This window comes from Hyperolius riggenbachi, chromosome 3 (genome assembly GCF_040937935.1).
Source record: "Hyperolius riggenbachi isolate aHypRig1 chromosome 3, aHypRig1.pri, whole genome shotgun sequence".
NCBI classification, from domain to species: domain Eukaryota; kingdom Metazoa; phylum Chordata; class Amphibia; order Anura; family Hyperoliidae; genus Hyperolius; species Hyperolius riggenbachi.
In genome coordinates, this window is record NC_090648.1 from 465031751 (window position 1) to 465103839 (window position 72089).

The 72089-nt window shown below is 44.8% G+C and overlaps 1 protein-coding gene across 2 annotated transcripts; it reads left to right on the forward strand.

The window, feature by feature from the left end:
* The first annotated feature begins 12144 nt into the window (after positions 1–12144).
* Positions 12145–58482, forward strand: SLC25A48 (solute carrier family 25 member 48). 2 transcript variants are annotated; one of them, XM_068273025.1, is made up of 7 exons: positions 12146–12300; positions 12491–12534; positions 20234–20305; positions 21502–21754; positions 36710–36967; positions 43242–43375; positions 58267–58482. In XM_068273025.1, the coding sequence occupies exons 1-7, from the start codon at positions 12255–12257 to the stop codon at positions 58381–58383; spliced, it is 924 nt and encodes a 307-aa protein (XP_068129126.1). In that variant the 5' UTR covers positions 12146–12254; the 3' UTR covers positions 58384–58482. The 2 variants fall into 2 exon arrangements, with proteins under 2 accessions (XP_068129127.1, XP_068129126.1); XM_068273026.1 differs by lacking the exon at positions 20234–20305 and having other exon boundaries at positions 12145–12300.
* Positions 58483–72089: the final 13607 nt, after the last annotated feature.

Here is a 72089-nt window from a genome sequence, read left to right on the forward strand (position 1 = left end):
AGTCACACGGCGTGCAGGCAGAGATGCTGTGTGTGGGGACTGACTTAGTCTTTGGGCAGGCAGTAGCCCTCCGGGATCCATGCCTCATTCATTTGGATAAAGGTGAGGTACTGAACACTTTTGTGACTTAGGCGACTTCTCTTCTCAGTGACAATGCCTCCAGCTGTGCTGAAGGTCTTTTCTGACAGGACGCTTGAGGCAGGGCAAGACAGAAGTTGGATGGCAAATTGGGACAGCTCTGGCCACAGGTCAAGCCTGCTCACCCAGTGGTCCAAGGGTTCATCGCTGCTCACAGTGTCTACATCCACACTTAAAGAGGAACTCCAGTGAACATTTTACTGTTGGCAGGTGATGTAGCTGCTGCATGGTTTTTGGCAGTTGGAAACAGCTGGAAACAGCTATTTCTCACAATGCAATAAGGTTCACAGACAGGAAACTGCCAAAAGTTTGAACTTTTCTTGTGGGAGGGGTTACTTGTGGGAGAGGTTTCTCCACAATATCAGTCATATAGCGCCCCGATGGTCTGTTTGTGAAAAGGAATAGATTTCTCGTGTAAAAGGGGGTATCAGCTACTGATTGGGATAAAGTTCAATTTTTGGTCGGAGTTTCTCTTTAAGGCCAGGTAGTCGACTACCTGCCGGTCGAGGCGTTGGTGGAGGGTGGATCCGGAAGGGCTAAGGCGAGGCTTTGGACTAAAGAATTTCCACATGTCCAACATCACCAAGAGATCGCTGGAGTGTCCTGTGCTTGCCTGCGTGGACATGGGAGGAGGATTACTGGCAGTGGTACCTTTATTCCGTTGTGCTGTGACATCACCTTTAAACGCATTGTAAAGCATAGTTGCCAGCTTGTTCTGCATGTGCTGCATCCTTTCTGCCTTCTGGTGAGTTGGTAACATGTCCGCCACTTTGTGCCTATACCGAGGGTCTAGTAGCGTGGCCACCCAGTACAGCTCATTCCCCTTGAGTTTTTTTTTATACGGGGGTCCCTCAACAGGCTGGAAAGCATGAAAGACGCCATCTGCACAAAGTTGGATCCAGATGTACTATCCATCTCCTCTTGCTCTTCCTCAATGACGTCAGGTAAGTCCTTCTCCCCCAGCCACGAACAATACCATGGGAACGTCGAGCAGCACAAGCCCCCTGTGACGCCTGCTGCGGTTGTTCTTCTGCCGTCGCCTCCTGCTCCAAAGAAACACCTTCCTCATCATCCGAGTCTGACTCCTCTTCCCCACACGACTCTTCCTCCTCCTCCCCCTCTGTGCTGCCGCAGGTGTTGAGGAAACATCTGGTTCTCCTCGAACGGCCGCATGAGCCTGCATGCATTTCTCATTCGTGTCCAGTTGTTGGGCCAGAGCATCCCCATCTCCCCAGATTGTGTCCTACTGTAATTGTACAAGTACTGGGTGACGGCTTTCTCCTGTTCTAGCAGGTGAGAGAACATGACCAGGGTCGAATTCCAGCGAGTCGGGCTATCACATATCAATCGTCTCATTGGCAAGTTGTTTCTCCGCTAAATGTCCGTAAAGCGTGCCATGGCCGTGTAAGACCGCCTGAAATGCCCACACAACTTCCTGGCCTGCTTCAGGACATCCTCTAAGCCTGGGTACTTTGACACAAATCTTTGAATGACTAGATTCAGCACATGTGCTATGCAGGGTACATGTGTCAGCTTTCCCAAATTCAAAGCGGAAATTATGCTGCAGTTATCACACACCACATTGCCGATCTCCAGCTGGTGCGGGTCAGCCACTGATCCACCTGTTTGTTAAGAGCAGCCAGAAGAGCTGGTCCAGTGTGACTCTCCGCTTTAAGGCAAGACATGTTTAAGATGGTGTAACACCGTCATACCTGGAATGCAGCATAGGCCCTTGGGAGATGGGGCTTTGTAGCTGGAGAGGAGATCGCAGCACCAGTAGAGTTGAACTGCCACTCAGCCAAGGAGGAGGAGGAGGACGATAGCGAAGAGGATGTAGCAGGAGGAGTAGGAGGAGAAGGAGAGGAGGTGGCAGGAGGCCTGCCTGCTAGCCGTGGAGGTGTCACAAGTTGGTCCGCTGCACATCCACGTACTCCCTGCTTGCCATCGGTCACCAGGTTGACCCAATGGGCTGCGTATGTAATGTAGCAGCCCTGACCGTGCTTGGCAGACCAGGAATCCGTGGTCAGGTGGACCCCTGACCCAACGCTGTGTGCCAGAGATGACACCACTTGCCTCTCAACTTCATGGTACAGTTTGGGTATCGCCTTTTTAGAGAAATAATTGCGGCCTGGTATCTTCCACTGTGGTGTCCCAATGGCCACAAATTTACGGAAGGCCTCAGATCCACCAGCTGGTATGGTAACAGCTGGCGAGCTAACAGTTCCGCCAAGACAGCTGTCAGACGCCGGGGTGACTGGGGCGCCTCTCAGTCCAATAGCAATCAGTGTGTGACAGCTGGGATGGAAGGGATAGAAGGGCGTATTTTGTTGTGTCAGCCTTGGGTGCTGGAGGACCTTGTCCCAGCTCTGCCACCACTCTATGTCCCACCTGTCTTATCTCCTGCTTGACATCCTCTAGTTTTCAGCGGTAGGTTGCCTCGATTCTACTTACATAGCATTTGAGGTCGTCCTTTGTGGTTAGGGTTCTGATGTAGTCGTGGAGGTCAACCTCGAAGTAAGACTCCACTCCATTCGGACCTGGAAGGGGAAGGATGATTAGATGGACCAATCTTGTGTTGCGAAGTACCTCTAAGCGAGACTGTGGCCTCTTCAGGGTGGGAGCATTTCCAGGCGCCATCTTCGAGAGATTGGCGGAGCTGGCCAACCTAAGGGGGCAGAGAAAATGTTGTATATTGCCCTTCTGTGCCAGTTCGTTTGCACTGCATTTTCCATCCTTTTTTCTACCCCCATGTGGGTCTCAAATATGAGCTGTTGGTGAAAGCTAATGAAGGGCTCGGGGAGTCCGGCCACACAGAGCTTTACTCAAACACGTCCAACGCACGCCATAAGCAAGCCACGCCCCATGTATTTTAAATTTTAAGATTTTCACGACAGTGGTCCTTCAAATAGGCACTGTAGTGGCAATTAGTAGAATTCAGTAAATTATTCGGGAGACCCACTTTTTAATGGTAATTTTCCTGGATATAGCAGCAGAAAGACTTTCTGTATCTATATATTGCTGTATAATGGTATGTAACCCCACCTCCCAGCGATGCTTAGCCTAGGCTGTTTATTATTCAGAATCCCCCTCCCCCAAGCATTCTGGGAGACCAAGTATATTTTCTACTGGCTTTAGAACTACATGTCGCAGAGATAACCTAACAAGACTAGAGATGTGGACATCGGCACCTGGTCCTGGGGGGGGGGGGAGGGGGTCGGGCAGACATCAGCACCTGGTCCTGGGGGGGAGAGGGGGGTCGGGCAGACATGGGCATGCTCTGCATGCTCGGCAGTATCTGTTATGCGGCTTTGCGTCCTCCTTAGGAGCTTGGAGAAAAGGCTGAATGATAGCCACACAGTAAAAAAATTAGATTGCTTTTTAACTTCAGCATTGCCTTTTTGGCTCCCTTACAAACTATTTAACACATTGCAATAGAGATTTAAATTTGATTTTTTTTGGGCTAACAGTTACTCTTTAACTCCCTCTTGGTGGCGCCTAACCCTTAATCTCCACAGCGACAAATGGGGGCTAAAAAATTGTAGCCACTATAGCAGCTACATATTGAAATAACAGCCACAAATAGTGGCTAGAAATAGCAGCTATACATAAAAAAAAAAATAGCAACTACAAATTATAGCCGTTATTATAGCGGGCACCAATTGAATACTGTGTGTGCCATGATTTCTGTACAGCCACTAAAATCAATAGGGGAGATAGCAGCGCCCTTTTAAACTTGCAGGGTTTTCAAATGATCCTGCTGTGCTACCCTGTTACAAAACCAGCATTCTTTGCAAACGAACTGCACCCTTTATAAAACAAATATTTGTAAAAAAATAAGGTTAATGTAACGATTGGTGTCAACTCAGCAACACAGATTTTTCTGATTATTGGTGATCTGCAGTATCACCAATAATACAGATACTATACCTGATTATGTGGTGATCTGCAGAATCACCAATAATGCTAGTATAGCTAGACACAGGACAACCAATGTGGGATTGTGTTTTGGTGCAACAGTAATGAGAAGAGGAGATCTCCCGAGGAGCTGGAGATTCAGACAATACTGCAGGCAAGGATACCCTGAGGAGCAAGGGGGTTCAGACTGTACTACTGCCAGTGGACACCTGAGGAGCAGGGACCACTGACTGTGCTGCAAGAATGATCACCTGAGGAGCAGGTGATTAAGACTACACTACAGCCAAGGATCTCCTAAGGAGCAGGAGATTCAGACTGTACTGCAGCCAGTGGACACCTGAGGAGCAGGGACCACTGACTGTACTGCAAGGATGATCACCTGAGGAGCAGGTGTTACAGACAGTGCTGCAAGGGCTGATCACCTAAGGAGTAGGTGACAGCTCTTAGAGATTCCTCACTACTGGCTAGGCCCACTAGTGAGGACAGGAAGGTCAGACAAGCAGGGTAGGCAACGTACGGACAGATCAAGTACAAAGACGGAAGGCTGATTCGATGTCTAGGTTCAGGCAGAGTCGTCAACAATAATTAGATAGGCAGAGGTACCGAATCAGCAAACAGGAGAGTAGTCTAGTCAAGGAAGCAGAAGGTCATAACAGATAAACAATAGCAATGTAATAATATCCTAGTCTAGGTGTGAGGTCCTTGGTTTGAACACCTGGGATCTAGACTAAGTACACAGATAACACAATGCAATTAGTACTTTAAGCTATCAATGGAAACTGGCTAAGTGTGGATCCCCAGCTCCAGCTGGTTCTAGCACATTGTAGGATCTGACTAGGGTCTGAGCGCTAACACGTTAGCATTTGCAACAGCAGACAACCAGCAACTGACAGGCAGGTCCTATATATACTCAGAGCGCTCCACAGCGCCGCCCTAGTCACTCAGTCAATCCGGAGCACTACTGGAGTCAGCTGACCGGCTGATCAGCTGACTGCTCTTTTACTTGCATAAAGGTCCTGTTGCCTGGCGCGTAGCTCTCAATCTATGTGCACTAGAGGGACCAGGCAAAGCAGCAGCATGTAGCTGCGCGGCAGAGGCCGCCGGCTGATACGCGGAAATAGCCGCCATGCCGCTTGGCCATGCGGCAGTATCTCCGCTATCCTTTACAGGACCCCCCAACCCTGAGGAGTGGACCCCAGACACTTCCTACCCGGCTTCTCAGGGTGTAAGTCATGAAGCTCTTTTTTTAATTCCTCCGCATACATGCAACAATCCGGCACCCAAGTTCTCTCCTCCAGACCATATCCCTTCCAGTGGACCAGATATTGTACAGAATTTTGCACTAATCGAGAATCCAATATCTTCTCGATCTCATACTCAGGTTGGTCGTCAACCATCACAGGAATGGGGGGGGGGGGAGAGAGGAATCCACATGCACCGCAGGCTTCAACAGGGAAACATGGAATGATCTTACACCTCTCATGCTGGCTGGGAGATCAATCGCATAAGTGACCTCATTGATCTTTCTGGACACCGGGTATGGGCCTACAAATCTGGGTCCTAACATAGGTGACGGTTGTTTTAACGCTAAATGCCGAGTAGATACCCACACCATTTAACCTGGAGAAAACTTCCACTCTACAGACCGTCTCTTATCTGCCTATTTCTTCTGAGTCTGGAAAGCTTTTCCCAAATTCCTCTTAGCCAACACCCAGATCTCCTTTAAAGGGGAACTGAAGAGAGAGGTATATGGAGGCTGTCATGTTTATTTCCTTTTAGACAATACCAGTTGCCTGGCAGCCCTGCTGATCCTCTGCCTCTAATACTATTAGCCATAGCCCCTGAACAAGCATGCAGCAGATCAGGTGTTTCAGTGGTTCAGACTTGTAAGTCTGATCTGACAAGACTAGCTGCATGCTTGTTTCTGGTTTTATTTAGATCCTACTGCAGAGAAATAGACCAGCAGGGCTGCCAGGCAACTGGTATTGATTAAAAGGAAATAAACATGACAGCCTCCATATACCTCTCTCTTCAGTTCCCCTTTAATGACCTTTGCCAATCCTCCAGGGCCGGAAACTGGGTAGATGCCACAGGTAATGGAGAAAACTTGGGAGATTTTCCCGAAACTACCTGAAAAGGGGAAAATCCTGAAAAGGAACACTTCAGATTATTATGTGCAAATTCCGCGAATAGCAGGAACTTTACCCAATCTGACTGTGCATCTGCCACATAACATCTGAGGAATTGTTCAAGAGACTGGTTAACTCTTTCGGTCTGACCATTGGTCTGTGGGTGGTAGCCTGATGAAAAAGAAAGGTCCATACCTAACTGATGACAAAAGGCTTTCCAGAATTTTGACACAAACTGAACTCCCCTATCTGACACCACGTTCTCCCGGATGCCATGCAGTCGGAAAACGTGCTGAATGAAGAGATCAGCTAACTCCTGGGCCGAGGGGAGTCCTTTCAGAGGGACGAAATGAGCCATCTTACTGAACCTATCAACTACCACCCAAATGACCGTCTTGCCCTCAGACTTGGGGAGTTCTCCTACAAAGTCCATTGACAAATGAGTCCAGGGTTCATTTGGCACTGGTAGGTGTTGTAATGTACCCACTGGTGCCTGGCGAGAGGGCTTACTTCTAGCACAAACTGAGCACTCTCTCACAAACTCTTTACAATCAAGTGCCAGCGAAGGCCACCATACACATCTGGCCAATAGATCCTGAGTTCGAGCAGCCCCGGGATGCCCAGCATTCTTATGAGAATGGAACAATTGTAAAAGTTGTAGGCGAAAAGGAAGTGGTACAAACATAACCCCCTCAGGCTTTCCTTCTGGAATGTCTTGTTGATAGGGCCCTAGAGTAACCGTCCAGTCCTCCCAGGTTTCGGTAGCTGCCAACACCACCTTTTGAGGTAGGATGGTCTCAGGGGTTGAAGGCTGAACTGTCTCTGGCTCGAAACACCTAGATACGGCGTCTGCTTTGATGTTCTTACTACCTGGTGTATACGTTATGACAAATCTGAATCTTGAAAAGAATAAGGACCAACGGTCCTGTCGGGGACTAAGTCTTTTGGCCCCTTCTATGTACTCCAAGTTTTTATGGTCTGTATAGACTGTGATGGTATGTTCTGCCCCTTCCAGCCAATGGCGCCATTCTTCAAAGGCTAACTTAATGGCCAAGAGCTCTCGATTGCCAATATCGTAGTTCCTCTTTGCAGGAGAGAACCTACAAGAAAAGAAGGCACATGGGTGTAGTTTGCCTTGCAGACCGGAGCACTGAGACAGTACAGCCCCAACCCCAATTTCTGATGCATCGACCTCAACAATGAAGGGGAAGGTGACATCCACATGTCTCAGAATGGGAGCAGAACAGAACAATTTTTTCAGTGTGGCAAAGGCGGACTGTGCCTCTGACGACCAGTGGTAAGTGTCAGCCCCCTTTTTAGTAAGGTTGGTGAGGGGTGACACTACCGAGGAGAACCCCTTGATTAATTTTCTGTAGTAATTGGCGAAACCAAGAAATCTTTGGAGTGCCTTCAATCCTATAGGTTGGGGCCACTCCAAAACAGCAGACTTTTTCTGGATCCATTGAGAGACCAGAAGTGGATATAATATATCCCAAAAAAGGAACTGTAGTGACCTCGAAGAGGCACTTTTCTAACTTTGCGTACAGTGAATTCTGTCTTAATTTTCTTAAAACAAACTTGACGTGCTTACGATGTTCTGTCAAATTAGGGGAGAAAATCAGTATGTCGTCTAGATAAACTAGCACAAATTTCCTCAGGACCTCCCTGAAAACCTCATTGATTAACTCCTGGAAGACGGCAGGGGCATTACACAACCCGAAGGGCATAACCAAATACTCGTAATGCCCGTCGGGCGTGTTGAATGCCTTCCATTCGTCACCGTCCCTAATGCGTACCAGGTTGTATGCACCTCGCAGGTCCAACTTGGAGACGATACTGGCATTGGTCACCTGAGCAAACCAATAGTCAATCAGAGGCAACGGTTAATGATTTTTACTGTGATCTTATTCAAACCACGATAGTCAATGCAGGGTCTAAGCACACCGTCCTTTTTCTGTACGAAAAAGAAGCCAGCCCCGGCTTGTGACCGGGAAGGACGGATGAAGCCTTTGGCCAAGTTTTCTTTAATGTATTCCTGCATTGCCACTTTCTCAGGTCCTGACAGATTATAAAGATGACCTCTAGGAGGCATACAACCAGATCTTAATTCTATGGGACAATCAAAACTCCGGTGAGGCTGGAGTCTATCTGCAGACTTTGGACAGAACACGAATTCTGCATTCTGTACTGGCACCCCTTTGACCTGTATCTTGGTAGCGCAAATAGCAACTCTCTCCAAACAATGATAATGACAATGGGTTGACCAGCTCTGTTGCTGACCTGAAACCCAGTCAATCTGAGGGGAGGGGAGTTGCAACCAGGGCATACCAAGGATAATGGTAGAGGTTGCCATGCGCAGGACAAGGATCTGTAATTTCTCTTTATGTAACACCCCTATATTACACAATAATAAGGGGGTTTGGGAAAGAGGTTGTCTACTTTGTAACGGAGAGTCATCCACCGCTGTGACCAGAATCTGCCGGTCTAGAGGGAGTAAGGGAATCCCCAATTTTTTTACAAAATCATATTCTATAAAATTGACTGCAGAGCCGGAGTCCATAAAGGCTTCTGTGGATATGGTCTGACCTTCCCATGTAAATGGAACATGGAAGGAGCAGACGATTATTGTTTAGAGGTAAAGACTGCTCACCTAGGGTATTACCTCTGACTACACCTAGGCGGCAGCGTTTCCCGACTTCTTAGGACAATTCTGAACCATGTGACCCTCCTCAACACAGTATAGAAAGAGTCTTTCTGATTTTCTGCGATTCTTTTCCACCTGCGTCAACCTAGAATGTCCGATTTGCATCGGCTCAGGCGGAGGTGACGAGGGTGGAGAGTAGGCGTAGGAGACATATCTTACAGCATTTCTGCCACGGGTCTGTTTCTGATAGCGTAAGCGACGATCTACCCGTACTGCTAAAGAAATTGCATCGTCTATGGACTTGGGCTCAGGATGTCCTAACATCAAATCAGAAACTGCATCAGATAAACCTGACAGAAAACAGTCTAATAGAGCGTATGCTCCCCATCTAGCTGACACAGCCCACTTCCTGAACTCCGCAGCATAAACCTCCACCGGATCACGACCCTGCCTGAGGGTCTTTAGTTTCCTTTCAGCAGTGGAAGCAATTTCCAGATCATCATATATAATGGCCATGGCCTTAAAAAATTCCTGAACTGAGGATAATGCCTCATGCTCTGAATGAAGACTATATGCCCAGGTTTGTGAATCTCCTGACAAAAGGGTATTTATAAATGTTACGCTCTGACACTCAGTTCCTGACAAGTTAGGCCTCAACTCAAAATAAGATAGCACCCGATTTCTAAAGTTCTGAAAGTCAGATCTATGTGCAGAAAACTTCTCAGGTACGGACGTGCGAAGGTCCGTGACTGGAGGGGATCGCACTGTATTATCAGCCGTTTGAAGGACCTGTACTGACCCAGCCAGTTGTGTGATCTGAGTCTGTTGGGTATCAATAACTCTGATGAGGTTATTCACTGAGGTAGTCAGGCCTTCAACTTGGCTGCGCAGTGCATCCATAATGTTTGGTCTGCTGTTCTGTAACGATTGGTGTCAGCAACACAGATTTTTCTGATTATTGGTGATCTGCAGTATCACCAATAATACAGATACTATACCTGATTATGTGGTGATCTGCAGAATCACCAATAATGCTAGTATAGCTAGACACGGGACAACCAATGTGGGATTGTGTTTTGGTGCAACAGTAATAAGAAGAGGAGATCTCCCGAGGAGCGGGAGATTCAGACAATACTGCAGCCAAGGATCCCCTGAGGAGCAGGGGATTCAGACTGTACTGCTGCCAGTGGACACCTGAGGAGCAGGGACCACTGACTGTGCTGCAAGGATGATCACCTGAGGAGCAGGTGATTAAGACTACACTACAGCCAAGAATCTCCTGAGGAGCAGGAGATTCAGACTGTACTGCAGCCAGTGGACACCTGAGGAGCAGGGACCACTGACTGTACTGCAAGGATGATCACCTGAGGAGCAGGTGTTACAGACAGTGCTGCAAGGGCTGATCACCTAAGGAGTAGGTGACAGCTCTTAGAGATTCCTCACTAATGGCTAGGCCCACTAGTGAGGACAGGAAGGTCAGACAAGCAGGGTAGGCAACGTACGGACATATCAAGTACAAAGGCGGAAGGCTGATTCGATGTTTAGGTTCAGGCAGAGTCGGCAACAATAATCAGATAGGCAGAGGTACCGAATCAGCAAACAGGAGAGTAGTCAAGGAAGCAGAAGGTCATAACAGATAAACAATAGCAATGTAGCAATATCCTAGTCTAGGTGTGAAGTCCTTGGTTTCAACACCTGGGATCTAGACTAAGTACACAGATAACACAATGCAATTAGTACTTTAAGCTATCAACGGAAACTGGCTAAGTGTGGATCCCAAGCTCCAGCTGGTTCTAGCACACTGTAGGATCTGACTAGGGTCTGAGCGCTAACACGTTAGCATTTGCAACAGCGGACAACCAGCAACTGACCGGCAGGTCCTATATATACTCAGAGCGCTCCACAGCGCCGCCCCAGTCATTTAGCCAATCCGGAGCACTACTGGAGTCAGCTGACCGGCTGATCAGCTGACTCCTCTTTTACTTGCATAAAGGTCCTGTTGCCTGGCGCGTAGCTCTCAATCTATGTGCACTAGAAGGACCAGGCAAAGCAGCAGCATGTAGCTGCGTGGCAGAGGCCGCCGGCTGATATGTGGAGATGCCATGCCGCTTGGCCATGCGGCGGGATCTCCGCTATCCTTTACAGTTAAACAACGAGAAATGAAACACATGCTATATCTTCTTGTAAACATTCCAATTATGCAAAATTTTATGCAAATGTATGCAACTACGGACCAATCAAATAAAGCAGAGGTGGGATTTGATCAGACCATTTTCAAATTTCAGAAAAATCGCAGATATATTTGCATAATTCTGCATGATATCAAAATTATTTGCATGTCATTGACCTTTCCTATTAAATATATCTCTTTCAGTTGCTCTTTTAGGGATGTTTCAGAGGCTAATTGTAGACTGGATGAATGCTATCCCAGTCATGCTATTGGAATTAACACATGTGTAGCTTACTCTGGTCTTAAACCTCTTTCAGACAGACAGACGATATTTGTGCTTGCTGCGCTTATTGTCTGCCAGCCACATATGCCTTTCAGGTTCAATTAAATTGCAGCTGAATTGCAGCGTTTGTAACCCTCAGTCAGCCTGGCTCTATTCTGGTACATTGCTGAGGAGAGGGAAACTTGTCGTCTCCCCACCCACATTCCTGTTCCTCACTGATTAGCTGAGGGCAGTTCAGTGTGACAGGCTGAGGCTGTGAAGGGAAATACACCTCACCGTTCTGCAGAAGCTGCTGAAATTTGATCTATGCTGTGCTCACATGTGTTTACAAAGCAAGCTAGACATGACAGTGCAGTTTCTAGGAGGGAAAAAAAGAGTAAGGGAGGAAATTACATCAGGGATGGCTTCAATCAGCGGCCGTAAATATGGATAATGTCTGGAACAAGTAAGTTGAACAAGTATTAATCTACTTATATATGTGGTTTTTTTCCTGGGATAGTATGGCTGACCCTGCTACTTCAAGTGAAATTGAAAATAAATTTGTTCCTTAAAAGAAAATTTGTGGCAATTAGACGCCATCAAAATCCTTTTTATTTCTCTTAACATGAGTATAAATGTTTTGGAAATGTCCTTACTGAAAACACGGATGCCTTCTTCCATCTGCTTCACATATGATGGAATTTCGGCACTGTGGATTGGGCACAGCAGAACCGCACTGTCTGTGTGCTGAGCGCACTTGTCCAAAACCAAAAGTAAGCAAGTTAGTGAAAAAGTTAATAACCATGAACTATTACTGGCATTGGTAGCATAATCAGATGACTGAAAACGCTGCTGCATCTGCCAGCAGAACACATTTGTTTTGTGCATTTAAAACCTTTGGACTGAAAGAAAGCAAATATACTGGGAAAGGACATGTAGCTGTCTGTGAAAAAGAATATTTACGAGAGAGAAGATACACTGTCCTCAAAAGCTGTCATGGGGAGGGTCCAGATAGATGATTTTTTAGCTGGATGTCTCGGAGGTAAGAAGAACTGTTTTTGTTTTTATGTTTTTACCACCCGATAGTTATTAAGTAGCATTTTGCAACATCTTTAAATGATTTGGTATCCAGCATGTGATGAGTAATAACACAGTATTATGTACTGTCAAATGACTATTGCTTTTATTTACTCTATATATAAAAAAGTCACAATGTTTTTTTTTCTATGCAGGGGCTGCTAGTGTTATTGTAGGACACCCTCTGGACACTGTTAAGGTATTTCTTTGTTATATAATATGTGGCTGTTGCACAAAATAAGATACGCTCCTCTTTTGGCAACTATGAGGTTTATTCACAACTAAGCAGTGTTATGACGTAAATCCACACAGGTAGTTAATCAGCTCTACTGAGACTCTGATTACCTCACCTGTAATTGTGTGTGGTTTCCTGCAAAAAATGCACTGTTGGTGGGCCTTGAGGACAGGGTTGGGGAGCTCTGGCCTAAAGGACACCTGAGGTTAGTAAGAAAAAAAAACAAAACATAAGTTACCTTAGTAGCTGCCTCTGGATGGTCCAGAGACTTCCTGAATCCTCACTGAGCTCACCATTATCCTGGGTACACACGGTACGATTTTCTGTGTGATAGATGGATCAGATAGATAAAGCCCCTCATGTCCGATATTACTCCCGATCGATTCTGTGCCCAATTTCTCATAGAATGGAAAAAGATAAGAAAAACGAACGAAGATAAGGGAAACGAGTGCAGAATTGTGTGCAGAATCGAGCGGAAAAAAACGATTGGGTCGGAAAATTGCATGGAAAATCTTACCGTGTATACCCAGCATTCCATTACAAGGTCCATCTTCATCTTCTGGTCACACTTCCAGCAGCCTGAGTATGAGGACATCCAGACTGAGTATGCACCATTGAAAACACCTTTGTAAGTGCTTTGTTCTACTGAGCATGTGCGGAGCTTACTGTCACATGCCCAGTCCATATGTGCTCGTCATTAGGCCACACTTGCAACCAGAAGACACCTATGTGACTAGCGCTGATGGAATAGGTAAAGAGGTACCCAGCATTGGAACGGTGGGCTTTAAGAGGATCCGGGAAGCCTCTGGACCATCTTACATTACATAGTATTTATACAGCACCAACATCTTACGCAGTGCTGTATATACAGACTGGCTCACAATCTCATCCCTAGCATAGTCTTATGTCTATATCATGTAGTGTAGTGTATGTATCATAGTCTAGGGCCAATTTAGGGGGAAGCCAATTAACTTATCTATATGTTTTTGGGGTGTGGGAGGAAATTAGAGTGCTTGGAAGAAACCCACGCAGACACGGGGAGAACATACAAACTCCTTGCTGATGTTGACCTGGCTGGGATTCGAACCGGGGATCCAGCACTGCAAGGCGAGAGCGCTACCACTACGCCACCAATACTACCCAACATTGAGCCTCAAGGAAACAGAAAGCACACTTATCCTGCGTCAGCCAATCCCCCGTAGGTTCTGGGTAATCAAGACTCTACTACATAACTATATTATAAGAAGTTTCAAGTAAACTGGCAGCCTTTCTTTATGCCTAGCTTTGTTGCTCACATAGTGGAGCTCTCTGCAATTGTAGAAGGCCGCAAATCACACTCAAATACACATATCCATAGCCTGCTGCTGATTTGCTTATGGTGTTTTTTTTGTTTTGTTTTTTTGCTGTTGGAAAATGCAACCAAAATCCCCATCACAGAAAATGCAATCTTTGAGGCCTCATTCACACCTAAAATCAAAAACATAAACGCAAGCGTTTTGCATTTTTGTGCACTTTTTTCCCCTCCTCCCGGTGCTCTACTGTGCGCTGCGTTTCTGGTAGAAGCGCTTTTCTAAGCTCTTTCCCAGAGCGGTTTTGTAATTCACTCCCTGACGCAAGTCAGGAAGTGAACTCCCGGAAGAGAATAAATACAATGTATTTATTCTAAAAACCGCAAACGCAATCTTCGCATAAAAAGCGGTTTTGTGAGTGTTTAGCGCTCTTCCTGGTATACCATTTTTGGGGCGTTTTTTTTGTATAATGGAAGGTATTTCCATTATACCAAAAAACGCCCCAAAAATGGTACAGGCACCGCTTTGCTGAACGCACAGCGCACGAATCGCTCTGATATGAACCTTCTCATAGAGATTCATTGCGCAAGAGTTTTGTAAGCAGTTTTTAAAATCGCCCACGCGTTTGAAAAGAGGCCGAAAACACCCCTAGTGTGCTCGAGCCCTCAAAATTACTAAAAAAAAACAAGTTGGTGAAAAAAATAACATTTCCTACCTTCTCCATTCACATTTTTGACAGCATTTTCTTACATGTGAGTTAGTGAGTTTTAGGATGAAATCTATGGAAAACTTCAGATGCTACAGAGGCGAGAACTCCCTGAAATAGGAGCAAACCACTGAGCCCCACCCTTGTCCAAGGTTAAAAGGCATATTTAATAAAGTAGCGCAAACACAAAGTGCAGTAAACTATATCAGCTAGTGTGAGGCAAACATCGTAAAATTAGGCCCTCTGGTAATTCTGATGAATTTTGGACCAATTCTGTTCTGCAGTAAATATGTTTTTGTCGTCATTTAAAGGTTTTTATAGATAGTGTAGGGGTGGCAAGGAATGCAATTTTCAGCCATATCTGAATGTGCAAAATTTTTAAAGAAGGATTTAAAGAACAAAAGAAATGAGAGGTAAACGGAGGGTGACATATGTATTTCCTTTTTGAGCAATACCAGTTGCCTGGCTGTCCTGTTGAGCATCTGCCTCTAATACTTTTAGCCATAGACCTTGAAAAAGCATGCAGCAGATCAGGTGTTTCTGACATTTTTGTCAAATATGACAAGATTAGTTGCATGCATGTCTCTGGTGAGATTCAGTCACTACTGCAGCCAAAGAGATCATCAGGATAGCCGGGCAACTGGTATTGTTTAAACGGAAATAAACAAGGCAGCCTCCATATACTTCTCGCTTCTGCCTTCCTTTAAAGGAATACTGTAGGGGGGTTGGGGGAAAATGAGTTGAACTTACCTGGGGCTTCTAATGGTCCCCTGCAGACGTTCTGTGCCCGCGCAGCCACTCACCGATGCTCCAGCCCCGCCTCTGGTTCACTTCTGGAATTTCAGACTTTAAAGGTTGAAAACCACTGTGCCTTGCTTTGCCGTGTCCTCGCTACCGCTGATGTCACCAGGAGTGTACTGCGCAGACACAGACCATACTGGGTTTGCGTAGTACACTCCTGGTGAGGACACGGTAACGCAGGCGCAGTGGTGTCAGACTTTAAAGTCTGAAATTCCAGAAGTGAACCGGAGGCGGGGCTGGAGCATCGGTGAGTGGCTGCGCGGGCACAGGATGTCTGCAGGGGACCATTAGAATAGGTAAGTTCAACTCATTTTCCCCAAACCCCCCCCCCCCCCTACAGTAATCATTTAAAGAAGCAGTGGGGATCACAAGACTGTGTTGCTGGCGCTAAAAATGAGAGTCTAAATTTAGGAAAAATTCTATTTTAGTTCTGAATAGTGCAGAAGGAGGTAAGAAACAAACCTTTGTTATGGGAAGGGGTTATTGCACAATACTCTTTTATGGACTGTTAATGCCATGTAGTGGTTAATGCCCCAGAGTATTCTCTAAAGACATCTCTAGCTTTAAATAATTATACTATTTAAGAAAAGACAAACGCCCATCCAATTCAACCTCATTTTTTAAAGTGGGATGAAACTCCATATTAACTGAAAAAAAAAATCATCCAATTAGAAATTACTTATTTAACTTACCTATCCTCATTTAGTGTTCACTGTCAGATATACCGTGTTTCCCCAAAAATAAGACAGTGTCTTATATTAATTGGTGCTCCAAATGTTGTGCTAGGGCTTATTTTCAGTAAATGTCTTATATTTCTATGAGCACACATGTTCCTGTGCTGTGTGTCCTCCTGCCTTCCCCACTGTGTCACCTCTTCCTCTTGTGTGTCCCTGTGCCCCCTTGTACCTTTAGAGTCCTCCTGGTGTCCCCCTTCTCTACCCGTGTTCTCCTATATCCTCTGTCCTCACGTGTCCTGTGTAACCCTATGTTCTCCTAGTGTCCCCTGTGTCCTCCGATGTCCCCCTTAATCCTCCTCTTACTCCTAGCTCCATGCCGCGCTGTCCCCTGAGTCCTGCGATGTCCCCCAATTCTCTTCTTCCACCCAGTTCCATGCTACTGTGTCCACTATCTTCAGCCTATGGGGAAGAAGTACAGCAACTTGTGTCTCTCCTGGAGCCAATGATCTCGTACGCGGGACCATGGCTCTGTCATTGGGCCGAACACTGCACTGGCTGAGTAGCAGCAAATGCAGTGATTTGCTCAATGAAGGAACCTTGGTCCTGCCCGTGATACCATTGGCTCCAGTAGAAAGGGAGGGGGGATTCAATTATCTTCTGGTTATAGTGTCCTTATCCTATTCAAAATAGGAAGCTTTCTGTTATGTGCATGCTAAGATAAGCTTGTAACTGTAGCTTAAAGGGCAACTGAAGGGAGAGGGATATCGAGGCTGGCATATTTATTTCCTTTTAAGCAATATCAGTTGCCTGGCTATCCTGCTAATCCTCTACCTCTAATACATTTAGCCATCAACCCTGAACGAGCATGCAGCAGATCAAGTGTTTCTGACATTATTGTCAGATCTGAAAGATTAGCTTCATGCTTTTTTCTAGCATTATTCAGACACTATTGCAGCCTAATAGTCCAGCAGGACTGCCAGGCAACTGGTATTGTATAAAACGAAATAAATATGGCAGCCTCCATATATTTCTCACTTCAGTTGTCCTTTAACCAGTTCACTCCCATGGGTTTTTACCCGAACGGACCAGAGCAATTTTCAGTGCTTCTCACTTTTATTCCCTAATAACCTTATTACTATTTATCACAAGAAAATGATCTATACTTTGGTTTTTTTCACCACCAATTAGGCTTTCTGTGGGTAGTACATTTTGTTAAGAATTATTTTATTCTAAATGCGTCTTAATGGGAAAACTAAGAAAATAATGGAAAAAAATCATTATTTCTCAGTTTTCGGCCATTATAGTTTTAAAATTAAATGTTCTCCTGTGGATAAAACCAATACATTTTATTTGCCCAGTTGTCCCAATTATTAAACCGTTTAAATTATGTCCCTATCGCAATGTATGGCGACAATATATTATTTTGAAATATAGGTGTTATTTTCTGTTTGTTTTGTTTTTTTTGTCTGGTCCATAATTACAAGCACCTATGTAGTAAAGTAATTTTCCCTCATAAAACATAAATTAAAAAAGCTGAGTCCCTAAGGCAACTATTTACGTATTTTTTTTCAACTGGTGTTTTTTTACAAGTGTTTTTTTTTTTTTTTTTGGGGGGGGGGCTGGCTTTGGTAATGTAAGTTATTAATTTTCTAAGTATTGTGTAAGTATGTATGTGCTTGTATGTGTAGTTTTACTTTTTGACCACAAGATGGCATTAGTGAACACTTTCCCGTTATAGGAAGTGTTCACTTTTTTTTCTACATTTAACTACACTGTGACGCAGAGCCGGATTAAGGCTAAATGGGGCCCTAAGCAAAGTAACTGATTTGGGCCCCCCCATCATGTTGTAATAGAATCAGAAGATGCAGCTGCACAGCAACATGCCGCACACACCGGGGCAGCCGAGCTACTGGTTGCTATGGGCAACAGCCCACTTTCCTCTATGGGTGCACAATGCAGGGAATAGCAGCGGCAAAATGCAGAGTGAGAGATGAATGGCAAGGAACATTTGCACTCAGGGGCTGGGGCACCCCTGTGAAGAGGGCACCAGATATCACAGCAGCAGCACTTTCCCCCTGCATCTCCAGCCTGGCAATAGCAGAAAGCTCTGGACACCGCCAAACCGGAAGCCGTTTCCCAGACAGAAATACATAACCACCCCACCACCGAACAACCGATTTCCTCCCAAACTAGACAGCCACCATGCAGCCTCCATCCCAGTGAATACGATAGTCCAGCAGAGAAGGTAGCCGCAGCGGGGGAGAATGACAGCACCAGATGACTCACATTCACCTATTGCGATCCAAGCAATAGAGGTCCCGTCATCCGGAGCCCATCTGTCTCCTCTAGAGTGCTGCCGCTCTGTTACTACTGCTATTACTACTTCCTGTCTGATCTGAGAATCAGGAAGTTCAGAGCGAGCAGCTGCACTGTAGTAGAGACAGATGGGTTTCAGATGACGAGATCTCTATCCCTTGGATCATGGATAGGTGAGTGAGCGTTTACCATCTGCTGCTATCATTCTTGCTGCAGCTGTGGTTCTCTGTGGGAAGGGAGGGAGGAGTGGGCAGCGGCAGAGCGCACAGTAGCAGGAGTGGGACCTAGGAGGAGAGCCTGGCTCTGAAGACAATCAGCAGCGCACGGCATCATTTGACAAGACAAGACAAGACAAATAACATTTATATTGCGCTTTTCTCCTGGCGGACTCAAAGCGCCAGAGCTGCAGCCACTAGGACGCGCCCTATAGGCAGTAGCAGTGTTAGAGAGACTTGCCTAAAGTCTCCTACTGAATAGGTGCTGGCTTACTGAACAGACAGAGACGAGATTCGAACCCTGGTCTCTTGTGTCAGAGGCAGAGCCCTTAAAGGGACTCCGAGCAGTGCCTGTGGGTATGCCTTTAAGCATACCCACAACTAATTAATTACATCTTCACACCTACCAGCATGATGTTTGTAATTATATCCCCCTGGGTTCCTTATATTTCATTGCATTGTGCTGAATCGAGCTGCCGACTTTGGAGAAAAGTCGTCCTGTGTAATACAATGTAACTATGGAAAGATGCATATCATTTTGAAGCTCTCTTTCTCCTCTTTCCAATGATAGATGAACTGCCACCCTATGCCTTTTAGTTTTTGCAATTTCCGCGATCGAAATTGCCGCGGCCGCGATTTCGATCGCGAAAATAGCGAAAACTAAAAGGCATAGGGTGGCGGTTTATATATCATTGAAAAGAGGAGAAAGAGAGCTTTAAAATGATATGCATCTTTCCATAGTTACTGCACTGCTCAGAGTCCCTTTAACCATTATACCATCTAGCCACCGCTGACAGGATGGCGAGGGCTGGTTTATGTGCTGATGGGGCCCCTTTGACTCTGAATGGGGGCCCCCAAGCGACTGCTTTTGTTGCCTGGTCGGTAATCCGGCCCTGCTGTGACGGCTTCCTGGCCACGTCCATTCATTCCAGGCATTGCGACCGCTCGGTCCTCTTCCCAATCGCTGAACACGGAATCCCGATGGAAATGGCGGCGGGAGCGGCACGCACACATGCGGAGCGGCTTCGGGAACGCGCAAAGTATTACCACGTCATGTTGCCATTAACAGACTCAAACATGACATTTTAATACGCTACAATGTCAGTAAGTGGTTAAAAAAAAATAAATCCAGATATCCTGCTGGCACTGCACAATTCCTGCAGTTAGGCAAAAGCAACCGTTTTTTGCATTTTTAATTTTATTTTTTGAACACTTTCTTCCAGCTGCTTTGATTCAGTGGAAGGCAAAACAAATCCCCTTGAGAAATCGTGACTAGGTGATCATTAAGATGCTAATAATTTCTAGTTGATACAGGATCATGCAAATGTTATGTGCAAATTGCGGCAGCTTGAAAATAGACCAATCAAATGTTACCTCAGCAGAGTTTGATTGGTTCATTTTCAAGCTTCATACATTTGCCTACAAAATGTGCATAATGCTGCATCAACCCATAATTCTTTGCATCTCACTGACCATCCCTAATTGTGATGATTTAGATCTCATGTGTGGGGAAAAAAATTCCTTGCTGACCATATAAAATGTAATGTAAGTTGCTTGCACAAGTATATTTATACCTCAGTCATAAATGACAGCTGACGTTGCACCAACACTAAATAGTCCCCACAGACACTTTAGTTACTGCTGATCTTCTCTTTGCAGGCACGGCTGCAAGCTGGCCAAGGTTATGGAAATACCTTTAACTGTATACTTAGAATATACCGGAATGAAAGTGTGAGTATGTTGCAACTATGAATATGAATACAAAAATAAGATATCAGGAAATCAGAAATATCTTATTTCGTGATCAGTTAAAAAGTTTTAGTTAAAGGGATACTGTAGGGGGGTCAGGGGAAAATGAGTTGAAGTTACCCGGGGCTTCTAATGGTCCCCCACAGACATCCTATGCCCGCGCAGCCACTCCCTGATTCTCCAGCCCACCTCCGGTTCACTTCTGGAATTTCAGACTTTAAAGTCTGAAAACCACTGCGCCTGCGTTGCCGTGTCCTCACTCCCGCTGATGGCACCAGGAGCGTACTGCGCAGGCCCAGTATGGTCTGTGTCTGTGCCGTGCGCTCCAGGTGACATCAGGGGAAGCGAGGACACGGCAACACAGGCGCAGTGGTTTTCAGACTTTTAAAGTCTGAAATTCCAGAAGTGAACCGGAGGCGGGGCCGGAGCATCGGTGAGTGGCTGCGTGGGCACAGGATGTCTGTGGGGGACCATTAGAAGCTCCGGGTAACTTCAACTCATTTTCCTCCGACCCCCTACAGTATCCCTTTAATGTAGTGACTCATAGCAGACAATAAAAAATTATTCAGAAAACCCATTTTACCTTTACCACTTGAGGACCACAGGCTTACACCCCCCTAGTGACCAGGCTATTTTTTACAATTCAGCACACTGCTGCTTGAACAGTGTGCTGCACGGCCATACAACTTAAGGTGGCCACTAACGATCCAATTTCGAGTGATCAGATAATTCTGATCGGAAGAAAAATCATTCACTACACCATCAACAAACCAATCTTTGCTTCCTATCTATCACAACCAACAAGAAAAAACTAATTTTGGGTTGACCAAAGTCCACTTGGACGACTATTTTTATAATTGTTCGTAATTGATTGTGCCCATCAACAGAGATTATTTACAACCAATCCAATCAGAATTTCTGATCGGATCAGTCGAACGATTTTTCGCTAGAAATTGGACCGTTAGTGGCCACCTTTAGCAGCCTAGTTTTTTCTGTTGTTGTTGCTGCAATGTTTCTGAGATATATGCTAGTAAGAATTATTTACATTGATATTTTTGCCTAAATAACTTTTGTATTTTTTTATTATACAGTTAACATTAGATTCAAGCTGAATATTTGCAATTATTATCTGCTTTCTAAGACGGAATCCAACATGACCCATGTCATTTTTCTATCAGGTTGCCGGATTTTACAAAGGGATGTCTTTCCCCTTAGCCAGCATAGCGATTTACAACTCCGTAGTGTTTGGTGTTTTCAGCAATTCACAAAGATTTATTAGTCAGCTTCGAAATACAAACAGAAAAAAGTCCCCGGACCTCATAGACGTGACACTTGCCAGCATGTTAGTTGGATGGGTTTCTGTTGGAATTGGTGGACCTGTTGATCTCGTAAAGATAAAACTACAAATGCAAACCCAACCTGCTAATCCAGGTAGGATTCTATAAGCATTATATGTTTTGTAAATATTATTTTGCCTTCTTAAAACAGAAGGTATCTGCAATGATTCATTTTTAAGTGAGCAAGTGTAGTTTCCCATGGTGCATCACTCCCAAATATGCAAATCATCTAGTCTGTATGCCCCTAAAAGCCAGACACACATCCAGAACCGTTGGTATATAGTAAACCTATAGCTTATACATTTTAAAAAGCGTTACCAATCCAACATGCATAGAGCCTTTTTCGGACTCTCTGGTACTCCTCATCAGTGCATAGCAGGGATTGATATGGCTCTTTGGAATAGGGCTTGGATCAGTTCTTCGGAGTACCTACATAACTCATTGTGAGTGACCCAGGACCACTAGAAGAGTATAAGGGGCTAAAAGAGACTGAGAAGCATTTTACTAAAAAAAAAAAAAAAAAAAAAGGTGATACTAAATATAATTTTGCCTTCTTAAAATAGATTGTTCAACCCCAAAACAGCAGGGATCAGCGCCCCCACTCTCACCAATAACAGTATTAGAGTGCCCTTTGCCTCACATCTGGAATGGCATATGCAGAATGCACACTACTGCACACAGAAGAGCATTCTCACCTGTGATTCTCACCCTAGAGGCCAGTGTGCTCCCTCCTCCTTCTTCCTCCAGGGTCCTTCCAACTCCATCCTAACCAGTGCCTCTTCTATGATCCCTGCAAGCATGCACTTACTTAAGTAACATGCCAGTGGGTCATGGGTATAGAGACCTTGCGGGAAGCCAAGTAGATGGAAGAATGCTGAAGGAAGAAGAAGCACATTGGCCAAACAGGTGAGAACATTCTCTTGTGTGCACTCTGCAATAATTTGGGGTGGGCCCATTAGCTTGTGTCCAGTTTGTCCCTTTGGAAGTGTCAACCCTACATGAGGTTTTGCACCCCATTCCCAAAAGGAACTCCTACTGCTGACAATGATAGTGGGCTTGTAGGCACTGGCAGCTAGAGCAAGGAGGGAATCTATGAGCCTCTCTCTCTTGGTTTCAGCTAGGGATTAGGTAGTCCAGGCTAGTAAAACTGAAGTGGGGACCACACTCTTTTTTTATGATCAGAACTGAACATATTTAGTGACTAAATGTTTATGCACTGTGGCTGAAAGGTTGGTACCTTGGCTGAAAGGTTCCACTGGCTCCATGAGAGCCTTCGTGAGATCATGAGAATTGCCAGATTTTATTGCCTCGTCCAATGAATTTGAGGTCGTTAATGGTTACAGCAGCCTTACTGAAAATTTAGAGTATACTCCTCTCAGAGGAACATACACTAAAGAAAAAAGCTTGAACTTTTAATGTAACTAGACTTTGGGTTATTCAAAGTTATGTTTACATTTTGCAATGTTTTGACATTCTGTTCCAGACCTGTTTAGAAAGGCTTATCTTTACCTTGCTGCTTTTATAGCCTTTGTTGTTGAAATCGTCAAAATTATGTAAGGTTGGGGTCACATAGACAGGTCAAGTGCAGACATTTCCACGCGTAATGGATGACAAACAACTGTTTAATAATTCTCTAAAGCCAAAGAGAAAATAATGAAATGTAGTATGTAATAAATGCTGGTCATGGTTAATCTTGGTTAGTCTTCAATTCTTATTGTAAGCCAGGGCAACAGTGCACCTTTCACAACAGCACTAGACCAAATGTATTTCTTTCTTATGTTCAACTATATCAAAGCAGCCCCCCTCACACACACACATGCTACTGCTGCACCCACACCACTCACACAAAAACTGTCACAACTTTAACATGTCTGGCAGAGTAGCAGCCACTCTACTTTGTCTCGTGTGCTGACACCACTCTGCTCAGTGTCATCTTGTGCTCCTGTGCCTGCAGGATACTCTCAGCAATCATCACCCCACATATGAAATGCAGCAAATAAAACACTACAGGTGAAATGCAGAAAATGAAACTGCACAAATGAAATGTAGCAAATGATACCCTACACATGAAATACAGCAAATGCTATCCCACACAAAATGCAGCAAAAATTACCCCACACATGAAACGCAGCAAAAATTGCCCCACACATGGAATGCAGCAAATGCTACCCCACACATGGAATGCAACAAATGCTACCTCACACATAAAATGCATCAAATGCTACCACTCACATGAAATGCAGTAAATGCTACCCCACATCCCACACATAAAATGCAGCAAACATTACTCCACATATGACATGCAGCAAACATTACCTCACACATGAAATGTAGCACATTTTACCCAGCATATGAAATGCAGCAAACATTACTCCACATGTGAAATACAACAACCCCTACGCTACACATGAAATGCAGCAAACATTATCCCACATAAAAAATACTGCAAATGCTATCCTACACATGAAACGCTGAAAATGCTACCCCATCCATAAAATGTAGCAAATACTACCCAACATATGAAATGCAGCAAACACTCCCCCACACATGAAATGTAGCAAATGCTACTCCACACATGACATGCAGCATACATTACCTCACATATGAAATGCAACAAAACTACCCAACATATGAAATGCAGCAATTGTTCCCACACAAATGAAATAAAGCACACATTGCCCCACATATAAAATGCAGCATGTGCTACCCTCACATGAAATGCAGCAATTACTACCCCACATATGAAATACAGCAAACATTACCTCAAATATGAATCAGAGCGATGTCGTCTACCACCCCAAAAACTAATCTCATGTAGAAAACTCCCTGTAGTGCAGCCACTGCCCCCAAAGTCATTGGTACTCAGTGAGCCTAAATAAAAAATACACACCTCCCTCTTACTGCAGTCACATTTTCTGTTCCTGTTCCCCCCACCCAAATATTTTACTGGGCCCCTCTGCTCCAAACACACACACTGAGTTTGTGACAGCCTAGCAGACTGGCAGTTTTATGGTTCAGCAATAGCCTGGCAGTATCTTTCCTTAATCTTCTCTGTGCCCTTTTCCACTAGCAGAAAATTTTGAACAAATTTTGATTGCTTGTGGATCGCTAAAACAAGATACTTTGAGCCTAAATGAAACCACATAGGGATGTTTCCAGTAGAGTGCTGCATTTGTGATGCCATTTCTAGCAGTGGCAAGTAATTGTCCTGTTGCATTTTTTTTTACAACTGACTTCCTATAAAAAAGTAAGAGTGCAGGAAAATCGCAATTGTGTTACTATAGAATTTTTTTGCGATCCAGAACTTTTTTGCATATCATATGTAGAGTTGGGCCGAACGGGTCGCCTGCGAACGGTTCCATGCGAACTTCAGTGGTTCGCGTTCGAGTCCCGCAGGCGAACTTTTGCGGAAGTTCGGTTCGCCCCATAATGCACCCTGAGGGTCAACTTTGACCCTCTACATCACAGTCAGCAGGCCCAGTGTAGCCAATTAGGCTACACTAGCCCCTGGAGCCACTCCCCCCCCTAATACAAGGCAGGCAGCGTCAGCCATTACGCTCACTCGTGTGCCACTGCCTGCGTTAGTGAGAGTAGGGCGAGCTGCTGCAGACTGTCTCTCATAGGGAAAGATTAGTTAGGCTTAGCTTGTTCCTGGCTGCATACCTGTTCTGTTCAGTACCTGCATACCTGCTCAGTGAACCTGCCACTGCATACCTGTTCTGTGAACCACCACTGCATACCTGTACTGTGAACCCACCACTGCATACCTGTTCTGTGAACCCACCACTGCATGCCTGTACTGTGAACCCACCACTGCATACCTGTTCAGTGAACCCACCACTGCATACCTGTTCAGTGAACCCACCACTGCATACCTGTTCAGTGAACCCGCTACTGCATACCTGTTCAGTGAACCTGCCACTGCATACCTGTTCTGTGAACCCACCACTGCATACCTGTACTGTGAACTCACCACTGCATACCTGTTCAGTGAACCTGCCACTGCATACCTGTTCTGTGAACCCGCCACTACATACCTGTTCTGTGAACCCACCACTGCACACCTGTACTGTGAACTCACCACTGCATACCTGTTCAGTGAACCCACCACTGCAAACCTGTTCAGTGAACCCGCCACTGCATACCTGTTCAGTGAACCCGCCACTGCATACCTGTTCAGTGAACCTGCCACTGCATACCTGTTCTGTGAACCCACCACTGCATACCTGTACTGTGAACTCACCACTGCATACCTGTTCAGTGAACCCACCACTGCATACCTGTTCAGTGAACCCACCACTGCATACCTGTTCAGTGAACCTGCCACTGCATACCTGTTCTGTGAACCCGCCACTGTATACCTGTTCTGTTCAGTGAACCCGCCACTGCATACCTGTTCTGTTCAGTGAACCCGCCACTGCATACCTGTTCTCGCCATGGTGCGCACCAGTCCAGCACGGCCGTCACTACACAAACAGCTGTTTGCGGTGCGTTACACGGTGAGTTTGGTGTGTCAGTGTGAAGCAGTACCTTAATTACACTACCTGATTGATGTATACACATGCAAGATGTTTTAAAGCACTTTAGGCCTGTCATTTAGCATTCAATGTGATTTCTGCCCTTAAAACGCTGCTTTGCGTCAAATCCAGATTTTTCCCGGAGACTTTTGGCATGTATCCCACTCCTCCACCGGGGGGTCCAGGTGTTAGACCCCTTGAAACATGTTTTCCATCACTTTTGTGGCCTGCATAATTTTTTTTTTTTCAAAGTTCGCATCCCCATTAAAGTCTATGGCGGTTCGCGAACTTTAACGCGAACCGAACCTTACGCGGAAGTTCGCGAACCTAAAATCGGAGGTTCGGCCCCACTCTAATCATATGCTGAAATCATGAAAGTGGAAAAATAAAGAATCTTCTTAAAGGATACCAGATGTCAAAATCGTAAGAGAAACAGGGGGAGCAGGCATAAACTATCACCTGTCCTGATGCCTGCTACTCTCAGCGTTCTCATTTCTGCCCCCCTCTCCCCCTCCCCCCCCCCCCCCCCCGCATTATAGCTAAAAGCCCCCCAGGAACCTCTTCCGGGTCATTGGAGTTGGGATTTACTGCGCACGCACTGGCCAGGCTGCGCTCATCTTACAGTGGCCGCCCGTGGCCAGAAGCGCTTTGCACATGCTTAAGACGTCATGCACATGACATATTGACATTGGCCACGGGCAGCTGCTGTAGGATGAGCACAGCCCGGTCAGCGCCTGCACAGTAAAACCCGATTCCAACAACCTGGAAGAGGATCCCAGAAAGTTTTTAGCAATAATGCGGGGGGAAGTGCAGAAAGAAGAACAGGGGGAGCAACAGGAATTGGGACAGGTGGTAGTATATACCTGCTCCAGCCCCCCCCCCCCCCCCCCATTTCTCTTACGATTTTGACATCTGGTATCCCTTAATTACTTAGTGGAGAAGAGCCCTCTGTGGCCCATATGCAATTAACTTCTTCTCCTAGGTGATAATATTTCACCTTCAGTTTAAAATAACTTTTCAGCAATCTGCAATTGAAAAAGTATCAAATAGTATTTGAAAAAGTACTGTCCAAATTATTCTAAGTATTTTCTTGCCTGCTGGTGGCTTAAAAGACATATTGAAAAGGTGTGAAAATTTCACTTAGGAGAAAAAGTGAATAGGGCCCTGTGTCTCCAGATTTTGTGACAAGGAGGGGGCTGGAATTAGGGGTTGTAGAGGGTGGTTAGATATAGTATTGGGCAATGGTGGAGGTTAGTGTTAAGCAATTGCCCACCCCCACCCTTGGCTATGGGCAGGGACGGCGCTACCATAGAGGCAAAGGAGGCAGCTGCCCCAGGGCCCCAGAGCTTGTAGGGGCCCCCAGTGGCTACAAGAGGAAAAAAAAATTCAAATCGACCTTATAGTTCCTGAGAAAATCGATTTTAAAGTTTCAAAGGAAAAAAAATACACATTTCAAAACCAGTCGACTTTAATGGTTAATAGCAAATCCACCTTAAATTCTAGAAACCCTAAATTTGCAGGATATGTTAAGGAGATCATTGGGAATAAGAAGAAAAAACAATTTTTCAAAAAGACCTTATAGTTTTTGAGAAAATCGATTTTAAAGTTTCGAAGGAAAAAAGTATACTTTTAAATGCGGTAAATGTCACTTTTAGTACCTAACGGTAGTGTAATTTTACATGCATCAAAAGAAAGAGCAATAAATTTCCTGACGGGGTTTCCAGGGGGTCCATACGCAGCCGCAGCGCTTTGGCCAGGGATCGCTATACAGCCGCAATATGGCTGTATGAAGATCCCTGGCATTTTTTTCCTATTTTCCCAATTTTTTTTTTTTAGAGTGTGGGATTTTTTTTTTAAATTATGTGGGGTCCCCCCTCCTGAAACTTTTTAACCCCTTGTCCCCCATGCAGGCTGGGGTAGCCAGAATGTGGAGCTCCGACCGATTGGGGCTTCAAACCCTGACTGTACCAGCTGCAAAAAAGGTCCCTTAATGCCAATTTTTGCTCTGGGGTATCTGTTGGGGGGCCCCCCAGGTTTATTTTGCCCTGGGGCCCCATTGTTGCTTGAACCGGCCCTGGCTATGGTCTACTGAGGCTATTTTGGCAATCCCTAGACTTTTGAATCCAGACCAGGTGTGCAGGAAAATTGACAGCTGTGTTATGTTAAACACATTATTTTGGAAGTTTTAAATCAGTATTTAAAACTTCCAGAAAAAGAATAAGAATAAGCGAACTTTCGGCTTTGCAGCCTTTGTCAAGCTTATTCTGGATAATCAGTAAAGTATTAAAGGTTGAGGCTCATCCTGAAAGACGGGCAAACAGCAGCTTTTAGATGGCAACTTTCATTATTTTTCTGTATGGATCCACTACTTCTGACTCCGCTTATTCAATAGGTTGAGTAGTAGTGGAATTTAAATCACAACCATAACTTCCATACTTCCACCAGCAGAGGGCTCCCTGTCACACAAGAAACAAGACATTTATCACCGTGCCGTGTCCTTTGGCGTGAAAGGCAAAAAAATAAATAAAAATGAACATTTGTTTCTTTCCTTTGTACCAGGCTGCAGTCCAAGGGTGCTAGATTTTTACATTAGAATTACCAATATTTATTTTTAAATGTTTTGCTGTATCCAAGAATAATGTTAATGTCAAATTTTGCATAATTGTAATTTCTCATCAAAATTTGCAATTACAATGCAAATTTTCTGGCAAATTCATTATGAATTTCACACCTAACAGTAATTATGTCCCATAATATGTATACATATTGTATACATTTTAAGAAACAGACAGCATAGGGTCCCCTCTCCCAAGCCTATTTACCCCCTTGTCACCCATGCAGGCTGGTATAGCTAGAATTCGGAATCCAGCCTACATAGGGCTCTACACCCTGAGCTATACCAGCCCACATGGTCCATGATGTGGGGGACCTCTGGAATAGAGGGGTCCCCCCAGGGCCGGACTTCTACTCTTTGCAGCCCAAGGCCACTGTCACCAGCCGCCCCCCTTCAGTATAGGTAGCCAGATGACCCCTCCCACTTCTCTCTATTATAGGTAGCCAGATGACCCCTCCCACTTTCCTCTAGTATAGATAGCCAGATGACCCATCCCCCCTTTCCACTAGTATAGGTAGCCTGATGCCCTCCCAGCCAGATGACTCCTTTCTTTCCCCCTCCCCCCTTCAGTATAGGTAGCCAGTTCGCTTCCACACCGCAGTAGCCATCAGTGTCACTGACATCTCTGTTCTTCTCCAGCGCAGAAGCTCTGACTCTATCAGCCACCATGGTCTGAGGCTTCCTTCTTTAGGTAAGTATCTCATTTTGTACCCGAGCTTCGGCTCAGGTACACTTTCAGAATATGATAGCTCTCCTTTGGAACTTAATGCTGTCTGTAAACAGGGTTGTTGTGTTGTTGCCCCTTCCCTAAATATGAAGTCTCTCCTTACATATGTATTAGTTCCTAGTCCATGTACAGCCCCCTATTTACTGTAGGCCCTCTATTTTTATTAAAAGCCCCCACTTCTATGTACAGCATCCTTGTACAGAATTAAATAAATGCTTTTGGGTACTGGGTCTCACCTGTTAAATTGGGTGCCGGAGCCACTTTGTCTTTCTTTTTTGTCTTTTCAATTAACCTATTTATGTAATGTTTATGGGCCTCCTGGACCGTTCATCCTTGTTCTCACTTAAGCATGGTGGACTTGAGTGCTGATTTTGTGAGATTGGGGCTGATTTACTGCGAGACTGAACTTGCAAATTTTGCCCACTCACCCCCAATGTAGTTTTTCAATGGCCCACAAAGTTAAAGCTTCATTAACAAATGAAAAACACTAGCTGCCAATAAATTTGCTGCCATGAGCAAAAATAAATGATCTGCCAACTATAAGAACACTAATTAGAGGCATTCATTTGCCAGTTTCTACTTCCCAATTGTGCTGATGTTTGCCTATTAGTTGGTTTGTCCTTTCTTTTCTATTGATTGTAACCATTTTACTAATAAAATCCATAATTTGCACTAAGAATAATTTATTATCTTCGGCTTCTCAATGAGAAGCCCATTATTGATCTCGTCCCCCTAGAAACATCTTCTTGCATTGGCAGACAGTGTGCAACCTACAGGTCCCCATTGCCATAAGTAGTCTGTGAGAAATATAAAAATACATAAAAAATATACTTTAGTGGCTAGTTTTCACCCCTACTAGAGTTTGTTTACTTAAAGGATACCAGAGTAGGCATGTATGGGAAGCTGTCTGATGCGTGCGTGGCCACTTTTAGACGTAATTAAAATGCAGAATGTAAAAATGTTGGAAATATGTGTATTCACCTAAAGCACAAACCTCAAGGTGTAATAATAAATATTAGGAACTAGCTGAAGACCCGGTGTTGCCCGGGTCCGCCAACTTTTTCTAACCTTGACACACAGTCACTCAATGAACAAGTTTATGAGCTTTGGGGTCCTTGGCATCAATAATTTAAATTTTCCCATTGAAATGACACAAAACTGGTTGGCTGTGTTTGGTTTCGCCCCTTTTCTGAATTTGAGCCCCAGTCACCCAATGACCAACTGTACCAGGTTTCAGGCCTCTGGCATTAAAGGGAACCTAAACTGAGAGGGACAACAGAGTAACCAAGCAGCTCAGGGTGACCCAAACTACTAGGAATGTATAGGGGGATAAAAGGGACCAAAAAGCCCTCCTACTAAAAAAGCAAAGCTTGGTGTAATTGCCTTCTTAAAACAGAAGGAAATTTGCAATAATTCAGTTATGAATGAACTGAGAGGGATATGGATGTTTCCTTTTTAACTATACTAGTTGCCTGGCAATCCTGCTGATCTCTTTGGCTGCAGTAGTGGCTGAACCACACACCTGAGACAAGCATGCAGCTAATCTAGTCTGATTTCAGTAAGAGCACCTGATCTGCATGCTTGTTCAGGGGCTGTGGCTGAAAGTATTAGAGACACAGGATCAGCAGGAGAGTCAGGCAAGTGGTATTATTTTAAAAAGGAAAAATCCATAACCTTCTCAGTTTAGGTTCCTTTTAACAGTGTAAGAATGGCAGCAATTTAAATATTCCCTTTGGAAATAAATAGGTGAATTTTGATTGGCTGTTGTAGGCTCCATCCACATTTCTGATATTAATCCCAGTCACCCAGTGACCAACTGTTTGAGGTTTGATAACCCTGCCATTAAAAGTGTAAGAATGGCTGCAGTTTACATTTTCCCAGTAAAAAAATTGGTGTTTTTTTGGCTCTGCCCACTTCTTTGTAACCTTCACACACAGTCACTCAATGACCAAGTTTGTGAGCTTTGGGGTTCCTGGCACCAATATTGAGAGAACAGAAGCAAAGAAATCTTATTGGCTATTTGTGGCTTCACCCCTTTTGTGAATTTGACCAATGACCATCTATACAGTAGCAGGTTTGAGGCCTCTGCCATTAACAGTGTAAAAATGGCAGCAGTTTAAATATTCCCCTTGGAAATCAATAGGCGAATTTTGATTGGCTGTTGTAAGCTCCACCCACTTTCCTGAATATTGATCCCAATCACCCAGTTACCAACTGTGCCAAGTTTGAAAACCCTGCGATTAACAGTGTAAGAATGGCTGCAGTTAACATTTTCCAATTTAAAAAGAACAGCTGAAATTTGATTGGCTGTTTTATGTTCCACCCACTTTCCCTGAATTTGTAACCTCGGTCACCAAGTAACCAACTGTGCCAAGTTTGGAGACTCTGGCTTTATTACAGTGAGAATGGTAGCCTTTTACATGTTTTCCCATTGACATGAATGTGTGAAATCTTATTGGCTGTTTGTGGTTCTCCCAGGTGTGCAGGGCGGCCGCGAGACCCCCAGAACATATCATCCCAGGTAGTAAAGGATCTGTATACCAATTTTCGTTGAAATCGGTTAAGGCGTTTTCGAGTGATGGCGGCACATACAACAATTTTATAGATATAGATAGTGAATAATAGTCCAGCTATTAAAACATTTATTTTTTTGTGTTAGTATTATTATTATTATTTCTTTGATTTTACTTTCAAAAACTAGAAACATTTTAACAAGCCTGGGAATTTTCAAATGTACCCTCAAGGCACATCTGTTCAAACAAGCCTGTAATTTGCTAAAGCTATAATTTAAAGGAGAACTTCAGCATAAACAAACATAACATTAGTTATGTTAATTAAAATAGATAGGTAATATCATCTCTTATCCACACTGTTTTAAAGAACAGGCAAATGTTTGTGATTTCATGGGGGCAGCCATCTTTTTGGTTGAAAGAAGGTGACAGGGAGCATGAGACACAGTTCCTACTGTCCTGTGTCCTGATCGCGTCCATGCAAAAAGGGCGTTGGGGATAAAAGGGCGCGTGGTGTAAATGATAAGCGGTAATAGCGTTTATAAAAATATTGTGTTGCATTTCGTTTACAATAATGTTTTACAAATGAAAAAACCTTTAATAATGAAATTGCAAATTGTGAATACGATAATCTTCCCTGTTTTAAAAGTGAAACTTACGTGAAACTTAATTACGTTTGTTAAAAAAAGATAATATATGTATAATCGTAATAATTGTATAGTATTGTGTATAACCTTAATTTATTGTTTCCTCGTGTAATAAAATCTAAAAATGTTGTTTATAACAATGAAAAATATATATAAGTATGTTAGTAATAACTGTAGTAAAACATTAGTAAATATTACTAACATTTTACTACAACTAAACCTAACCCTACTCTCACACAGAACCCTCCTTCTACCTATCCCTAACCCTTAGACCCCCTGGTGGTGCCTAACCCTAAATCCCCCCTGGTGGTGCCTAACCCTAAGACCCCCCCTCCCCTGTGGTGCCTAACCCTAAGACCCCACTGGTGGTACCTAACCCTAAGACCCCCCTAGTGGTGCCCAACCCTAAATCCCCCCTGGTGATGCCTAACCCTAAATCCCCCCTGGTGGTGCCTAACCCTAAGTCCCCCCTGGTGGTACCTAACCCTAAATCCCCCCTGGTGGTGCCTAACACTAAATCCCCCCTGGTGGGGCCTAACCCTAAATCCCCCCTAGTGGTGCCTAACCCTAAGACCCTACTGGTGGTACTGGTGGTACCTAACCCTAAATCCCCCCCCCCCCCCCTTATCTGGTAAACAAGTAATGAGGATGCTAACCAGGCAATCCTAAAGTAAAAATCTTTATTACTTTTCTTGTTGATAAAAGATCATTCCCCAGTTTACCTGACTCGTATTTGGTACACACAAAATTTGGTACACAAAAAGGAAGTTGCAGGGCATGCTGGGTTGTCCTTTTTTGCTGCTCTACTTCCCCTCAGACTTAGCTAATGCAGCCTGATTGGCTGAAGCCTCTTTCCCTCCTGTTTCCCCTCCCACACCTCTGTTCCTCTCTGATTGGCCAGTATTTCTCATGCTGAGACAATGCACTTTCCATAGTAGAGGGCGGGCAATCAGGCAGAGGAGACTAAGGGAGGAAATTACATCAGGATTGGCTTCAAAATAGCCACAGTTAAAATGGGAAATGCTAAGAAGGATTTTCTCTTTTTTTACTGTAGAAAAATCACTAAAACCAAAATGTGGACAGTACAATACATGTTATGTAAGTAGAGCAAGTATTTATCTACTTATATATGTGGTTTTTTTTTTGGGCTGAGATAGTATGGCTGACAGCTCCTCTTTAAAGAGGACCTCCACACAAAAATATTAACATTCTGTCAGCGCTGCTGTAATGAAATATTTACCTCCGAATTCTTATCCCACAAAGCCGCCCCGGGGACCCTGCATCACTCCACTTCTGCCGCTTGGCCCCGCCTCCCCTCTCTCCTCTGAGAAAAAAATGCCTGGCAATTTAATGCAGTAAATAGCTTGGCGTTTTTCTCGGAGGAGAGAGGGGAGGTGGGGCCAAGCTGCAGAAGTGTAATGATGCGGGGTCTTTGGGGCAGCTTCATGGGACAAGACTCCGGAGGTAAATAGAATTTTTGATTACAGCAGCGCTGAAGGATTTTTATTTTTGTATGGAGGTCCTCTTTAAGTAACATGTGATAAGATGAGATAAACATGTGTATGTACAGTGCATAGCACATAACTAAATATACTGTGATGCTTTTCTTCTTTTTCTGTCTGAAAGAGTTAATATTCTACTATGCAACTGACAGTTTTGTTTGAGTCGGGACCCAGTCGGACTACTGATAAGGAATTACAGCCATAGAATAGTTTACTCTTGGAAGCCCAGTTCTCTGCCAGGAGAGAATAGATAAAAAAGGATCAATAGTTCATATATTTATTTGAGCACTCAGACACAGAGACAGTCTGTTACATTCAGCTGAGACAAAACAATAAATCTACTTTTTTTTTAGATTTTTAAACATAACATAAACTGTGTGTCATGATATAGCAGCTAGTTATGATATGAGGATAATACAGAAACATATTTTCACATTTTCTGTCTGCTGTGTATTATGTCAGATGTGTATGGCAGCTGGCTTCAGGGTATAATTGGTCACCTGGCTGATGGAAGCTGCTAATGTGAGCTTCTGTATGTCAATGTAAATTACATTTCCATTCAGTGTCCAGCAAGGAGGCTACCATTGTCGACCAGTTACATTGAATAGGCAAAGGAAACTGGACATTTAATTAGGAAATGTCTACCTAGCCTCTAACAAAAAAATGCTTAATTAGACAGTTATCCGACCACTTTGATGCCTATACAGGTGATCGGCTACCTGTTGGTCTGAATATTGGGCTGGAAGTGTTTGAATTGCTTTGAAGTCTGTACGTGTAAACACGATACTTGTTGTTCTCAAAATACAATCGGACTAATTGAGTCTGCAAAGTTCAAAGTGGGACAGGAAAGCCTTGGAATTTTCATGTCACAGCTAGCCCAGATGTGACAGGGGGCAGATGGTGATGTCACACTTTGGGGAAAATTGCATTCATTGTGGGGCTGAACATCAATTGCCCCGGGCAACAAATCAGGCTATAAGAGCCAGCATAAGACCTTCACAAATCATCTTCTCTTGGAGGTAGCGCATAGCTAGAGATGATCCTGATCGAATCAGAAATGTGTGTCTTCCCACAACCAAGTTAGACCTCGTACTAGTAATGTTTACTCCCATTTTTATTTTTATGCAAACTGTCTTTGGTGTATCTTTGTTTCCTGTGTATCTTTGTAATTTTTACTTTGGTTTTGTAAATCTTTTGTATATATTCTTGTCTGCACTGTTCCACTTTTTGGAATATTAAATATTTAATAAGCCTGACTTCTGATGTACTAACAGCCCATAGCCTAGAAAGAGACTGCAGTGTAATTTGCGTTACAAGTTCAGTGCCTGATTGTGCCTTGCTACTGTACGATTGTATTGTGTGTGTGGCGTTCCCGTATTTGGCCTAAGCACGAAGCTGACCCAAATACGAAAATGCTGGAATGCAGACCACTCAACAGCAGAGTGGGAGTTGTCGAAGTGTCTAGCAGCAGCTAGTGGTGGCAGTGAGAAGTGTTTGAGGGGTGACAGCCTTGTGTTAGCTTGAATAAAGCTGCTTCCCCTCTCGATCTGGTCAAACCCGCAGTCGGGAACCGTATCGGCAGTCGTGCTGTGGAGCCAGTTCCTGACACTGTGGGATATCAAAAAGTCCTTTTTAGGAGTAGGAGGATAGATACAATTGTCTATCTCTTCACTTTGTTTTCACATAAGTAGTACTGTAAACCAGCAACACAACAGCACTATAAGGCAAGAGTGCTATCCACTATGTCACTGTGCTGCCCTAACTCCCTTCCATTCTGACACCTTTCAGTAAGTAAGCTCAAAAGGCATGCACAGACTAGACACACTTAGGGATGTATGAAATACACTGGTAGAGGAGTCTAGGAATTTTAGCACAATTCTTGCTCAAAAGTAGTTTAAACATGCAAACTGGGAGATTTATATAAAGGAACCCTTAGCAGAACACTAAAATCAAAACCAGCACTTACCTGGGGCATCCTCCTGAACTCCTTAGCCCACAAGGTCCCTCTGTGTCCTCTAGGTCCTTTCTGTAGTCCCGCTAATGATCCCGTTAGTGCGGCGACTTTGGCTGAAATAATCTGCAACTGCACATGCGCAGCCGGGCCGCGTTCCCGGGTTGATCACGCACACATCACCGTAAGCTCTTGCACATGTGCAGTTCTCGGATGACTGAACTGCGCATGCGAAAGAGGCTTAAGGCAATGCGTGGGTGATAGAGCTGGGGGCGCAGTTGCGGACGACTTCGGCCGAAGTCGCCGCACTTACGGAGCCGCCAGCGGGAACACGGAGGGGACCTGGAGTACGCCGAGGGACCTCACGGGCTACGGGGGCTGGAGGAGGCCCCAGGTAAGTGCCGATTTTGATTTTAGTACTCTGCTCAGTATCCCTGTAAGCATTGCAACCATTTTTCTTGGGAACAAAAAGTCAATAAAAATTATGTTCAGATATTACTACTGTATAGAAAAGTATTTTAGATGGTGTGCGATGTCCCATAGTCAATCATTAAACTGAAACCTTTTTTTCTTTTCTTAAGAAAGCTTGTCAATACCCCAGAAATCAACGCTTCTTCATTATCAAGCAACCTTCAGAGGTCCTATACATTGCATATACTGCATTCTGCAGAAAGATGGCTTCACTGGGATGTATCGTGGTGCTGGAGCGATGCTTCTGAGGGATGTTCCAGGTTACTGTATGTACTTCATCCCTTACACCTACCTTTGTCACTGGCTGACCTGGGACCATCATAGCGCACCAAGTGCTCTTTCTGTGTGGCTGGCAGGTGGCATTGCAGGTATGTGCCCTGTGTATAAACTAAGGACAACATAGCCTGTGCTCATGCTCAGTGACTACAAATCATGGGGACCCCACAAAAACTTTGATGCAGCTCCCCAATGTTTACACCCATTCCTTTGCATCCCCTTTGTTCCCTTTATGGCCTTGGGGCTCCATCTCACAAGGGTCATAAAACAAGTGTGGCCATCATCATCTTCACACCCATAACAAGTGTAGCCACAAAAACACCTGATCTGAAGTATTGTCCTCTGTATTGGAGGAAGGGAAGGTTGGTAGTTGGGGCCCCCACAAAAAGTCTCATCTGAGGATGGCAGCCCCCGTACCCAGATGCAACTTCATGGGGGGGCGCCTAATTACCTCCTGTATCAAGATCTAACAAGTGACCGGCCGGTGGATGAGCACAGCTGGCAGGTGGCAGGGACAATTCTAGAAACTATGGGGCTCCAGAGCAAAAGTAACTTGGGGGCTCTACTGACGGAAGCAGGAGATTTGGGCGCATGAGACAAGTGGACAAAAAGGGCGCCCCATTCACTCCCATTATAAATATCGTTTACCGGGCGCTGAACAGGGAAAAAAAGGCGCCGGAGATTATTAACGTTTTAACAAACGGGGCCCGGAGATTTTTAAGGATTTATAACTATGTTTGTGATGATTTAACTTTACAAAATGAGCCCGTGACGAATAACGTTTATAAAGATACTAAATCACTATTTCTAAAACATTTCTAAAACATTATTATTCACCCAAAAAAATTAATTCCTTTTTTTTATTTACATTTTTTATTTATTAATGTCTGTAAAACATTATTATCCATAGGGGGTCTTAGGTTTAGGCACCAACAGGGGGGTCTTAGGTTTAGGCACCAACAGGGGGGTCTTAGGTTTAGGCACCAACAGGGGGGTCTTAGGTTTAGGCACCAACTGGGGGGTCTTAGGTTTAGGCACCAACAGTGGGGTCTTAGGTTTAGGCACCAACAGGGGGGTCTTAGGTTTAGGCACCAACAGGGGGGTCTTAGGTTTAGGAACCAACTGGGGGGTCTTAGGTTTAGGCACCAACAGGGGGGTCTTAGGTTTAGGCACCAACAGGGGGGTCTTAGGTTTAGGCACCAACAGGGGGGTCTTAGGTTTAGGCACCAACTGGGGGGTCTTAGGTTTAGGCACCAACAGGGGGGTCTTAGGTTTAGGCACCAACAGGGGGTCTAGGGGTTAGGGATAGGTACAGGGAGGGTTTTAACAAACGTAAATATAAGTTTCAGTTTACAAATACGGAAGATTAACGTTTTAAGAATTGCCGATCTCATACACATTATTTAGTGATTTATAAATTCTTAAAACACTATTTCTAAACGAAATTCTACACAATATTTCAATAAACGATAATACTGTTTATCGTTTACACCACGCGCCCTTTTTTCCCGACGCCCTTTTTTGATGTACGCCTACTGACACCCCCCATACACACACACACAACCCACCCCAGGGGCCCTACAGCTGGCTGCCATTCCCCATCCTACCCCATCCGTCACACAATATCATCAGGTGTCCATCTTATGTCCCCTCAAAAGCATTGTTGGGATTCCCATTATTTTCCGCATCTTTTCCCTAAAAAATGCAGATTGGAGTCTTACCTAATCCAGGCAGGACACAGGAGGCAGCACCACACTATGCAACACACACAGGAGTCTTACCTAATCCAGGCAGGACACAGGAGGCAGCACCACCCTCTATGCTACACACAGCGGTGTCTTACCTAATCTAGGCAGGGCACAGGAGGCAGCACCACACTCTATGCTACACACAGCGGAGTGTTACCTAATCCAGGCAGGACACAGGAGGCAGCACCACCCTCTATGATTCACACAGCAGAGTCTTACCTAATCCAGGCAGGACACAGGAGGCAGCACCACCCTATATGCTACACACAGTGGAGTCTTACCTAATCCAGGCAGGACACAGGAGGCATCACCACACTCTATGCTACACACAGCGGAGTCTTACCTAATCCAGGCAGGACCAGGAGGCAGCACCACGCTCTATGCTACACACAGCGGAGTTTTACCTAATCCAGGAATGACACAGGAGGCAGCACCACGCTCTATGCTACACACAGTGGAGTCTTACCTAATCCAGGCAGGACACAGGAGGCATCACCACACTCTATGCTACACACAGCGGAGTCTTACCTAATCCAGGCAGGACACAGGGGGCAGCACCACACTCTATGCTACACACAGTGGAGTCTTACCTAATCCAGGCAGGGCACAGGAGGCAGCACCACACTCTATGCTACACACAGCGGAGTCTTTCCTAATCCAGGCAGGACACAGGAGGCATCACCACACTCTATGTTTTGGACTTTGGCTGCGTATTGACTCTGGTAACAGGTAGTGAAAATGCACCCCATACCCATGGGTCACCATAGCTGGAGTGGGGGTGGTGAGGAGACACCTTGGGGGCCCCCTATAAGCTCTGGGACTTTGGGCCAGTTGCCCCTTTGCCTCTGGGTATTCACACTGTCCATTTTCCAATGTGTATTTACTGCCTCTTCTCCAAGGTCAGCTGCAGGCAGTAAATTCCCCACCTGCCTGGGCCGGCGCTTCCGTAGGCATCCATCTGAAAATGGCGCCTGTGAATAATGGCGCACAGTGTTGCCGCTAATCCGTTTGCCGCTTATCGCTATTTAACGTTAAAGCCTTATTGTTATTTAGCGTTAAAGCCTTATTGTTATTTAGCGTTAAAGCCTTATTGTTATTTAGCGTTAACACACAGAACCCTCTCTGTACCTATCCCTAACCCCTAAACCCCCCGGTGGTGCCTAACCCTAACCACCCCCCTGGTGGTGCCTAACCCTAACCACCCCCCTAGTGGTGCCTAACCCTAAGAACCACCCCCAGTGGTGCCTAACCCTAACCACACCCCTGGTGGTGCCTAACCCTAACCACCCCCCTGGTGGTGCCTAACCCTAAGACCCCCCTGGTGGTGCCTAACCCTAACCTTGACAGTGTTACATTAAATCCATTCATCGTTTTGCAGTTAAATAACTTCTGCAGTTTGGCTTATGTAGGGCGCTATTGATAAATAACATTAGTGTGTGCCACTATTGATAAATAACGTTAGTGTGTGCCACTATTGATAAATAGCGTTAGTGTGTGCCGTTTTTCTTCTTTTTTTCCCTGTGCGCCATTATTATGCAGTACTAACGATAAATAGCGATAAGCGTATCTTTTTAATGCGGCGCCATTTCTATGCATAGGCACTGTGCGCCATTATTCACTGATCCCCCACAAGTGTGGAGCTCGGACTCCTGAGCAACACCAACTCTGCCCACTCACTACCACTACAGGTTGCACCAGGCCATAAGGGCTTCTTCCCCCTCCACAGCAACAGTACACGTTGCTAGCTTGCATGCTAGTGACACATCTATACGGAACCATGTACAGCAGTGGCACAGTCCAGCTGTCAGAGTAGTGTGCAGCCAGTAGAGAAAGAATACAGGACACTTTGAGAATCCCCAGTTAAGAGATGGACTAGTCTAAATATAACCTTTCAGACTTCTAATACCTACTATAAGTGACAGCAAGGAGAGGAGAAATTTACAGTGCATTTTATTCTGGGACAGAAGTACCTCTTATATGAACGTAATTTGAATTTAAAAGACTACTGTTGCAAAAAATTGTAAAATAAAAAAAAAACATGTTAACACATACAAATAAGAAGTTGGTTTCTTCCAGAGTAAAATGAGCCATAAATTACTTTTCTCCTATGTTGCTGTCACTTACAGTAGGCAGTAGAAATCTGAAATTGCCGACAGGTTTTGGGCTAGTCCACCTCTTCATGGGAGATTCTCAGCATGGCCTTTATTTTTTTATAAAGACAATCCTTGAAAATGATTTATACAAAGATGCTGGCTAGCCTCCCTGCTTGCTGCACACTCTTTTGGCAGTTGGACGGAGCAACTGCCATTCACTAAGTGCTTTTGAAAATAAAAAAAAAAACCTGAGAATCCCCCATGAGGAGATGGGCTTGCCCAAAACGTGTGGGTTCTGTCAGATTTCTACTACTTACTGTAAGTGACAGCAACATAGGAGAAAAGTAATTTATGATTCATTTTACTCTGGAAGAAACCTACTTCTTATTTGTATGTGTTTATAGATATTTTACAATGTTCGCAATAGTGGTCCTTTAAAAATGTGTTCATGGTGGTAGTGGTCTTTTAAATGGAGAGGTTCCTTATCATAGTAATCTGGGCGTATAGTGTTGCCTTCTGTGACATGTTATATATTGTTATATATTATGATGTCTACTGTAGAGGCCTGATAAAAAACATCCATCTTCCTGCAGTTGGTTAACCACACTGGAAGTGTCTGTGGTCAGAGTCAGAGAAAAGTGATCGCTGTGCAGTCTACTATTTTCATGCACTTTTGATATAAGATCTGCAGGATCTTACAGTATTGTGCATTCCACGAGTTATTAGAAATAAATACTTATTTATTGTGTTTTATATGCACAGAAAAACAAATGAATCAATTTGCTCTGTGCTATATAAAGCAGAACTGAAAAGCACTGATGTTTTTATCAACAAAACTGAAAGCTACATAAGGATTTATACTTACCTGGGACACCCTCCAGCCCCCGTAGTCCGTGGGCTCCCTTTGTGTCCTTCAGGTCCAGTCCATTCCATTGTTGTCCATCCCAGTAAATCTCACGGCTGAGCCAGTCTCCAAAGTTGCAATCCAATGACCGAAAGCATTCTGCGCCAGTGCAATTACAGGCCTTAACCAACTACGCAGGTGCAGAATGCTCTTCGCCAGGGGAGCGCAACCAAGGAGGCGCACACCCAAGGACACGCATGGGAATTACACTTATGTTGTGTTTATCACAGGTTTCATTCAAGCTACTTATGCACTGCAGAGTTTACACAGTAGCTGAACTTTCTAGGCCGCTTAGTGCCACCGCCGCCCGTCAGAAGCTCAGTTATTTATTAGCCAAACCCCAAAGTCAAAATTACTGTCAGTGTTGCTCCCACCGCTAGGCTGGACTTTGGTTAATTTTGGAGTTGGGGGTGCTGGAGTTCAGCTATTTATAACCATATCCAGAGCACCTGAGGAAAAGAAAACAAGACTATGGCTGTCACAAATGACCTGCTGCTTAATTTAATATAAGTATGACCTGTTTTAGCCATTTAATAATTGAATAATAAAGCTAAAATATATGGTTTTTCTAATTTTTTTAAGGAATTAAATTAGCTAAAATGAACACTAGACAAGACACAGAACATTTATAGGGCGCTTTTCTCCTGGTGGATTCTAAGCGTCAGAGCTTCAGCCACTTAGGTCTCTCCACAGGCAACCAATATAATTACGGAGCCTTGCCCAAAAACTACGTACTGTTTTTATGTACTGGCTTGAGCCAGGATTCAAACCTAGGTCAAGAGCTCGAAGCCTACATCAGTACACTATCCAGGCGACGATAAATATAAAATACAGTGTATATTTTTGACTATTAAATAAGCTAAATTCATAGAAACAAATTAATAAAGTTGGGGCCCAGTGTTGTGGGGTCCAGTCATTCTGGGGGGGGGGGAGGCCCAGTATTGTAGGGTCCAGACATTCTCGGGGGCAGAGGCCCAGTGCTGTGGGGTCCAGACATTCTCGGGGGCAGAGGCCCAGTGCTGTGGGGTCCAGTCATTCTGGGGGGGGGGGGAGAGGCCCAGTGCTGTGGGGTCCAGACATTCTCGGGGGCAGAGGCCCAGTGCTGTGGGGTCCAGTCATTCGGGGGGGGGGGGAGAGGCCCAGTATTGTAGGGTCCAGACATTCTCGGGGGCGGAGGCCCAGTGCTGTGGGGTCCAGACATTCTCGGGGGCAGAGGCCCAGTGCTGTGGGGTCCAGTCATTCTGGGGGGGGGGGGGAGAGGCCCAGTGCTGTGGGGTCCAGACATTTTCGGGGGCAGAGGCCCAGTGCTGTGGGGTCCAGACATTCTCGGGGGCAGAGGCCCAGTGCTGTGGGGTCCAGTCATTCTCTTCCATCCATGCACCTTCCCTTTTCCTCTCTCCATTTATCTTTTCCTGTATCCCCGGTGTGCAATACCCAAGAACAAATACTGTTTGAAGGGAGACTCTGCACATCAAGTCCTTTAACTCAGTTCAGGTAACTGGGGCCTACGACTTCAATCATATAATACTTAAATGATAACATTACTGATGTTCCCACTAATGTTTATTAAAGTGAATAGTTGATGTGTAGGAGTGTAATATTCATTATCACTTAATATTAGGGGCCATTTCCTGGGGAACTGCTACTCCCATGGATGTAGTGAAGAGTCGTCTTCAAGCAGACAGTCTTTATGACAGAAAATATAACGGCGTCAAAGACTGCATTTCAAAAAGTTATCAAAATGAAGGCCTTCAGGTAAAGTAAAATATAAAAACGTATACTTACGACTAACAAATAGCCTCAAGGTTTTGGCATTTTTAGGGTGAACCTAATAGAGACAAGAGGCGTGATTCCTGTCCAGTGTCAGTTTCAATGAAACTTACATTAAAAAATTAAATAAATCATTTTTGTAAAAAGCATCTTGTGAAATACATTAACGCGTACCTGAAATCTTTTTTAAGTATTGACATAATCCTATGTACTTACTCAGCACTGTGAGCCATACTGCCCAACAAAAAGGAGACGAAATACTTGGCGCTACTGACAAGAATGTATTGCTTCATACACTTAACTCACAATGAGCATGCATACAATTCATCTTCTGTGTAGCATTCAGTTTAGAAAGCGATACTTATTGTGTGCAGCGTTGTGGGGGTGTGGGGAGGGCGGTGGCTGCCGCTGGGTGCCTCTCCTCCACTTTGATACCTGAGTGCTGGTGCACCGTACCTTTGTTTTGTAGACATACTGCCCAACCTGAAAAAGTCCCAGCTGCCCAGTTTGCCTATGTCAAAGGCTTTTCAAAAGCTAAACGCGGAAGGGGAGGCAATGGGATGCCTATTACATGCTCATTGCAGCCCAAAACACTCCCACTCCCCACCTATTTCAAAAGTTCACACAGAGTATGATCTGACCTGGGCCCATATGCAGTTAACTTTTTCTCCTGAGTTTTCTCCTAGGCTATATTTCAAAATGTGTCAAAACGGGGTGTTGCTAGGATCCCAAGAGATCCGGGGGACTTTTGTGCACTCCAGATGGAAAATGGGTGTGGCCACATAACAGACTGTGGGTGTGGTCATGAGTAGAACCAAATTTAGTAGGCCTGCCCAGCAAAATTAATACAAAAGAAATGTAGCATATCACAGAAATAGGCAGTAACACTTAAACATAACTAGGTAGAGTTACCTGGCCTCTGTGCTGGCTGCTCTGGATTTCTGCTGGGTGAGCTGGCCTGCTGCCAGCCCCCCCCATATCATTCCCTGACCTTCTAGTGCAGGGCTTTTCAACCTTTCCACTAATTGTACCACTGTTATCGCCTGAAAACCTTCAAGTACCACCTCAACCTTCAAGTATCACCTCAAGTACCACTACACCTCAGAGCATTGGTAAGCCAGCAGCAGTGAAGAGACAGGCAGGCAAGCGGTGCACAGTGACGGCGTGTATACTTCAAATGAGCAGTGATGTCATTTTCTGTATGTGCGCCATCACTGTGCACCGTTGGCCTGGCTGTCTCCTCCACACTGATCTGAGGTCTGAAGTATGCCGCAGAGAAGCACGGCAAGGAGCGAGGGAGGGGGAGCCAAACTTTGTGGAGGCAGGACAGAACCAGGACAAGTGGCAGGTGGACAAAAAAGTGGCAGGCAAATCTGGTGTGTACCACCTGGCCAACAGCAAAGTACCACCGGTGGCAAGCGTATCACAGGTGCAAAGCCCTGGTCTAGAGAGATTAGCCTGTCTAATTAGGCCTTATCAACAAGTATACAGCAAGTGTAAATGAGGGCTGTCAGGTGTGCCACTCTATGCCATAGTTTGGGCTAATATGTAAACACAGGAGGTTAACCCTTTTGTGTTCCTATGACACCAGAAAGTAAACACTGCAGGGTTTTTGTAAGATTTCTGTAAGTTGAAACAAAGAAATGTTGTTTTTTTTAAAGTTATGATGCTGTTGCTTATCTCCTTAGAGCAGAGAGGAAGCTCTCAGTTAAGGTCCGCTTCAAAAACTGACAGAACCAACAGGTTTTGGACTAGTCCATCTCCTCACGATGGAGTCTCAGGGTTTCCCTTTGTTTTCAAAAGCATTTGCTGAACGGCCATTGTTAAGTCTTAGACTTAGCAACTGCCATTTAGGAAATTATTTTAAAAAACAAAGACAACCCTTTGTATCCCCAATGAGGAACTCTACTAGTCCAAAACATGTTGGTTCTGAAAGATTTTAACTGCTTACTTTTTCACTGTAATGGTCCTTTAAAATGGTAATTTGATAACAACTGGGAAGGTCAGGATGTACTGCTGCATTGCTGAGCTTATTTCAGTAATATCTCAGACACTCATGTGCTGTGCAGCTGTGTGTTCTGACAATGAGCTGCTGCATGCATTTCTGTGCCAACACAGTGCTGTCTCCTTTCAATTAATACTGCCATGCAGAGCAAAACACGCGCCATACATTTTAGTAAAGAGAAGTAAATGGTTGGCACTCTAAAAATTGGTACAGAAAGAGCAGTAAATCATTCTGTAATTAAGATAATCCAAAATTCCAAAGCAACAAAGTACCTCTTTATCAAGAAAAAACAGTGCAAGTTAATCTGAAAAACAACTCCGCAACAATAAATCACCATAATGCACAATAAATAAATACATTTGAAGTAGCCCTAGAAAAAGAGGGTCACCATCGTGGAGGAACACAAGTACCAAACACTAAGGTAGAGAATGTGTGGACAAGTTTCAAAGGTGGCTAAAAGTGCTTCTAGCCTGAAAAGAGAACCACTATGAAAGCTGAAGCCAATAAATGGGTCATTAGGCTGGGAGCAAGATAGGAAGATAAAACACCAACATAGGCTTTTTCTTCCACTCCCTCTCTACAGTTATCAATATAATAATTCCTTTCTTTGTATAGCGCTTCTCTCCTGTCGGACTCAAAGCGCTTGCGAGGCAGCCACTACAGCGCACTCAGTAGGCAGTAGCAGTGTTAAGGAGTCTTGCCCAAAGAACTCCTTACGTAATAGGTGCTGGCTTACTGAATAGGAAGAGTCAAGATTTGAACCCAGGACTCCTACGCCAGAGGCAGAGCCCTAAACCAGCCACCATATCTGACACCTGTCACTGTTAGAGATAGCCAGTTTTAAATTGTGCAAATCGTGATGCAAATGTAGCCCCCAAAACACAAAATGAGGTGGCAAATCAACATTCAACATTGAGGATCTCAAGGCAAAATAAATAAAATAAGAAAGGAAGAAGGAAACAATTGGAAAAGGATAGTCGAAAAATGGAAGTTGAAAAATGACAGTTGGAAAATAATGGCTGTTAAAAACCAGTTAAAATTTGGCTGTATGAAAATGACAGTTGAGAAATGGCAGTTAAAATTTGACAGTTGGAAAATGACAGTTAAAATTTGACAGTTGGAAAATGACAGTTAAAATTTGACATTTGGAAAATGGCAGTTAAAATTTGACAGTTGAAAAATGGCAGTTAAAATTTGACAGTTGGAAAATGACAGTTGGAAAATGACAGTTGGAAAATGGCAGTTAAAATTTGACAGTTGGAAAATGGCAGTTAAAATTTGACAGTTGGAAAATGACAGTTGGAAAATGGCAGTTAAAATTTGACAGTTGGAAAATGGCAGTTAAATTTCACAGTTGGAAAATGGCAGTTAAAATTTGACAGTTGGAAAATGGCAGTTAAAATTTGACAGTTGGAAAATGGCAGTTAAAATTTGACAGTTGGAAAATGGCAGTTAAAATTTGACTGTTGGAAAATGGCAGTTAAAATTTGACCGTTGGAAAATGGCAGTTAAAATTTGACAGTTGGAAATGGCAGTTAAAATTTGACATTTGGAAAATGCCAGTTAAAATTTGACAGTTGGAAAATGGCAGTTGGAAAATGACAGTTGGAAAATGACAGTTGGAAAATGGCAGTTAAAATTTGACAGTTGGAAAATGGCAGTTAAAATTTGACAGTTGGAAAATGAAAGTTGGAAAATGACAGTTGGAAAATGGCAGTTAAAATTTGACAGTTGGAAAATGGCAGTTAAATTTCACAGTTGGAAAATGGCAGTTAAAATTTGACAGTTGGAAAATGGCAGTTAAAATTTGACAGTTGGAAAATGGCAGTTAAAATTTGACAGTTGGAAAATGGCAGTTAAAATTTGACCGTTGGAAAATGGCAGTTAAAATTTGACAGTTGGAAAATGGCAGTTGGAAAATGACAGTTGGAAAATAACAGTTGAAAAATGGCAGTTAAAATTTGACAGTTGGGAAATGGCAGTTGGAAAATGGCAGTTGGAAAATGACAGTTGGAAAATGACAGTTCAACTTTTAACTGCCATTTTCCAACTGTCATTTTCCAACTGCTATTTTCCAACTGCCATTTTCCAACTGCCATTTTCCATCTGCCATTTTCCATCTGCTATTTTCCAACTGTCAAATTTTATCTGCCATTTTCCAACTGCCATTTTCCAACTGCCCTTTTCTAACTGTCTTATTTAAACTGTTATTTTCCAACTGTCAAATTTCAACTGTTTAAAGGACCACTACTGTGAAAAAAAGTGAGCAGTTGAAGGCGAAATTAAGTGAGAGGCATATTGAGGCTGCCATATTTATTTCCTTTTAAGCAATGCCAGTTACCTGGCTATCATGCTGATCCTCTGACTCTAATACTTTTAGCCACAGCTCCTGAACAAACACATGCAGATCAGGTGTTTCTGACATTATTGTCAGATCTGACAAGGTTAGCTGCATGCTTGTTTGTGGTGTGATTCAGACACGTCTGCAGAGACATAGATCAGCAGGGCTGGTATACGGCTATTGCTGGAAGCAGAATTGCAGTGTTTTAAAAGCAACTTCAGCACTGTTTTCTGATGGCGCCGAAGTTACTCAGTGTGCACCGCTATAGCCATAATTCCTATTTCGGCCTGTGATGGCGCCGGCTGCGCTCAAATCTCCTGCACTGTTATTACATAACATTCCCCTGCATAATTTTATAGGTAGCCTAGTCCCACCATCAGAGAGCTGAGAGCTAGGCAGTGACTCACCACAAAGTTCGGCTCCCCCCTTGCTCAATCCTTACTGTGCTGCCCTGTGGAATAGTTCACATCGGTAAGCCAGTCGCAGAGAAGTGAGAGTCAGGCAAACGGTGCATGGTGACGGCGCGTATACTTCAAGTACAGGAAGTGAGCAGTGATGTCCCTTTCTGTATCTGCACTATTACTGTGCACTATTTGCCTGACTGTCTCTTCCCCACTGATCTGAGGTCTGAAGTATGCTGCAGAGCAGCACAGCAAGGAGCGAGGGAGGAGGAGCCAAACTGTGCAGGCAGGACAGGACCAGGACAAGTGGCATGCGGGCAATAAAGTGGCAGGCAAACCTGGTGTGTACCACCTGGCCAACAGCAAAGTACCACCGGTGGTAGCCTTGTTCTAGTAGACCCCCTCCCATGCGCCCATGGGCCTCCCATTGAGGCACCACAACTCCCAGCATGCCTCCATAGAAGAACCACAGCTCCCTGCATGCCCCCATAAAGGCATCACAGTGCCTAACATGGTGCCGCAGCACCCAGTATGCCCACATAGAGGCACCACAGCACCCAGCATAACCCTGATTGATGTACCACAGCTCCCAGCATGCTGGCCATTGAGGCACCACGGCTGACTCTGCCTGGGGGACATCTGGGGCACCCCAGATTAGATCCGGGGCACGTGCCACTGATCTTTGGGGCTAGGAAGGCCCCTGGTCTATAAAATTCCTTTTAAACTACCTGAGAGCAAGAAAACAAAATCAGTTTAATAGTAATTTTTCCCCTACTTTTTTGTACTTTCTCGATTGCAAAGTACTGGTTAATTATTTTAAAGAGAATCTGTATTGTTAAAATCGCACAAAAGTAAACATACCAGTGCGTTAGGGGACATCTCCTATTACCCTCTGTCACAATTTCGCCGCTCCTCGCCGCATTAAAAGTGGTTAAAAACAGTTTTAAAAAGTGTGTTTATAAACAAACAAAATGGCCACCAAAACAGGAAGTAGGTTGATGTACAATATGTCCACACATAGAAAATACATCCATACACAAGCAGGCTGTATACAGCCTTCCTTTTGAATCTCAAGAGATCATTTGTGTGTGTTACCTTCACCCCCTGCAGCTCTCTCACACTGAAGTGACAGGCTTCCTGCAGACAGCTCTGCCCGTGTCTGTGTAATTCCTCAGTATGTTACAGCCCAGCTCCTTTCACAGCCTAACAGAGAAGGATGTTTATCCAGCTCTCTTTCACTGATAAGCAGAGAAGCTGCTGGCTTATGTAAATAACACACACTGGAGTGTGCATAGAGGGGGGCTGCATAGCAGAACCACAACACTGAAGTACTTGGCAGCCTTCCAGACACAGGCCGACAAGTCTGACAGGGGAAAGATACATTGATTTATTACAGAGACTGTGATAGAAGAAAGTGCTACAGTAAGCCAGAACACATTAGAATAGCTTTTGGAACTTGTAGGATGATAAAAAACAGGATGCAATTTTTGTTACGGAGTCTCTTTAAATACAAGACGAAAAATAGGAGAAAATGTTAATTTCATATGGGCCCTGATGTTGTTCATGGCTCTACAAGAATGTGCATGAGATGAGTGCAGGTCACAATGCCCCAGATGTAAATCTGGGCCATCTTGCCAGCTGAAATTACATTTTACAAAGTCACAGGTTATGTAACCTGCCTATATTTGACCAACTGCATGGATGTGCAGAGCCTAATCAGATGCAGCCTGTCATGGGAAGCACTGCCACCTCCTCCTGCTGTAAGGTTTGCTATAAAGGGGTTCTCTGGTATCTGTAAAAAAGCTAAAACTGACACTTACCTGGGGCTTCTATGCCCCCTGCAGCTGTAATGTCCCGCGCTGTCCTCTTCCGATGCTACGTTCCCCGACGCCAGTAACCTGCTAATTATTCATCTAACTAGACGAAAAGAACTGTGGATGCGCGGACTCAGTCCCACGTGCGTCATCAGGAGCTCACTGTGCAGGTGCAGAACAAGAAAACTTTTTATTGCGCCCTGCGAAGTAAGCTCCCAGTGACGAGTGCGGGAGCGAGCCACACAGCCACAGTTCTATTCCTCTAGTTAGGCAAATAATTAGCAGGTTACCGGCGGCAGCGAACGTAGCATCGGAAGAGGACAGCGCGGGACATTACAGCTGCAGGGGGCCAAAACAAGCGTGTCAGTTTTAGCTTTTTTACAGATACCAGAGAACTCCTATCAAAACTTTATGAAAGAAAAATAATTTGGCCAGCAGAGAGTCACAGCACTTGTGCCTCAGTCTTAACCACTTGAGGACCTAGGGCTTTCTACCCCTTAAGGACCGGCCACTTTTTTTCCATTCAGACCACTGCAGCTTTCACGGTTTATTGCTCGCTCATACAACCTACCACCTAAATGAATTTTGGCTCCTTTTCTTGTCACTAATACAGCTTTCTTTTAGTGCTATTTGATTGCTCCTGCGATTTTTACTTTTTATTATATTCATCAAAAAAGACATGAATTTTGGCAAAAAAATGATTTTTTTAACTTTCTGTGCTGACATTTTTCAAATAAAGTAAAATTTCTGTATACATGCAGCGCGAAAAATGTGGACAAACATGTTTTTGATTAAAAAAAACCCATTCAGTGTATATTTATTGGTTTGGGTAAAAGTTATAGCGTTTACAAACTATGGTGCAAAAAGTGAATTTTCCCATTTTCAAGCATCTCTGACTTTTCTGACCCCCTGTCATGTTTCATGAGGGGCTAGAATTCCAGGATAGTATAAATACCCCCCAAATGACCCCATTTTGGAAAGAAGACATCCCAAAGTATTCACTGAGAGGCATAGTGAGTTCATAGAAGATATTATTTTTTGTCACAAGTAAGCGGAAAATGACACTTTGTGAGGAAAAAAAAAAAAAAAAGTTTCCATTTCTTCTAACTTGCGACAAAAAAAATGAAATCTGCCACGGACTCACCATGCCCCTCTCTGAATACCTTGAAGGGTCTACTTTCCAAAATGGGGTCATTTGTGGGGTGTGTTTACTGTCCTGACATTTTGGGGGGTGCTAAATTGTAAGCACCCCTGTAAAGCCTAAAGGTGCTCATTGGACTTTGGACCCCTTAGCGCAGTTAGGCTGCAAAAAAGTGCCACACATGTGGTATTGACGTACTCAGGAGAAGTAGTATAATGTGTTTTGGGGTGTATTTTTACACATACCCATGCTGGGTGGGAGAAATATCTCTGTAAATGACAATTTGTTAATTTTTTTTACACACAGTTGTCCATTTACAGAGATATTTCTCCCACTCAGCATGGGTATGTGTAAAAATACACCACAAAACACATTATAATACTTCTCCTGAGTACGGCGATACCACATGTGTGGCACTTTTTTGCACCCTAACTGCGCTAAAGGGCCCAAAGTCCAATGAGTACCTTTAGGATTTCACAGGTCATTTTGAGAAATTTCGTTTCAAGACTACTCCTCACGGTTTAGGGCCCCTAAAATGCCAGGGCAGTATAGGAACCCCACAAATGACCCCATTTTAGAAAGAAGACACCCCAAGAAATTCCGTTAGGAGTATGGTGAGTTCATAGAAGATTTTATTTTTTGTCAAAAGTTAGCGGAAAATGACACTTTGTGAAAAAACACAACTAAAATCAATTTCCGCTAACTTTTGACAAAAAATAAAATCTTCTATGAACTCACCATACTCCTAACGGAATACCTTGGGGTGTCTTCTTTCTAAAATGGGGTCATTTGTGGGGTTCCTATACTGCCCTGGCATTTTAGGGGCCCTAAACCGTGAGGAGTAGTCTTGAAACGAAATTTCTCAAAATGACCTGTGAAATCCTAAAGGTACTCATTGGACTTTGGGCCCTTTAGCGCAGTTAGGGTGCAAAAAAGTGCCACACATGTGGTATCGCCATACTCGGGAGAAGTAGTACAATGTGTTTTGGGGTGTATTTTTACACATACCCATGCTGGGTGGGAGAAATACCTCTGTAAATGGACAATTGTGTGTAAAAAAATCAAAAGATTGTCATTTACAGAGGTATTTCTCCCACCCAGCATGGGTATGTGTAAAAATACACCCCAAAACACATTGTACTACTTCTCCCGAGTACGGCGATACCACATGTGTGGCACTTTTTTGCACCCTAACTGCACTAAGGGGCCCAAAGTCCAATGAGTACCTTTAGGATTTCACAGGTCATTTTTGTTTCAAGACTACTCCTCACGGTTTAGGGCCCCTAAAATGCCAGGGCAGTATAGGAACCCCACTAATGACCCCATTTTAGAAAGAAGACACCCCAAGGTATTCCGTTAGGAGTATGGTGAGTTCATAGAAGTTTTTATTTTTTTGTCACAAGTTAGCGGAAATTGATTTTAATAGTTTTTTTTCACAAAGTGTCATTTTCCGCTAACTTGTGACAAAAAATAAAATCTTCTATGAACTCACCATACTCCGTACGGAATACCTTTGGGTGTCTTCTTTCTAGAATGGGGTCATTTGTGGGGTTCCTATACTGCCCTGGCATTTTAGGGGCCCTAAACCGTGAGGAGTAGTCTTGAAACCAAATGTCGCAAAATGACCTGTGAAATCCTAAAGGTACTCATTGGACTTTGGGCCCCTTAGCGTACTTAGGGTGTAAAAAAGTGCCACACATGTGGTACCGCCGTACTCAGGAGAAGTAGTATAATGCGTTTTGGGGTGTATTTTTACACATACCCATGCTAAGTGGGAGAAATATCTCTGTAAATGACAATTGTTTGATTTTTTTACACACAATTGTTCATTTACATAGAAATTTCTCCCACCCAGCATGGGTATGTGTAAAAATACACCCCAAAACACATTATACTACTTTTCCTGAGTACGGCGGTACCACATGTGTGACACATTTTTGCAGCCTAGGTGCGCTAAGGGGCCCAACGTCCTATTCACAGGTCATTTTGAAGCATTTGTTTTCTAGACTACTCCTCGCGGTGTAGGGCCCCTAAAATGCCAGGGCAGTATAGGAACCCCACAAGTGACCCCATTTTAGAAAGAAGACACCCCAAGGTATTCCGTTAGGTGTATGGCGAGTTCATAGAAGATTTTATTTTTTGTCACAAGTTAGTGAAAAATGACACTTTGTGAAAAAAAACCAATAAAAATTAATTTCCGCTAACTTTTGACAAAAAATAAAATCTTCTATGAACTCGTCATACACCTAACAGAATACCTTGGGGTGTCTTTTTTTCTAAAATGGGGTCACTTGTGGGGTTCCTATACCGCCCTGGCATTTTACAGGCCCAAAACCGTGAGTAGTCTGGAAACCAATTGTCTCAAAATGACTGTTCAGGGGTATAAGCATCTGCAAATTTTGATGACAGGTGGTCTATGAGGGGCCGAATTTTGTGGAACCGGTCATAAGCAGGGTGGCCTTTTAGATGACAGGTTGTATTGGGCCTGATCTGATGGATAGGAGTGCTAGGGGGGTGACAGGAGGTGATTGATGGGTGTCTCAGGGGGTGGTTAGAGGGGAAAAGAGATGCAATCAATGCACTGGGGAGGTGATCGGAAGGGGGTCTGAGGGGGATCTGAGGGTTTGGCCGAGTGATCAGGAGCCCACACGGGGCAAATTGGGGCCTGATCTGATGGGTAGGTGTGCTAGGGGGTGACAGGAGGTGATTGATGGGTGTCTCAAGGTGTGATTAGAGGGGGGAATAGATGCAAGCAATGCACTGGCGAGGTGATCAGGGCTGGGGTCTGAGGGCATTCTGAGGGTGTGGGCGGGTGATTGAGTGCCCTAGGGGCAGATAGGGGTCTAATCTGATAGGTAGCAGTGACAGGGGGTGATTGATGGGTAATTAGTGGGTGTTTAGGGTAGAGAATAGATGGAAACACTGCGCTTGGGTGGTGATCTGATGTCGGATCTGCGGGCGATCTATTGGTGTGGGTGGGTGATCAGTTTGCCCGCAAGGGGCAGGTTAGGGGCTGATTGATGGGTGGCAGTGACAGCGGGTGATTGATGGGTGGCAGTGACAGGGGGTGATTGATGGGTGGCAGTGACAGGGGGTGATTGATGGGTGATTGATAGGTGATTGACAGGTAATCAGTGGGTTATTACAGGGGAGAACAGATGTAAATATTGCACTGGCGAATTGATAAGGGGGGGTCTGAGAGCAATCTGAGCGTGTAGGCGGGCGATTGGGTGCCCGCAAGGGGCAGATTAGGGTCTGATCTGATGGGTAACAGTGACAGGTGGTGATAGGGGGTGATTGATGGGTGATTGATGGGTAATTGGTGGGTGTTTAGAGGAGAGAATAGATGGAAACACTGCGCTTGGGTGGTGATCTGATGTCGGATCTGCGGGCGATCTATTGGTGTGGGTGGGTGATCAGTTTGCCCGCAAGGGGCAGGTTAGGGGCTGATTGTTGGGTGGCAGTGACAGGGGGTGATTGATGGGTGATAGGTGATTGGCAGGTGATTGACAGGTGATCAGTGGGTTATTACAGGGAAGGACAGATGTAAATATTGCACTGGCGAATTGATAAGGGGGTGTCTGAGGGCAATCTGAGCGTGTAGGCGGGTGATTGGGTGCCCGCAAGCGGCAGATTAGGGTCTGATCTGATAGGTAACAGTGACAGGTGGTGATAGGGAGTGATTGATGGGTAATTAGTGGGTGTTTAGAGGAGAGAATAGATGGAAACACTGCGCTTGGGTGGTGATCTGATGTCGGATCTGCGGGCGATCTATTGGTGTGGGTGGGTGATCAGATTGCCCGCAAGGGGCAGGTTAGGGGCTGATTGATGGGTGGCAGTGACAGCGGGTGATTGATGGGTGGCAATGACAGGGGGTGATTGATGGGTGGCAGTGACAGGGGGTGATTGATGGGTGATTGATAGGTGATTGACAGGTAATCAGTGGGTTATTACAGGGGAGAACAGATGTAAATATTGCACTGGCGAATTGTTAAGGGGGGGTCTGAGAGCAATCTGAGCGTGTAGGCGGGCGATTGGGTGCCCGCAAGGGGCAGATTAGGGTCTGATCTGATGGGTAACAGTGACAGGTGGTGATAGGGGGTGATTGATGGGTAATTAGTGGGTGTTTAGAGAAGAGAATAGATGGAAACACTGCGCTTGGGTGGTGATCTGATGTCGGATCTGCGGGCGATCTATTGGTGTGGGTGGGTGATCAGATTGCCCGCAAGGGGCAGGTTAGGGGCTGATTGTTGGGTGGTAGTGACAGGGGGTGATTGATGGGTGATAGGTGATTGGCAGGTGATTGACAGGTGATCAGTGGGTTATTACAGGGAAGAACAGATGTAATTAATGCACTGGTGAATTGATAAGGGGGGGGTCAGAGGGCAATCTGAGCGTGTGGGCGGGTGATTGGGTGCCCGCAAGGGGCAGATTAGGGTCTGATCTGATAGGTAAAAGTGACAGGTGGTGATAGGGGGTGATTGATGGGTGATTGATGGGTAATTAGTGGGTGTTTAGAGGAGAGAATAGATGTAAACAATGGATTTGGGAGGTGATCTGATGTCGGATCTGCGGGCGATCTATTGGTGTGGGGGGGGGTGATCAGATTGCCCGCAAGGGGCAGGTTAGGGGCTGATTGATGGGTGGCAGTGACAGGGGGTGATTGACGGGTGATTGACGGGTGATTGATGGGTGATTGACAGGTGATGGACAGGTGATTGACAGGTGATCAGGGGGGATAGATGCATACAGTACATGCGGGGGGGGGTCTGGGGGGGGGGGTCTGGGGAGAATCTGAGGGGTGGGGGGGTGATCAGGAGGGAGCACGGGGCAGGGGGGGGAATAAAAAAAAATAGCGTTGACAGATAGTGACAGGGAGTGATTGATGGGTGATTAGGGGGGTGATTGGGTGCAAACAGGGGTCTGGGGGTGGGCAGGGGGGGTCCTGATGGGTGCTGTGGGCGATCTGGGGCAGGGGGGGGGGAAATCAGTGTGCTTGGTGCAGACTAGGGTGGCTGCAGCCTGCCCTGGTGGTCCCTCGGACATTGGGACCACCAGGGCAGGAGGCAGCCTGTATAATACACTTTGTAAACATTACAAAGTGTATTATACACTTTGTATGCGTCGATCGTCGGGTTAACATCCCGCCGGCGCTTCCGTATGGCCGGCGGGATGTTGCGGCGGGTGAGCGGCGCCAGGCGGAGGCGGAGGATCGCGTCACGGATGACGCGATCGCTCCGCCCATGCCCATACAAGGACCGCCGCCAATTGTCAATACGGCGGTCCTTGCGGCGTCCACTTCCCGGCCGCCAATTGTATATACGGCGGTCGGGAAGTGGTTAATATTATTAAGGCGCGAGAAGACTTTCCCCCTACCTTTTCAAGAAACTCCCGCATTCTGGAAGAAATGTATGCCAGCAGGATTAGCTTCCTTTTTCAAATAATGAAATGTAATAAATGTTTAACTAGAGTTCATATTTAATTTGTTCTAATAAGTATTGTCAATGACTCAATCAGCCCGATCAAATTCATTTTTTTCCTAAGTTTTCTCCTAGGTGATGTTTTTACATCTTATCAATAACATGCCTTTTAAGCCTCTAGCAAGCAAAAAAAATAATCAGAATAATTTTGACAGTACTTTTTTGCCCACTTTTTGGTACTTTTTCAATTGCTGAGTGCTGAAAAGTTATTTTAAACAGAAGATGAAAAATTATCCCCTGGTAGAAAACTTACGAGAAAAAGTGAATTGGATCGGGCCCAATGGCCTATATGCAATTCACTTTTTCTAACAAGTTTTTGCCTAGGAGATCATTTTTCATCTTCTGTAAAAAGTAGGTGGAAAAGTACTGACAACATTTTCTTGATTACTGATGGCTTAACAAGTATTTTATTGATGAGGAATAAAAATATCACATAGGATAAAACTTAAAAGAAAAAGTTAATTGCATATGAGCCAATGGGCCCAATCCAATTCACTTTTTCTCCTAAGAGATAAAGTTTCATCCTCTGTTTAAAATAACTTCTTAGGACTCTACAATTGAAAAAAAAAGCCAAAAAAGTAGGTGGAAAAGTACTGTCGAACTGATTCTGAGTATTTTCTTGCTTGCTGGTGGATCAACCACTTCCTGCCCCTATGACATAAAAATAAGTATCTGCACTCTTCTCCCTACAAAACCTTAGATAACACTGTTTATCTATCTCTGACCTGATAACATCACTACAGAGTTGTAAAGTAATGACAGCAAACCCCTCTCCTCCTTCCAGGGAAATCAATAGCAGAGTTAGGGCTGGTTCACATGGACGGCAGGCGGCGTCGCGGCGGCCAGAAGCCGTGTCGTCCTGTGATGGCTCATCTGGGGGTGGGGGTACGGCAATCGTTTGCTTCCCATTGCGATTGGCGTTTCTCATCCCTGCAAGGGGACATGAAGCCGTGGCGGCTAGGCGACCCTGGACGTCGCATGCGGCTTCTAGGGGCGGCTGAAAAAACACGTTAAATTGGGATCGGAACACCGCGTTTGCACAATCGTTGGTAATCGCCAGTAACTATTCAATGCTAAACACTCCCATTCACTTGTATGGAAGCGTTTAGCTGATGAGTCCCGAACGCTTGGCAGTAGATGCCAAGCGTCCGTGTGAACCGGCCCTTAATTAGTAAACAAGTGTAATACACATTCCGGGAGCAGACAATAGCAGAATCTATTTGTTACTTCATTTGCTTTGACCGTGTGTCAGATGTAACAATTGACTGTTTAAATAACCAGGAGGGAAAGACAAAATATGTGGGATTAATGTACAACAGAACTGTTTACATTAAAGCTACATTGTATGAAAGTTACATTGTGTATTTTTTCTTTTTTTTTTTCCCCATTAAAATGTATAGAAAATAAGGTCATTACTAAAAACAAATATCAGCCACAAAAAGCCTAATTTGTCCTGAAAAAAAAACAATATATAGATTATTTCGTTGTGATAATTATTGATAAAGTTATTGCCAAAGTAATCAGAGCTGAGCTGAACTGGGTAGGGAAGTGGTTAAAATGCATTTTATTGATAAGATATAAAAGTATCACCTAAGAGAAAAAGTAAATTGGATTAGGGCCAATGTGTTTAAATTATTTTGATAATGTGCAATGAAGGTAAAATTATAATCCACCACAAATGTAATGTCTTTCAGGTCTTTTTTAGGGGAATCACAGTCAACGCCATACGTGGATTTCCAATGAGCGCTGCTTTGTTCCTGACCTATGAACTTTCCTTGAAAGCCTTGAAGACTAACAGACAATCTGACTAGTAAAAAAAAAACCCGACTTGTGGAGGCTGTGATACTAGGAATTACACTGTGACTTGTTTTATTTTGCTGATTTCCATTAAAACTCTCTTATTTATTAAAGTTGCCTAAATCAGTCATTTTGGAAGACCGTGGAAAGTTTTATCGAAGCATCAAGAACAGATATTGCACACTTGTGTTGTAAGTCCCCTTAAACTGCTTATGCATGTTTAATAATGATAACATGAAAGGCATCTAGAAATGCTACTTCCTACCACAGGCCTTGCTAGAGTGACACGGGAAGGAAAATCTCCTGTCGCTGCGTCATGTAGATGAGGTCAAGATTATAATCGCACTCTTACAATCAGATATGAGGATTCTTCTATAGACTTGTTCCGTTTCTTTCTTCTTCTTTTTTTTGGTCATGCTACCAAAAATAAAAAAAGAGGCTTATGAAACTTGTAGGTTGTTCCTATTATATAAGTTATTTCGGTAAACCTGGGATAATTAAAATACCTAATTTTGTCACATCTTTGCAAACTCATATTTCAATTGCTTGTTTTCTTTAATACGGTCAATGACCTCTACAGTGGCGTAACTAGGACTCATTGGGCCCCCCTGCGAAACTTTGGATGGGGCCCCCCTTGACCCTACTGAACATTGAATAGGGACTGACTGCAAATCTGTGTCTGCAAAACTTTGTACAATTCCTTATCAGTGGTTGAGCAGATGCAGTCATTAGGAATGTGTAGAGAGCAGAATTTTTTTTTCTCCATACCCTTAGTTGTCAGTCTCTAAGGACAGGGAAAAGAAACTCCGCCCCCACGGGGCCCCCTGCAGCTTCTGGGCCCCCCTGCAGCTGCATCCCTTGCAGGGTCTATTGTTACGCCCCTGGACCTCCAGCACCCAAAGCTGAGACACCAAAGTGCGCCCCTCCATCCCTCCACTCCAGCCATCACACACTGATTGCTACTAGATTAAGAGGTGCCCCAAGGCGCCTAACTGCCCAACTCCTTAATCTCTAGTTATCTGGCTTGCAGTCGCTGCCATGTATCCCCTTTTCTTATTGCTCTCTGCTTCAAACACAATAGGGGAATGATAGCTGAGTGAGTTGTGCGCCCCCCTCCTACACTGCGCCCCTCTGCCTCAGCCCGGCACTGACCTCTATAACAAAAAGAAAGATTTAAAATATATTTCTCCAAGAGTAAAACGCTCTATATACAGCAAAGTCCCCATTATCTGGGAACTTAGGCAACCGGAAGTCTCAGCTAATTGGCATGCCTGAGGGGATAACAGAGTTTTTGGATGGGGGTTTGCCGGCCAGAAAATACTCACCACAATGTCCAACAATGTCCTGTAGCTCCTAGCGGGTTTCCAGCGTTCATGCATGACTCCTGGTGTGTCACATGACCTGATGCCGGAGGAAGCTGGAAAGCTGCCAGGAGTTCTCTAGCAACTACAGTACATCGCTGGAGGCTTGTGAGTATTGTATCCTGCACAGAGTTTGTGCTTTTTCGGCCAGTTGCTCAAGCAACCGGCAAGCACATGTACTCAGCAACGATCCCTGCCGGTGCAGGATACTAGGGACTTTGCTGAATTGCCTTTTTCCTACGTTGTTGTTGCTTACAGTAGGTAGTTAAACTCTGATAGATCTGACCCCTCATTGGTAATTGATTGTATTATTTTTGGCACAAGTGGTGCCGACAATTAGAATATTAGTAACATGATGTTGCACTTTGTTATCACCACTTATCTGGTAGCTTGGCAAGTCAGGGTCACTCGGCGCAGACGCAGCTCGCCAGCACACACCCCCTCTTGCTCCTACAGCTGGAAGAGTTCTGAGCACAGAGCGCTCCTGGCCACAGGAGCCCAGCAGGGAATGCGCACGCGGTGGGGCCAGGCATGCGAAGTATACCCCAGCCAAGCTAACAAGTCTTCTTGTGAGCAAACAAGGAGGCTGAGGGTGACTGTGTGGAAGTGATCGGTGTGGAGGGGGCTGGAGGAAGCCCCAGGTAGGTAGGTAGTCAGGTATAGGTGCCCCCAGTATTGGCATCTAGGTACAGTTGCCCCAGTATAGGTTAGCCAGGTACAGTTGCCCCAGTATAGGTTGGCCAGGCACTCTCTTCACTTCCTGTTTCTCCCTGGTGCTGCCCCCAGACTTCTGCCACCTGAGGAAGTTGCCTCACTTGGCATCATGGGCGAACCGGTCCTGCTTGCGGCCTTTAAAATACTTAGCGAACCTTCAGTGAAGTGCTGCATCCTTCCTCTTGCTCCAAGTGGCTTCAGGCATCCATGTACGGAAGTCGGCGTGTCAGGTAACACGCTGGCTTCCGTGCACGGAGGATGTTGGAAAGCCTCTAGGAGCAAGAGGAAGGCTGCTACACGTCGCTGGAGGCTGGGTGAGTATTTGGGTGGAGGTTTGTGCTTTTGTGCCAGTTTGTGAGGTTTGTGCCGGTTGCTAACACATGTATCTGACATCAGGCGATCCCCTCCTGTGCCAGGTATTAGGGACTCTGCTGTATATTGCAAAAGTATTTGTGCAGCATTGATACATGTTTATTTAGCCAGTTCCTAGCAAGTTTGTTATTAGCAAAATATCAAGTTTGTTATTAGCAAGAGTGGAATTTCGTAAAATATCATCAAGATGATTTTAAAATGACTGTATGAAATACGTAGACAGCTGCCTACCTCTATGAAAAGGCTGAATGAAAACTGAGCTCATGCTGAATACTTGTGTGGTTATTACACTACTGGTAATCTTGCAGAAGGAATGAATAATCTGGTACTTTGCGGCACCTGATGTTATAGAGATGGTTATCAGGAGTGCCTTGCTTCCTCACTAGGGTCGCTGGCTGCTTTCACAGCTTCCAGGAACAAGATTAACACACAGATTCTGTAGGTGTAAACAGTGGCGTAGCTAGGGTGTAACTCTGATGCTGTGCACTGAGTTTCCTCCCAGAACACAGGCAAAGTGACCCTAAGGCCTGGTTTACACGGACGCTCGTTGTCTAAGCACTGCCCATACATATGAATTGGCAGCGCATATACCATTGTTTACCATTGTTTGCTGTTTGCGCAATCGCCATGTTTTTATCCTTATTTTTCCTGTCGTTTCTGACGACCCTAGTCATTTACCACCACGTGTCTGTCCGTTTGTGGGGATGAAAAACACAGATCATCGCTGAAAGAAGTCAAATGCTTTTCTGCACGCTTGCAGAAAAGCATTTGACCGAGACCATGTGAACCAATCCTTAAGGCAATTAGACAATGTTCCGCAAACACATAAGAAAGCAGTAGGTTCCCCATGGATGAGCAGAATCAGAATCAGAATCAGTTTGATGATAAATCTGCAGAAACTGTTTGATGATCATGTGGTCATGTCAATTTGGAACAAAATCTCTGAAGAATGCCATGAAGGTAGATTGGAGTAGCCGATAGGTAGACTGTAGTGGCCGACAGGTAGTGATAGGTAGACTGTAGTGGCCGACAGGTAGTGATAGGTAGACTGTAGTGGCCGACAGGTAGTGATAGGTTAATTGTAGTGGCCGACAGGTAGGGATAGGTAGAATGTAGTGGTGGGGAGGTATTGACAGGCAGATTGTAATGACCGACAGGTAGTGATAGGTAGATTGTAGGGGCCGACAGGTAGTGATAGGTAGATTGTAGGGGCCGACAGGTAGGGATATGTAGACTGTAGTGGCCGACAGGTAGGGATATGTAGACTGTAGTGGTGGGGAGGTATTGACAGGCAGATTGTAGTGGCCGACAGGCAGTGATAGGTAGATTGTAGGGGCTGGAGTGTCCGGAGTCCGGATCCGATCCGGCTCCGTTATGTACAGAGCGTACGCATGTGAACGTCCGCATAGACTTTGCATTGCTATGCGGAACGTACGTTCTGTTTGTACGGTTCCGGTCCGGATCCGATCCGGATCCGGTCCGTTTGCATCAGGAATGTATCAGGCTGCCATCCGGATCCGTGTGGTAAAAACAGCGAAATTACTAATAAAATTGTTGGGGTCAGCAGAAGGTGCACCTGGTGCACCTGTAGAATCAGGTCCTCCGCTGTTTAGGCCTCACCTCCACCTCCGACATACTGCCAAACAGCTCCAGCACGTTAGTCACTGCTGCTCCACTGCTGCCCATGTGTCCCCATCCGAAATGGCCGCTAGAATATGCATAGGAAGTGGGGTAGAACGTCAGGTGTTTGTATCCTGTGTGTTCTGTGCTTTCCGTTCCCCATAGGTTTCTATTTCCGGATGGTGCAGTCAGGCTCCGGTCCGGGTGCATGGGCCGGATGATCCGGACCCGAAAAATAGCGCATGTTGGAAAAGTGTCCGGAGTCCGGATCCGATCCGGCTCCGTTCTGTACGGAACGTACGCATGTGAACGTCCGCATAGACTTTTCTTTGCTATGCGCAACGTACGTTCCGTTTGTACAGTATACGGTCCAGATCCGATCAGGCGGATCCGGACAGGGAACGCTAATGTCAACCAGGCCTAACAGACATGCTGCTCTGATGATCTGCGGCTCTGCAATCGGGACGCAGAAAGAGCAGGGCATGATTAACAATTACAGCTGGGTCATGTGTGGTAGGATCACTGTTCGGGCCCCAGACTGTGCAGAGTGATGTCACCCCTCGTCAGCTGACACCCCAGTGCTGGCCACACTTCCCGCAACTCCCTTACAACGCCAGTGGGTGTAAAATTAATGCAAACTTTTCTCCCACTATTTTACTCTTTAAAGGCTACCAGAGCTGAAAACTTTAGGAGAAACAGGGGGAAGCCAGCATGTCTGAGGAGCTGTCCTGATGGCCACCACTTCCCCTCGTTCTCCAGTGTCCCCCTCCTTTCTTACCTAAAGCCCCCCCAGCAGGCTCTTACGGGTCACTGGAGTCAGGCATCAGTGTGCAGACGCTGGTCCGGCTGCGTGTGGGTACATGACCGCAGGCGGGAGCGCTCAGCACATAATGTCACGATTATGTTATGCGCATGCGCAGAGTGCTCCCGGCAATGGTCGCGCTGTAGGACGCACGTTGCTGGAACAGTACCTGCGCACTGATGCTTAACTCCGGACACATGCCGGATCCCCCATTTCTCCTAAGATTTTCAGCTCTGGTAAGAGAAACTGTAGTGAAAGTAACAGTGAAAGTAACATAATTAAAGGAACACTATCGATTTACATATTTTTTTCAATTGAGATGAATTGTTTGGGAAGTGCTGCTAAGTACTGGTGTATACATTTCACTAGCAACCTCTTTGTTTACTGTTATCAAAATACTTTCAAACTTTACTGATGCCAAAACTGATGGCAGTATGAACCATGAGGAGAGGGGAAATTCCCCTCACACTTGATCAGTTAACCCTGTGTGTAATTCTGTGCGTGAGAGAGAGAAAGCTCCCAACAGTTGCAGCTTCTGTGTCCTGTTTTTCTGACTGAAGTGTCTGAAGAGAGCAGAGGAAACTTGTTATGAACATTTGTAATTGTCACAGCTTTTCATACTGTTTTTGCTTTCAGAAAAAAATACTCTGTAGTCTGATATGTAACACTGGCTGTTCATTGAAACAGACACCTCTTCTGCAATTGATTTGTCCCAATCAGGGATGAGCAGAAACGACGCCAGTGCGAATTTACGCATCGTAGTTTGCATCTATGCATCGTAGTTCGTAGGTGAAGTTTCAAAACTACACTTACGATTTTACACGTAGCGAAGTACCGCTAAGCGTAGCTTATGCCCACTATGCGTAGTTAACATGTGTATTGCGTAGTGAACTACAAATGTGGTACTCGCGTCTAATTTTCCGTGCAATTGTATGCTTACAAATTTACGCATTGGAAAGGGGAATGTACGCATAGAAGAGTTTCCAGTATAAGCAGTTAAAGAGGAATGAATACGTAAAATGTTCTGCATACGGGCATAAGCATACGCATATACTACGCTTTGCACTACGCGTAATTGCGTATTTTAACGCATAGTCTACGAAATTCATACAAAGCGAATATTTGATTTCGAAGCCGTAGTTTGGCTAAGCGTAATTGTCTAAAACTACGCGTAGTTCCAGCGTAGCGAAGTTGGCTGACTACGACCATCCCTGGTCCCAATATAGCTAAATCCTACACTCAATAAATTAAAGCTTTTGCCTCTGATATTAAACATGAAAAGTAGGAAAATGTTTACACAGCTATGTAGACATTATTTGTACATTGTCATTTTAGAACGCTTGGGCATTGATAGTATTCCTTTAATAAAATAGCTTTTTTTTCCCTATATTAATTTATAGATTATTTAGTCAATGTTTGCCCATTGTAAAATCTTTCCTCTCCCTGACTAACATTCTGAAATGTATCACTGGTAGTTCTACCATGAGATCTGTCCGGAATGTTCGTTACTGAGAGCTCTATGCACAGAGGGAGATATTGCTTGCTTGGCAGTTGGAAAATAAGCCATTATTTCCCACAATGCAGCAAGGTTCACAGACAGCAAACTGTCAGGACATCACACCACACTGTGGGAGGGGTTTCACCCCAATATCCGCCATACAGACCCCCTGATGATCTATTCCAGAAAATGTAAAGATTTCTCATGGAAAATGGGGTATCAGCTACTGATTGGGATGAAGTTCAATCCTTGGTAACAGTTCCTATTTAACGGGGTTATTTACTCTCTAATGCTGGGTACACACGGTTCGTTCCCGCACTCGATTCCCGTCGATGCGCCGCTCGATTCCCGTCGATTCGTTTATTTCCGACATGTCCAATTTGCGTTTCGATGGATCGTCAGGTCGATTTGCCATACTTTACATGGCAATCGAACTAAAAATCATTGAAATGCGCTCGGAAATGTTTGGAAATAATCGAATCGTCGGGAATCGAGCGGCGCATTCGATGCGGGAACGAACTGTGTGTATTGACCATAAGAAACAGGCAAGACCTTTCAAGGTAAATATGACTTGGCTTTACATGCAGAGACACTATTGCCAGATATGGGGAATGATTTAAAAAAATCTCATACAAGTGGCCTTAATTCTGGTAGGACACTTCGCAACTCTGGTATGTTTTAGTCATGTTTTACCTCACGTGGTAAATTTTAGTCATTATGCGGTGATTTGTGCAGTAATTTGCATTCATTTTACCAAAAATCTCTATTTTCATGTAAATTAGGGGGCATGTTAGCACATAAATTTACTGATCAGTTTATGACCTGCCTGTAACGGGAGGTAAAGTCAATTTGTATGCATTTTGCAGTTTTTAGTATAATTCCTAGTCAGGCTGTGTAATAGAAAAGAATAGTAGTAATAAAACTCCAAATATTTACTGTATATTTTTTAGAAGGCATGCCTATAAATGGGTACATCTGAAAATGGTGCAGGTAGAAAAATGGCGCACCGTTCTGCCAATAAATGTATCATAAAACGCTATTTACCGTTTTAATGTAAATACAATAAAACGGTAAATTTCGTTTTATGCTACATTGATTGCAGAGCGGTGCGCCATGATAAACATGCAGGGCTAGTATAGGCAGCGGGGGCTGGGGGAGAGAGGCAGCGGGACACTAGAGGACATAGGCAGCGGATGTATGCAGAGGCATACGTTACCTTGTCCTGGGCCGGCGATCGCTCCTTCCAGGGGCGTAGCAATAGGGGGTGCAGAGGTAGCGACCGCATCGGGGTCCTTGGGCCAGAGGGGCCCTGAAGGGTCCACCCTCTATCACAGTATTAGCTCTCTATTGGTCCTGTGCTGGTAATAATCACTTCTATAGATGCTTTGAATAGTAGTAATCCTTAACACACTGTTCCCCAACCCCTTCTTGCACCTCTGACACTGGGGTTGTCCTTGGCAGGTTTTGGTGCGCCATATCAATTGTTATGTATAGAGTGCTTGGGGGGGGCCCATGTAAAACTTGCATCGGGGCCCACAGCTCTTTAGCTACGCCACTGGCTTCTTCCATTCGTTTGTTGTAGTCCTGCAGCCGGCCAATTACCATGCGGAGACTGAAGCCACATGGTGATTGGCCGGCTGCAGGACTACAGTAAACGAATGGAAGAAATGAAGGAGCGGAGGGAAGGAGCGATCGGCGGCCCAGGACAAGGTAACGTATGCTTCTGCACACATCCTCCCCCGCTGCCTATGCCCTCCAGTGTCCCGCTGCCTCTCTCCTCCCCCGACCCCTGCTGCATTTTTGAACACTTTTAACGCTATTTAGCGTTATAAGTGTAAGACACACTGCCTGCGCCGTTTTTTAACACTCATAACGCTAAATAGCATTATATAATGTAAGTCTATGGGGCGCCCTTTGTATTCCCCTGGCACTGTGCGCCATTATTAACTGTCACGCTATAAATATACTTACATATGTCGCTACATAATCAAATACACCTTCCCCCCTCAAAATTAAAAAACATCTTCCAAAGACTATCCTAGCTCATGGAAGACAATGAAAGACTACTGTTATTTATTTACCACATACTAACCGCTGAAATACCTCACGTTTTACTGCACTTTATGCATTTACCGCACGTTTTACCGCATGTTCACAAATGCTAAAAAAGAGGAAAATACTGCATGCGGTATTTTACCGACAAAAAAATATTTACCTCACATAGCTACCAGAATTGAGGCCATTATCTTGTCTTATCTGTTTTCATATTATCTACAAAAAAACATATTTTAAGCACAGAAAAAAAGCAAAAAAAAGGACCAATATTAGGATGAGTAAAGTAATACTGAAGTTGAAAAGTTTTAGTTGGAAAGTACTGAAAAAACTACAGTATTTTATAGTTATCTTATAGATAAGATCAGATGAGAAATAGTGAAGACGAGATATAACATTAGATAGGCATCGTGGACTAAACTCATAGTTACAAATGAATAGTGCTGTAAAGCGCAATTTGGAGTTGGATTCACACTGTACTGGATGAAAAACTGATCTTAAAAGGATCACTTTCTTACATTTGTGCATTCGTTTTTCATCCAGTTTTACCATCCGTTCTGTTCCCTACCTGCTTAGTACCTGATGCCGCCGTCTATTCAGGTCCCTACACAGAACAAATTCTGGTATACCAATTCCAAGGCCCCAGAAGAAGAGCAAAAAAAGGATCCGCAGAGCAGAGCAGGTTGAAGTAAAAAAGCTAATACATTTATTCGAAAAAATCCACAGACGGTGCAATAAAATCACACGATTAACTCACGCGTATCGGGCTTACCATCTGCCCTTAATCGATTAAGGGCAGATGGTAAGCCCGATACGCATGAGTTGATCCTGTGATTTTATTGCACCGTTTGTGGATTTGTTCGAATAAATGTATTAGCTTTTTTACTTCAACCTGCTCTGGTCTGCTGATTCTTTTTTTGCTCGTCATCTATTCAGTTATGGCTTGGCTCACCTGATCCTGCACAGACTGGTATGATGTTTGGGGGTACAGAGCGTTTATGAACTTTCCTTGTTGTCCATGCTGATCAGTGTTGGGAGGATCTTGAAATTGCTGAGCCACCGCTCACCGCTGGTGTTTGCTAGCATGGTAGGGCTTAGTGGTTTAAGGCCGTAAATGGGAGGTGAAGGCATCGCTGACATCTGAGTGGTGAGATTACCAGCGGGCCTGCGCTGACACGCTATACCTGTGCAGTCAGTGGACTTTCTGCGTATTGTGGTTGTGTTGGGTGTCCTCAGATGTTAAGGGGGAGTTTTACAGCAGCATGTTTTCTATGGACATCTTGAAATAAAGCTGATAAAATCTACTCTGCATACTTCAGCCAGATAAAAAGTTGCGATCACAATCCTGATCTCAGCATGAGTGTAGGATTTCCCTGCAAAGAATCCAAATATAGTGCAATATCGTTTTCAAATGGTTCATTGAAAACGATATTGCACTATATTTGGATTCTTTGCAGGGAAATCCTACACTCATGCTGAGATCAGGATTGTGATCGCAACTTTTTATCTGGCTGGATTCTAACGGAGGAGTGTGTGTACTCAAGTAAAGTCTGCGGATCCCCTATATACATTGGTGACATTTGTGCTATATATATCTATACAGATCTTGTCAAAAGTGCTGTGGAGCGCAGTTCTTTCTTGCCTCTTGGGGCATTGTTGATTACTCTGCATACTTACTGCAAGACACAACACGTATATCAGACTCTCATTACGGTTACCAGCACTTTACCATCTGCATGCGCCAGTGACACCTTACATTAATCTTTCTCTCCCCCCCCCCCCCACACACACACACACTCTGAAGAAAATCCAGAGTATGTGGTACCGGTACCAGTGTGGGTGAGGTATGGGGAATGTGTGTTGGGCCATGCAAAAGAGCGCTTCGAAGGTTGTTTTTAAGTGTTTTTAAAGGAGTCATTCGGCTGTCCCACGCTGACCACTGTGCTCTCCGCCGCCGTCCCGGGATCCCCGCACAATGCAGAGGCTGACCCCGAGGTCGTCCTTACTGCGGCTGCTGGAGGCGCCGCTGTCAATCATGGGCACGTGGCCCGCGGCGTACTGTGCAGTAGTTCAGGTCGGCCCAAACAGCGTGCGGGGAGCCCAGGAGTGCGGCGGAGAGTGGAGCGATGAGCGTGGGACAGTCGGCTGCAAGGGGCTGGAGAAAGCCCCAGGTGAGTAAAGCTTTTTTTTTTTTATTTTGCCTGATGACTCTTTTAAGGTGATGAGGATTGGAATCACATTTGCAGTTTTTGTGTAATTTTGATACTGAATAAAGTTTTTGTGTAATTTTAATACTGAATAAAGGAACATTGTTCTGTGCAAAGACCCAAATGGAGGGCGGCAGGTGAGACTCTTGTGAAACCCATGCGCCGAGCAGCATAGTGAGAATGGTCACCGTCCTTTCGCATAGGCTAGCATTCCATCGGCCTCCGTTGCCATCCAGTTCCTCCAGTCGATCGTACGGGACCCAAACTTGCTTTCCCATCACCAGAATGGACCAAACGGATCTTTCCCAAATGGACTGATCCTATTGCTTAACATCTAAACCATTTGCATCTACTCCAATCCGTTCAGTTGCGCTCTGCTTTACTGCCAGTAAGCCTTAGCTCTGTTTACCGCTTATAGGGCTCGATTCACTAAAGTGTATCTTTGCGTTATTTCGCGTGATAATCGAAGGTTTGCGTGCGATCACGTGCGCTTTTCACGTGAAAAGTGCACGTGATCGCAATGCAAACCTTTGGGCGTGGCAGCTCGCATGTACTGCTGTGATAGCAGTTATCACACTTTAGTGAATCAAGCCCCTAGTTTGTTGGACATCCTGCTGTCCATCCATCCGGGGCTGGAACTGATAGCACTGCAAATCCTCTTTTGTAATGCTGTTTTTATTTCTTTTTTTTCTGTACTTGTCAACTGGTGAAATGATCTTGAGCATTTCTTTGTTCAATAACTCAATAAGCCCCTTCCATTGTGAAAAACAGATGCCCGCATACTATAGTAAATATAAAATAAGCTGTCAGGCCAAGTTTTAGTTGATCATTGCATGAAGATTAGAATGGAAAGCCCTTTCCTACAGCCATATGCAAGCCAGGTGCTGCTTGGTTTCAAACTGCTTGCTTTTTTCACTCTTAAAGGGAACCTGAGGCAGGGAGGGAGAGAACATATATACATACATGGGGCTTCCTCCAGCCCCCTGCAGCTGATCCTTCCTTCGCCGTCCTCCTGCTCCACCTGGTTCATCTGTAATTCTGGATGGAAGAAGCCACAGGTGTGTATAATTTTTCTCTCTGATAAACAGGAAGTAGCATCAGACAGAGAGCTTAGAGAGCAGAACCTCTGGTGGTGAAACGCATAGAGTTTTGCCTGTGCTGGAGGGGGAGCGCTGGGGGCAGAGCCCGAGGTGAGTTAGGGGGGGGAGTGGCCCCCCTCCCCACCGAAGTAGATGGCCACGCTCTCCCCTCATGCTGGGACCCTTCCTGCCCCCCAAAACAGCCCCGGAAGAGCCCCCCGTGGTTCAGGGGCTGCAGCCCCTATTATTAAGCCACTGTTGCTCAGTGGCCCTTGGGTGGATTTGGTTAGAAGAGGGGCACCAGGGCCCCCCCAAGAAGTTACTTTTGCCCCAGGACCCCATTGTAGCTAAAACCAGCCTTGGGTAATCCACAGAGTAGAGAGTAGCAATATTCTAGTCATGAAATAATCAGGGCATGCACAAGAAATTTGGTAGCTTCCTTTGTGAGAAAAGGACAAATGAGGGAGATTTTTTTTTAGCTGGATTGCAGGGATACCGTAGCCCTGGATCCCTGCAGACCAGCATGGCCTTTAGAAGTGCCACTCTCCTCCACCATGCCGGGTATCCTTCACCTGCACAGCCATCAATTTTTGTCTCTTGATCTCCCGACTGACTGACTGCACCGGAGTAGGCCACAGCCGGGGACAACATTTTCCTGCAGCCACAGGGACAGCTTACCAAGCCACTAGCCAGCCATATCACTGCTGCAAGGGGGCTCTCTGTCGCTCTTTCTCTCTTTATCTCTGTCTCTCTATCTTTCCTTCTTCTCTCCTTTCTCTCTCTTTTCTTTTTCTCTTCCTTTTAAAGCGGAATATAACCCTGCATTTCAACTTTGCTCTAAAACATTATTTACAGCATATTATATGCAAAAAGCATTTTTTTTACTAGACCAGCATTGGAAGGGTTAAACACAGAGGTTTAAAGTTCCGTGGAGAGATATGCAGAAGTTCAGATTATTGCATTCTATTTAGTTATATGTATCTATTGAGAAATGTTACACACTCTTTGGCTGTCCTCCAACTCCTTCTCAGTCAGAGAGATGAGTCACATTCAACACTTAGATACATTTATGTAAACAAAATGTATCTATGTCAGCTTCGGATGCGTCTGCAGAAATCTCCAGGAACTTTAAAGCTCTGTGTGTAACCCTTCCAATGCTGGTCTAGTAAAAAAAAATGCTGTTGCATATAATATACTGTAAATAATGTTTTAGAGCAAAGTTGAAATGCAGGGTTATATTCCGCTTTAAGGGATATCCTTGCTTTCCCTTTCTCTCTCTTTCACTCCTCTTTCTTTTCTTTGCAATCTCTCTCCCTTTCCTTCTCTCTCCCTCCCTCTCTCTCTCTCTCTCTTTACTTCTCTCTCTTTCTCTACCTCCCTTTCTCTCTCTCTCTCCTGCTCTCACTCTTTCTCTCTCCTTTTCTCTTTGTCTCACTCTCTTAAATTACATACTCACCTTGCGACCCAGAAAGATGGATCTCAGTGATGTCCCACGACGACGATCGCTCCTCGATCCATCCTCTGGCCGGCCGGTAAGTGCCACATCACGCCATTTCACATGACGGGCTCAAACGAGACTTCAAGCGATCATAGTACTTTGCGCAGGAGTCGTCAGGGATCTTAAAGATGGGAATCTCTAAACAACGTTCATGAGATCGTGCGCCTGTACCCACGTCGCGAGATCACAGAAATGACCGATTGCCATTCAAAGTATAGCTGGTCATCAGAACAAAATTGTTGGGAAAATTGCATTGTGGGTGCTGGCCTTTATTCTCTCTCTCTCTTTCATTCTCTTTCTCTCACTCTTCTCTTTCTCTCTCACTGCTCTACCCTTTCCTAAGGATATTCAAATCAAAAATAGCTTTATTGGCATGACCAAGATTCATACAGGCATTGCCAAAGCAGGGGGGGAAAGGGGTACATGGAAGAGGGTGGGGTAGGGGAACAATGGCTAAGCAGTCCGTGGACATTTTTAGTTTTAAAGTTCCGTTATGCTTCTCTCATTCTGTGGCATG

Bases quoted from the DNA above. Each gene is read 5' to 3' on its own strand.
- SLC25A48 (XM_068273025.1), top strand. From the start codon at position 12,255: ATGGGGAGGGTCCAGATAGATGATTTTTTAGCTGGATGTCTCGGAG. The intron at 20,306-21,501 runs GTGAGTATGTTG...TTTTTCTATCAG, and splicing joins GAATATACCGGAATGAAAGT to GTTGCCGGATTTTACAAAGG. The intron at 36,968-43,241 runs GTATGTGCCCTG...ACTTAATATTAG, and splicing joins GCTGGCAGGTGGCATTGCAG to GGGCCATTTCCTGGGGAACT.